The sequence below is a fragment of the Myotis yumanensis genome, unplaced genomic scaffold (assembly GCF_028538775.1).
Source record: "Myotis yumanensis isolate MYYU_CA2020_CCGP unplaced genomic scaffold, mMyoYum1.0.hap1 SCAF_11, whole genome shotgun sequence".
Classification (NCBI taxonomy): Eukaryota; Metazoa; Chordata; class Mammalia; order Chiroptera; family Vespertilionidae; genus Myotis; species Myotis yumanensis.
The window spans coordinates 35362232-35434320 of record NW_027223762.1 but is presented as its reverse complement, the minus strand read 5'-3'; the positions used below and the strand labels follow the sequence as shown (position 1 = coordinate 35434320).

General features: G+C 46.2%; 1 long non-coding RNA gene and 1 pseudogene across 2 annotated transcripts; both read right to left on the bottom strand.

Moving 5' to 3' along the window:
- Nucleotides 1–20868: 20868 nt before the first annotated feature.
- Nucleotides 20869–58735, bottom strand: LOC139019432 (uncharacterized). 2 transcript variants are annotated; one of them, XR_011473110.1, is made up of 4 exons: nucleotides 58591–58735; nucleotides 51332–51444; nucleotides 50213–50336; nucleotides 20869–21211 (listed from the first exon to the last, which is right to left on the bottom strand). It is a non-coding gene; the product is annotated as an uncharacterized lncRNA (long non-coding RNA). The 2 variants fall into 2 exon arrangements; XR_011473111.1 differs by lacking the exon at nucleotides 58591–58735 and adding an exon at nucleotides 52568–52648.
- On the bottom strand, nucleotides 50751–51308 carry LOC139019568 (U1 small nuclear ribonucleoprotein C-like; annotated as a pseudogene).
- Nucleotides 58736–72089: the final 13354 nt, after the last annotated feature.

Genomic DNA, 72089 nt, shown 5'->3' with positions numbered 1-72089 from the left:
TAAGAGGCACTTGTCAATCATTAAAGTCAAGTCTACCTGAACAAAAGCAAAGGAAGTTATTGTCTTCTGTTCCCACTTCTGCTTCTATTTGACTGTCTTAAGCATCTGCTGATCTCCTCCTTCTTGTTATGAAAGAAAAAGGAAAACCCACAATGTCACAGCCCACACACTCCATCACTGTAGTTATGTCTATGCACACAGGTTTGTAGATGTTTAAAGATTTGTATTGCTGTAGTCTTCTAGCGGCTGTGAGGGAGTCAGTCAAGTAGAGGGTGCCATAATTTATTTGATTTTGTTCAGCACTCATATTTCTAACTTATTATAATAATCTTAGGATGAATAGGTATTGAGTTTTCCAAGTTATATATCTCTGGGATTTCTAGAATTGGGTCTAAAAGGCATTTGTTTGGGGCTTTTGATGTGTCTGTGACCCTGTTTTCCAGAAGGGGCCTGACAATTTATAGCCCTTTAAACAATGTCTTATAACCACTAACACTTTATAGCTTGCATTCCATGCCATGCACTCTTCTAAGCTCTTCATATTTACTCACTTAATCTTTATAACAATCCTATGAGGTAGTTACTATTATTGTTTTTAATTTATAGAAGAGAAAATTGAGGCACAGAACTTTGTATATGAGGAATATTAGTTTGAGGAAGAATCATTTTGTCAACTGAAGTGAATATTGAGTGGAACCAGAGTTGCCACAATTACTGACGTCTGTTAGAGCATAAAACTATATGCATCTCAATTCCGAGGAGATCAGGAGTGTGGGATGGATGGCCTGCTTCCAAAACAACTCAGCCACCAGGTCAGAGACCCAGCAACAATGCAGCTGGTGTAGTATGCTAGTCAACTGGAACCTCTGTCAAGCTCACATATGGACATTATAGAGCTAAGGAAACCAATTTGGAATGGGGGCTCTGTCCAAAACCTTATTAGGGACTCATCTGGGACTAGAGCAGCCGTGGGCAAACTACGGCCCGCGGGCCGGATCCAGCCCGTTTGAAATGAATAAAACTAAAAAAAAAAAAAGACCATACCCTTTTATGTAATGATGTTTACTTTGAATTTATATTAGTTCACACAAACACTCCATCCATGCTTTTGTTCCGGCCCTCCGGTCCAGTTTAAGAACCCATTGTGGCCCTCGAGTCAAAAAGTTTGCCCACCCCTGGACTAGAGCCTAATCACCTACACCCATGTCTGACACCCGCTGCCCCTCGACTGTGTTCCCTGATTCCAGCCAGAAGGTGGACCAGCAAGTCAGGGTGTAGAGGAAAGTTTCCTAACTGGGTAAGAGCCAAGAGCCAGGCAGGAGGAGAGAGGGGGAGGGAGAGAGAGAAAACAAGAGAAGGGGGAGGGAGAGAAAAAAATGTGAATGTATAGAGGGAGGGAATCCCCCTCAGGGATTACTCTCCTTGTCACTAGAACAAGTACTGTCCATGGGTACACAGCTACTTAGTCCTGTCCTCAACTTACCTCCTGCTTAATGTCTCACTGCAGATATTAACACTTTGGAAGAGTATCCACTCGAAGACTCTTTGAGGTGCTCTGACTTAACCATCACTTTAAGACAACTTCAGGGAGAGGGGAGAGAAAAAATCTTATCAATAAAGCATAGCAATGTTGTTTCAGTGTCACAAGCCTCTGGGACTTTTATTCCCCAGTTGACCTAAAGTGTGCTCTCATCGCTTGCATTTCTGTTTGAGTTTACATTAGACTTGGGAATGGATTCTGAAACAATGGCCTTTGGGTGAGGTTAAGCCAAAGGTTAAACCTTAGACACAACACACTAAAAATGTATTAAGTCTGTGTATCTGTAAAGTTGGAAAGGCACATAGGTGAAAATCTGGATCAGAAAGCTGGTTTCTGATCAATTCCCTGATGTAACTCGTGAAGACAATACTTTGGGGTCTGAGTACACTGCCTCTCTTCTGCTGTCGGCTTACAAGATGGCTTTAGAGGATTCAGGTCTCTAAACATGATTAATGGGTTTGGAATATATCTAATACTCTCCAATTATGAAATCTTACCTCCTGGATTATATTGAAATGCTAGAACAGAGCCATTTTCAGGAAGTGAGGAAAATATTGTTACATCTCCATGGGTAACAGGAGAAAGCAAAAGAGAAATCAGTTTTGCTTTCCTACTTATAGGAATCAAATCCCTCTAGTATTTCAAACTTAGTTCAGACATTGATAATGCTTTTAATAATAGATGAAACATATTTAGCTCACATTCTGTGCCAAGGTCCTGATGTTCAATATGCACTCTATAATGAAGTTGGTTAGAACCCTATGAGATATTTTCATTCCCCCTCTCCCTCACCACCTGGCAACAGCCCTCCCACTTTCTGGCTCTATGAGTTTGACTACTCTAGGTACCTCATATACTGTACTTGGAATCATATACCATTTGTCCTTTTGTGATGGGCTTATTTCATCTAGCATAATGTCCTCAAGATTCATCCATGTTGCAGCATATGTCAGAATTCCCTCCCTTTTTAAGGCTGAGTAGTATTCCACTGTGTGTAAGTACCACATTTTGTTTATCCATTCATCTGTTTAAAACCTTCCTTTAACTTTTAAGTTCTTAAAATACTTTTCCCTGTTTATAGCTTTAGCAAACAAAATTATAGCAAATATTTTAAAGGAAGTCTTTGGTTAGTATTTATTTGGTTAATATTTGGTCCCATTAATAAGCTTAATTAGGCACATTTAAACATTTAAAACTATATTTTATAAATTTAATATTTGCAATTTCTTTTTTTAATACCTCAATTGTTTAACAAACAAAATCTTACCAACAACTTTAAAAACTACATAAATCTAATAAGCTAAACTAATAAATATGGTAACACCCATGTTCTAACTCTTCTAACACCATACATAAATTTATTAAACTTTCAACTTAAATCACAAGTCTAACTCAGTTACTCAATTACACTTTTAAATTGGAATTATAAGTCTCACTTTTCCTCTAATAGATCAAATTGTCTTCAAGATTATAAAGTAGTTAAAATGCCAAATATGCATAGACCATGCTTAGAACAAAAGAATCAACACTGTAGATGTATTTTAAAAATCCTTTCTATAGTTAGTTTTAAATCTTTCTGGGCTTAACGAAGTTTCCCAGAGTGTGGGTTTCCAGACTTCCAGAAAACAAGAATCACCTGGGGTGTTTATTAAATATACAGATTCCTGGGCCCCCAGCCAAATCCACTGAATCTGCATTTCCAGGGGAAAGACCAGTTGGTCTGCATGATTATAAAAAGCCCATGCTGATCGTACCACAGAAGTTGGGAAACTCTCTACTGAGGGAAAAAAATTGCTCCTCAGACATCTGTGCACTAAGTTTTGGCCAGACTTTGACTAGATCCCTGTGGACAACTCGACAGGTGCCACCTTCCTTAGAGGTGTGTCATGTCACTGCTTGAGATTTCAAGTCGGAGTACAGCCAGTGGGCTCCATCGCTGGATTAGACTTTGCATTTTTCTGGCTCTGTAGATAACATAACTGTCTTCTCCTTCTAGGTCTAAAGAACTTTGTCATTCTTATGTTTCTCCAGCTGTCACACCTCCAGAGATATTAAAATGCTGCCCCATGGAGCCCTGTCTGACCTCTCGGTCACAACTTCCAAGTCACTCTTCTGACAGGCTCCAAAGTGGTGCCCAGATTCTAGCCTTTCCCCCTCCACAGTCCCTAGATGATCTTCCCAAGATGCAAGACCAGGGCACGCTCTGCTAAACCCTGCCCTGGCCTGCCTCCTCCAGAGAACACGGCTGCACTGGTTGGAGGCCTGGCTCACTGACGCCTGCCTTCCTTTCCCCAGCTCCATCTCGGGCTGCTCCCACCGGGCCCCAGCCCCGCAGAACTCCCTGCCGCTCTCCAAAGGGCCTGCTCAGTGCCACACTCTGAGCCAAGCACCTTCGGTGCACTATTGCACAGAGTCAAAGCAACATCCAAGCCCGGCGAACCCCTTTCAGGTCTTTGCTCTTGACAATTTTCCTTTGCCTGCAGCGCCCTCTCCCGACTTTAAAACGCAGTGTCTCCCCTCCTCTGTAAAGCATTCCTGGACAAAAGTCAAATCTATTCCCCGGGCCCCACTGTATCCCACTGATCTAGCAAATACTTCAGTTTGCACACATCTACAATTGTTTACTTACATAGAGCTCCGTGAGGCCAGGAACCCCTGTGACTTTTGTTCACCACGAGGCCCAGCACCATGGGGAGCCAGGCTCACTCACTGAACAATGCCCCCCTCTCTACCCCAGTTCCATCAAAGACAAACATGTCCTGGGCTCTCCCTGTACCACCCAAGACCTCTTTACTGCCCTGGGCTCAGAGACTGTGGGGTGTGTGTGTGTGTGTGTGTGTGTTTAAATTTCATTAGGTTGGAAAAGAACAGTTCAGCTGCTTCCCTGAGGATCCCTGCCACATGCCCCAGGGGCCTAGACAGCTTCTTCCCCCAACAAGTGACTGGTAAGGGTGGCCACTGGCCAAGAACTTTGTTCCACAGGGAAGTGCAAACAGGTGCCCATGATCAACAGATCTTACCAAAGATGCCCAGCTCTCATGGCCTGTCTCCCTCCCCCCTCCCACCCCACCCCCATCCCAATAAGTTGAAAAGTGTGCAAAAAGCCTGGGTGAGGCCTACGGTGGCACTGTCTGCCACCCTGCTGGCTCCAGGGTGACCTGTAGGCTAGACTCTGCCCCCTGCGGTTGTTGCTACTGCCATCCCCGTCATGACCCAGCCCTAGGACTGCTGGTGTCAGACTAGTGGCTGAGCCATTTCGTACATCGGCAGCAAATATCAGCTTTTTCTTCCCACTTTCTGTGTGGAAATGCAGCAATCTCCATGAAACTCAACACTGGACAGAGAGGGCCAGTTTCAGAACTGGAGCCTGCCTGGCCTTCCTTTCTGCAGGGAGGGCAAGTCCTTGCCAGGATTTTAAGCCTCAGTGACGATTTATTTCTACTCGGGCCCGGTGTTGAACACTCAGGGGACAGGCTTTCATTTAATGTCTCGCTAAGAGAAGTGCTGGGAGGTTGATAGCATTTCTGGTCAAGTGTCCAATGTTTGCCAAAAGAGGAGCCAAAAAACATCTGCATCAGAAATGCTGGGAGGAGGGGCACTTTGCTAACAGGCAGATTCCTGGGCCGCCGCCCGGACCTTGTAGCTCTGAACCTCTGGAGAATGGGCTCCAGAAATCTGCCCAAATAGCAAGCCCACACGCTCACCCCCAGGTAATTCTTGTGCTCACGAAAGTTTGCAAAGCATTGCCTGCCGAGTCCAATAGCAATAAAACCAACATGCTTCACTTCCTAAAGCAGGAAGAGAAAACACATTTCTGTCCCACCGTCCAGGGCTCAGCAAAGTAACAATCTCACAGTCATTAAGCCACGTCCATGTGAGTGCCATGGTTAGCCTTTGTTTCCACAGCCCTGTGCAGTGTGGGTGCACATGTGTGTGTGGGGGGGTCAAGGGGTGGGGTCTTTGACTTCAAGGCAGTTACAGTGGAAGATGAAAAGGAGGAGACAAGAGGAGGACAATGAGAAAGAAAGGGGGTGTCCAGTGAGACTCCTGCACAGACAACCTGAAAGCCCACGACCCTTCAGCCTGTAGCGTCACGGGAAAGATGAAGACTGAGGAGGGCCCTGGATATAAAATCCCACAGCACAGCGGGAGTGGGTCTCCAAAACACAAGATTGGGTGAAAAGAAAGCATCACAGAAGGATAATACAGTATATTTCCATGTATGTGCATATTTTTTTCTTTTGTTAATTCTCACCCGAGGGTGTTTTTCCATTGACTTTCAGAGGGAATGGAAGAGAAAGGGAAAGACAGAGAAACTTCGATGTGAGAGAATCACATCGATTGGCTGCCTCCTGCACAAGCCCTGACCAGGGCCCGGGCCAGGGAGGAGCCTGCAACCAAGGTACATGCCCTTGATCGGAATCAAACCCAGAACCCTTTGGTCCACAGGCCGGCGCTCTATCTACTGAGCCAAACCGGCTAGGGCCCATGTATATGCATTTTTAAAACCAGCAAAAGCAAAAAGCATATTGCATAGGATGCATACTCAAGTAAGACTGCAAAGAAAAACAAAGGAATGATGCACTGAGATGCAGAACGGGCCCCTGAGCCACCTCTGGGAGAGAGGGCAGGAGATGTTTTGGAGAAGAGGGACCACAGGGCACTTCAAAGGTACCAGGAAGTTTCTATTTCTTACACAGATGGTGGGTACTCAGGTGTGGCCATGTGTACATAATGCACACCATTTTGCGTGTATAATATGAAATCATGAGCAGCAGGAACAAAATAAACATGACTTGTTCATCAAATTCTGAAATACTAGGAAAAGGTGGCACCTTCTGGAATTTGTGGCAGGTATGGGTTGAGCAAACAGAAGGAAGTCCCATTTATCAAGGGGATAGTGAATGTTCAGTGCTTGTTACTGACTGAATTTACCTGCAGGGCAGGGATGGGCGGTGAAGCCTCGGGAACTGACTGGGGAAGGAAGTGGCTGGTGCCCAGGCCGCAGGGCATGGGCCGAGAGCCACATAAAGTGGCATGGTCCCAGGACAGGGTCAGCAAATCCACGAGGGACAAAATGGGGAGGGGGACTGAGGCTGGGAGCCCCCAGGTTGGGCGAGCAGAGGCAGGCGGTGTCTGACGGGGCCAGCCTGCGGGAATTGGAGTTGGGCCCTGTGTGGGACTAAGCAGGGCCTGGTCTGTGACAAGGGGCTGAAAGGGACCAACGGGCTAACATGAAGTAGATGTCACCTCCAGGGGTAACACCAGCAGACAGAGCCCGAAATGGCCAAGAGCAGCCCCCCTGGGGCTGAACCTGACATGGCCCCGTTAGTCACACACCCTCAGACACTGGAGCCTTGGAAGGGCCCTGACCACCCCCCACCCCCACCCCCCCCACCCCCGCCCTCTGGTTCAGTGTAGAAATCCCTTCTCTGTCCTGTCACACAGGTCTCCCACCTTTGGCTCAGGACCTCGGAGGATTAAAAAGACACAGAGACACGCCGTGTTTGGCTCTGAGCTGTGGCACAGGTCCCTGAGGGCGCCGCCTCTTGTTCTCAGGAGCTGTGCAAGATGAGCCAAGTCCCTCTTTGATCCACCAGGTTAGCAGGACGGTGAGTGCAAGCCAGTGAGCAGGACAAGGTCCACTCAGGGGGCAGTGTGTGGGCACAGAGGTGTGCCCACCCGATGCCCCTCAGGGAAGGACTTACTGCCATCAGCAAACAGACTCTTGCTTCTTGGGGGTGGGGGGGTGGGGAGGGGTCGAGGCTGCCTCACCAAGACCATGACACATCCAAACCCTGACCACAGGAAGGGGTCAAACCCTGCCCACGGCACCCACCCACCAAGAACTCTGACGGGCCGTTTACGCCTGTGCGGCTGGCTCTGCCGTGCCTGCTTCACCGTGTGGCCCTTCCCTCTGCCCAGTCCTGCACCCCTCCCTGCCCTTCACAGGCGTTCATCCCTGACCAAAGTCCCGCTCACCAAACTCCAGCTCAGCACCCGCTTCCAGAGAGCGCTGTCGGCCACAAAAGGGCCGGTGGGGGGGGGGGGGGGGGGGCGGCCTTTGCAATAGATTTAACCAAAGAGAAGGTGGTTTTAGACCCACTAGCAAAAGAAACGAAAATACTGGTGAAAACCTTATTCACCGCAGCCTTTGCCAGGGCCCTGGCGTTGCCCTAAGAGTTCCTTCAAAACCAGCAGGAAGGGTTTTAAGAGAGCCCTCTGCAAGTCTCCCGCCCGAGCACGCTGCTTCCATGAACAGCCCAGAGTGGGCGACCCTGCAAACATGATGGGCTCCCGACCGTGGGTGGGGCTGGCACCGCTCCCGTGGGCCGGCCCCGCGCCCCTCTTCTATTTGTTGGTGCTGGAACGGGATTTGCCGGCACAAGCCAGCGGAACCTGGCAGTTTCCACTCCCTTGGAAAGGGCTTCCTTGCGGGTTTGGTTTCTTTCTTACTCCCAGAGTTCTCAAAAGTAGCAACTCCCTGGTTCTCCGTCTTCCGGGCCCACAGTGCTAACGGCCCTGGGCTCATCTCCCACAACATGGCGTGCACGGCTGCAGGCAATTCCCGGGTTGCAGGCTGGGCGGGTCACTTACTTACCCCTTGCATTATTATTCTCTATTAATAACAGAACAACCGCCAGCCATTCCTATGAGCTTTTCATGCAGGTTTTCTGTAGGAAGAAGACAGTGCCAGGCCTGCTCCTAGCACCTCCTTGGATGGCTGCTGGGTTAAATTACAAGGAGTGATTAATCCTCTTTTATTATCATTCTCTCTCTCTCTCTCTCTCTCTCTCTCTCTCTCTCTCTCTCTCCCTCTCAGTAAAAAACAAATGCATTGTATTTGTTTCCTATTGCTGCTGTAACAAATTACCACAAACTTAGTGGCTTACAAGGACACACAGTTCTGCAGGTCAGACATTCAACGTGGGATGGGTTTCTCGGGGTTAAAATCAAGGTGTCCGCATGGCTTCCTTCCTTCCGCAGGGGCTCCAGGGGAGAGGCCACCACCGCTCCCCCCCCCCCCCCCCCACACACACACCTTTTCCAGCTTCTAGGGGTCATTTCTGGATTCGTGGCCCCTCTTCCATCTTCAAAGCCAACAACGGCTGAGTCTCCCACAGAGCCTCCCCCTGCTGCCTCCCTCCTCCATGTGGCTGCACTGGGCCCACCTGGATTATCAGGATAATCTCCCTTCTCCAGGACAGCCGATGGGTAACATCAATTCCGTCTGCAAACTTAACTCCCTTTGCCAGGCAACCTAACATAGTCACAGACTCTAAGGATTAGGACTTGGGGAAGTCATTACTCTGCCTACAACCTCTGTTCACTGTAGAGAATTTAAAAATAGAGAAAAAGCATGAAGGGGAATATGTACGCCACTTCCAATCCCACTTCCCAGCGAGAACCACCAACAGTTTAATGTGTATTCATCCAGTCCTCTGTTCATGGCTTTTGTTGTTGTTGTTTTTTTTGTAAGCTAAGTTTGAATAATAATACTATATACACCGCTTAGTATTTTTCCTTAATATGTATATATTTCCTGCTATTAAATATTTTACTACATTTTATTTTTTAATAGCTATCTAGCATTCTACTACGTGGATGTACTATAATTCATTTAACTAATTTCAGTTAATCCTCAAGTGTATGACACATAATTATCTCTAACTTTTCTTTATGCCGAGTAGCCCCGGGGTAAACATCCCTAGAGCTACACCTTTGTACACATTTCCTAAAGGTACCCCAAAGATCGGGTGCCCACATCAGTTATCCTCCAAAGCAGCACATTTTTAAGGATTGAAAAAAAGGGGGTAACCTTAAAAATTAACAGCAACTAATAACTACCAGTAAGCCAGGACGGCTCTGGGCATGATTCACGCTGCCAGCGGGCCTTCTGAAATGCTGCACGATTCACACTCCCCCGGCAACTCCCAAGTATCCTGGCCCTGATCCCTTGCCAGCACTGCCAGCCCTCCTCCCTCACCCCAGCCCCAGCCCCAGCCCCAGCCCCAGCCCCCGAAAACTGAAAACCACACAGAGGCAAATGCCACTTTCCCTCTCCCTGGAGAGGTGGCCCTGGAAGGCCTGTTGCTGGCAGCAGGGAGGAAACAGCTAACTCGTTCTTTGCCCTGGTTGCCAATTTTACTCCAGGGGAGCCCATGGGGGCTTCTGGTCCAGGTACAGGCTGGAGGAGCTGTGACCGACCTGCCCTCCCTGTGCACAGGCCCCGGACAGGCTCAACCAGAGGCAGGCCTTTCCCCGAGCCAGGCCGGAGGCCAGGAGCTCTGTGACAACACCGTGTTGTTACCGCACAAACATACCTGAGCAAGGGACACTGACCCTGAGACAGTCACGGACAAGAGCTCAGGGCTGCCTCAGCCCGTTTCGGAAGTCACAGAAACTACAAGACTCAATTCCCTGGGGAGACTCTCACGTTCCAATGGAGACTTTGTTTGTTTTTATACTTTGGTGGAGGTCATTTGACTCTGGCCACCAAAGTCAGACAATGTGCTCTGGAGCCTCCCCACCCCCACCCCTGCAGCCGCCCTGGGCATTGGGAGTGCAATCCTGGAAAAAACTTATCACGCCTGCAGACTCCTTGCTGCAGGCATTTCTGACCTGTTGAGTCAACTAACCTGATTAAACCAGCTACCTTGTCCACCCAGAGGCCAGTCGGAAGACAAACGGCTCATTCTTGTTGACTCCTGCTGGGAAAGCAAACCCACGCAGGCCCTGAGCCGGTCTGGTTTGGAGCGGTTGTTCTTATAAACCAGCGGCTCCCTGCCTATAGGGAATACAAGCCTCCACAAATGAAGAAAGAGGCTTCGCACCCGCCCCCTGCTCCCAAATAATGTTCCAGGTGATATTTTTTATAACCTGGAAAATGGGCAGAGACACCTGGGAACTTTCCTGTGTTTGTGAAGTGATCAAAGGAAAGAGCAGGCCAGCCTGGCCCACGAGCTGGCTCCTAACCGGATCGCCACAGCGTGGGCTTGCTCTCTAAAAGAACTGGCCTTTTCTATTTCAATGTTGATGTCAGAGGAGACATTCTGTTGGAGATCCGGGCTGTTGGATATAAGCACAGGCAGAGTTATGGGGTCAGCGTGGGTCACAGGAGGGAACCCCGAAATTTGGGGAAGAAAACACTGACCCCGCCAGTGAAGCACTTTGGATTTCTCACATCAAAAGTCCAAGCCGGTCTGGCTCAGTGGACAGAGCAGCGGCCCCATGGGACTGAATGGTCCCGGGTTTGATTCTGGTCAAAGGTATGTACCTCAGTTACCTCAGTTGCAGGCTTGATCCCCCACCCTGGTCAGGGTGCTTGTGGGAGGCAACCAATTGATGTGTCTCTCTCACATTGATATTTCTCTCTGTCTCCCCCCCTCCTTTCCACTCTCTCAAATAAATAAATAATAAATAAAATAACTTAAGTCCACTTTTGTATTCAGAAAGATGGGAGCCAAAAGGTCCTGAGTCTGAACCTAGAGCATGGCCTCCCCACCTGCTCTGGGGTCCTTGGCAGGTGGATTCCATAAGGATATCTTTGGATGCTAAAGGATGGGGGTCACTAGACAAGAGATAAATGTCAGATCTATTCATAGTGTTACAGTTAAGCCCCCCTCGTACTGGCGAAATGGGACCAACTGTGGTAGAGGGTAATATAGGCAACGGGGCACGTTGATATTAGTAGCTAGAGAAACAGGGCACGTTGATATTAGTAGCTAGAGAAATGGGGCATGTTGATATTAGTAGCTAGAGAAACGGGGCACGTTGATATTAGTAGCTAGAGAAACGGGGCAAAGTTGATTAATAATACCTTGGTAACGGGGCAGTATTGATTAATGTAGCCCTAGTAACTTTGTGTCTGTATCCCAGGTAACTTTGTGTGTGTTTAGCCAACCGTTGTATAGTTTCAGTGAATAAAAGGCTGGCCCAGAACCAGGGTCGGCGCTGTCGTAGGAGAACACGCCTACGGCAGTCGCTGGCCAGCTTTTCAATAAATCCTCACTTGCTGCTTAAGACCTAATTGGAGTTGATGGTCTTACTCTCGAGAATGTTGGTCCATAACAATAGACCCTAGACCCCCAGGTTACCTCTTGTGTCATCTCCTATAGCAGCTTATCCTGGAGCCACAGCCCCAAGAACATCCACAGGAAGGGACAGGGACGCCTCGGCCTTTGTTCCTTTACATGTGCAATTCCTTCTCTGCTCAGCTCACCACTGGGCCTCCTCCCTCGCTGCACAAATGTCATCTGCTTATAAAAGTGTGCCTGACGCAGCTGGCGTGGCTCAGTGATTGAGCATCAGCCCATGAACCAGGAGGTCACGGTTTGATTCTCAGTCAGGGCACATGCCTGGGTTGAGAGCTCGAGCCCCAGTCAGAGGTGTGCAGGAAGCAGCCAATCAAAGTCTCTCTCTATCTCTCTCATTGATGTTTCTATCTCTCTTCCTTCCTCTCTCTAAAATCAATTAAAAAGACTTTTTTAAAAAGTGTGCCTGATCGGGGTCGACCAAGATGGTGGCGTAGGTAAACACCGGAGACCGCTGCCGCAAACAACCATTTCAAAAATACAACTAAAAGACTGAACGGACATCACCCAGAACCACAGGAAGGCTGGCTGAAGAGAGACTCTACAACTAGAAGGAAAGAGAACAGCAAATCGAGGCTCAGAGGCGGCGCAGTGTGGAAAATACAAAGGTACCGAGGTGCGCGCGAAAGCGGGCTGGTGGCTGAGGGCGCGGTTGTCGTTTTCTGTCGGGACTGAGTCTCAGACTCTGGGCTCCAGATCCGGGCGAGTCTCTAGGGACCCAGACTCAAACGGGAGAAGCGGGATTACCCGGCATCAGTTGGAACCTGAGGGCAGCTTTCTCTCCGAGGTTTGCAGCGGCTGCCGGGGTTCTGAGAAGCAGAGCCTCTGGGAACGGGACTGAGCGTGGCCATAACTGCTCCCTCCGCCCGCCCTGTTGATCCCGCCCCGCCCAAAGCCTGCGCACAGCCATTTGCTGATCGCCTCAGGCAAAGGCTGGATTAGCGCCTCCCCAGAAGACAGAGTTTTCCGCACAGCTGATTACTATAGCCAGCCGGCCTGAGGGTCAAATCCCCCTAGTGTTAACTACAACAATTAAGGCTTGGCTAGAACAAGACTGCGCACAGAGACCACAAGGGGGTGCACCAAGAAAGCATAAAAGATGCGGAGACAAAAAAACATGACAGAAATGGAGGATATGGAGCTAAGAATCGCAATTTTGAGGGCTTGCCATAAATTTGTGCAGAACCTCACGAAAACTAATGAGACCCTCGATGCTACGATAAAGAAATTAGAAAGTAAGCATACACGGACTGAAATAAAGAATATTATACCCAATAGCAGACCAGAGGAGTACAATAATCAAACCAAAGATTCGACAAAAAACACCCAATTGGAAAAGCAAAATGAAAAAAGAATCCGAAAGTGTGAAGATAGTGTAAGGAGCCTCTGGGACAGCTTTAAGCGGTCTAATATCAGAGTCATTGGAGTGCCAGAAGATGAGAGACAGCAAGATATTGAAAACCTATTTCAAGAAATAATGGCAGAAAACTTCCCCCACCTGGTGAAAGAAATGGACTTACAGGTCCAAGAAGCGCAGAGAACCCCAAACAAAAGGAATCCAAAGAGGACCACACCAAGACACATCATCATTAAAATGCCAAGAGCAAAAGACAAAGAGAAAATCTTAAAAGCAGCAAGAGAAAGAGGCTCAATTACCTACAAGGGAATACCCATACGACTGTCAGCTGATTTCTCAACAGAAACTTTGCAGGCCAGAAGGGAATGGCAAGAAATTTTCAAAGTGCTGAATACCAAGAACCTACAACCAAGATTACTTTATCCAGCAAAGCTATCATTCAGAATTGAAGGTCAGATAAAGAGCTTCACAGATAAGGAAAAGCTAAAGGAGTTCATCACCGCCAAACCAGTATTATATGAAATGCTGAAAGGTATCCTTTAAGAAGAGGAAGAAGAAGAAAAAGGTAAAGATACAAATTATGAACAACAAACATGCATCTATCAACAAATGAATCTAAGAATCAAGTGAATAAATAACCTGATGTACAGAATGAACTGGTGATTATAATAGAATCAGGGACATAGAAAGGGAAGGGACTGACTATTCTTGGGGGAAAAAGGGGTGTGGGAGATGCGGGAAGTGACTGGACAAAAATCATGCACCTATGGATGAACACAGTGGGTGGGGAGTGAGGGTGGAGGGTGGGGTGGGAGCTGGAAGGAGGGGAGTTATGGGGGGAAAAAAGAGGAACAAATGTAATAATCTGAACAATAAAGATTTAATTAAAAAAAAAAAAAAAAAAAAAAAGTGTGCCTGATCAATTACCCTATCTAAAATAGCCTTCCAAATCCTCTGCTTGATTTCCCTTCATTGCATGTTACCATTTGCCATTATGTTAGACTAGAGGCCCAGTGCACGAAATTTGTGCAAGAGTAGGCCTTCCTTCCCCTGGCTGCCAGCACTGGCTTCCCTCTGGCCGCCCGCTGGCACCTGGGACTCAGGTTTCTGTCCAGCAGGATGTCCAGAAGGACATCTGGTCTAATTAGTATATTACCTTTTTATTATTATAGATACACATGGACCTAGTAACTGCCTCTACAGTTAAAATGTAAGATGCTTTGGAGATGAATGCAGATGTTTTATTTCCAGCCAGGTCCCCAGGTCTTAGGACAGTGGTTCCCAAACTTATTTGGCCTACCGCCCCCTTTCCAGAAAAAATATTACTCAGCGCCCCCTGGAAATTAATTTTTTTTAAATTTTAATAGCAATTAAACAGAAAGATATATGTATTAATGTTTCTACCTTTTTCGTAAAATATAGTAAAGAAAGGTGTAAATTAGAAACATTGAAGTTTGAAATTATGAAACTAGTTTATTGAACTCAGAAAGGTAATACAAAAAAAGTTAAAACAAATGCACCTGTGGCCATCACCGCCCCCCTGGATCGCTGCAGCGCCCACCAGGGGGCGGTAGCGCCCACTTTGGGAATCACTGTCTTAGGACAATGCCTGACCCATAAAAACAATGCAATAAATATTTGTTGAAGAGTGAATACATCTTAAAGTGAGGGTTGAGTCAAAACCAAATAGCAGGCATTTCACTGGGCAAATATGGCCTTACCTGAGAGACATGTGAAAGAGGTTCAGAGTTTGTAGTGGCTTTGAGGACCGGCTGGTGAGGGGTGGGGGTGCCCAGATTCATGGCTCATGCCCCAGCAGCATCAGACACCAGGGGGCGGGCACAGCCCAGAAGGGGACATTCAGGAAGCAGCCAAAGATTCTCTCTCATCATTGATGTTTCTCTCCCTCTCCCCTTCCTCTCTGAGATCAATACAAATATTAATATATATATATATATATATATTTAACCAGGGGTCATTCTGAAGGTGCAATTTGGCTCTCAACTATATTTCTTCTGAATTTTTATACTGCTCCATCAAATGACAACTCTGAACTTCCTACAACAGCATTGTTCAAGGGAACATTCTGCGACAATGGCAATGCTCTATTCCCGTGATGTCCAATGCAGTAGTCACCAGTCACACAGGGCTTAAGATGCGTCATGTGACTGAGGAAGTGAATTTCAAATTTTACGTCACTTCAATTGACTTACATTTAAGTATAAATACTCATATGTGGTTTGTGGGTATTGCTTTTGGGTGGTGCTACTCTAGAACCTTGTATATAGAACTATGACTCTGGAATATAGATGAAAAATGGAAGAAAAGGCGGGAGGGAGGGGAGAGCGACACACACACACACACACACACACACACACACACACAGGGATGCTGGCTGTAATTCCCATTCACAGCCACAAGATGGCACCATTGCTCAAAGTCTTCACTCTGAAAAGTAATGCAGGCTGGTTTAGGATTTCTGCTCTCCCTTCCTTCCTTCCTTCCTTCCTTCCTTCCTTCCTCCCTCCCTCCCTCCCTCCCTCCCTCCCTCCCATTCTCCCCCTGTCCCCGGGCCCTTTTCTCTCCCTCCCTCCCTTCTTCCTTCCTTATCTTTCTATCATTATTCTCTTCCTCCCCCTCCTCCTCCTCTCCCTCCTACCCTGCTTGTCCCCTCTCCTCCTTCAATACTGACTTTTTGGTGGACTTGAGCAATGCGGTAGCAGAGCCTGTTTTGTGAAGCTCAGAGCGATAAAGATCCCTGAGACTGATATTTGGCTACACAAACCGCAGTGGTTGACTCACTGGACATGACTGGAAAGGCTGGACTCCCCTGTTTTTTTCTTCTCTCTGGGCCCTGCTGTTACTGGCCTAGACCTGGCCCTGAGCATGGGCGGCTAGCCGGCAGGGATGATCTTGTTCACTCCCCCTTGCCCTTATCAAGTCCTTTCTTCCACTCCCCACCCCCGACCCACAACACACTTCTTGGAAGCTTCAGCCCTCACATTCGGTTCTAAGAGTCAGCAGAAAATCTAGAGAAACTAGACACAGGTAGAGAATGTCTCCTGGTGGGGGTCCTTTATAGTTTAGCCTAAGAAAAGGGAGTCAGTGACTGGGGGATGGTGAGTGGAACTTGCGGCATTTTCCTAAGGTTTGTGGAGTTTGGGAAGAAATCTCCAGAGATGGGGCAGGGCTGCAGGCTAATTCCAGCACAGCAGGATCAGGGCCGTGAAAACAAGCCACAAAGGGAACTTCAAAGCTCTTCCGCCCTCTGAATGGGCAGGGTCCTAGGTTGTTAACTTTGCACCAAAAGCCTCTTAAGAGCTTTCAGATGCCCCTGCAGCTCTGGAAATACACAGGACCCGTCCCCTCTCAGTGGAGTCAGGACCCACCAGGGCCCTGAAGGCAAAGTCGAAGAGCGCAGAGCTCAGAAGCTGGGGTCTAGCTCTGTGCTCTGGCTTATGAAGGGAGGCTGATTACATCTCTGCAAACCTGAATCTGATCAGTGCAGGAACTCACCCCACTTCAGTCCTGTCTCCTCCCCAGACCTGGTCAAATCCTGACACAGCTACTTTGGAGTAGGGTGTGGTGAGAATCGCTAATGCCGGCATCATGTGCCTCTGAGGCCAGGCGACTCCTTTATCTCTGTTAGGCACAGGGATCAAAGGAGGGTATTTATGGCTTAGAAACAAACCTCCCATTCTTTCCCCTGGTATAATAAATAATAAGAAGCTCCTAAGCCTCCCTTCCTTGCCCATCTCCTCCCGCCCAGTCCTGTCTTAACTGTCCCTGTACGAAAACAAACCCTTCTCTCTGCTACTCCTCTCCCTTTTTTTTTAAAGAACTAGGTCAGGTCAAACCACTCTGCCCCGCTCCAGGGAGTCTTGGCTGCAACTGAGCTATGGAGTGAGTGGTGCGGGTCCCTGTCCAGGGGAGGATAGGAGGTTCCTGACCTCAGGCAGGCACCTCCACAGGGAGATTTTAGCGTCTTTGCTTTGCCTACGTGCACATATCAGCACCTAGTCAGACTACCTGGGTGGGCTTGATACCCGCCCTGTCACTTATTCGCTGTGGGACCTTGGGTGAATTACTTAACATTTATAATCCTTCCTTTCCCAATCATTACATGGGGATAAGAATAGCATCTAAAACAAGCTTATGAAAAATAAATAAGATAAAATATGTAAAATGCTTAGTACAGAGCCTGATACAAAATAATGTCAACTACATTTGTCAATACCTCAACATCCTTATTTTATTTCCAAGAACCTATAGCTGGAGAGCAAACTGAATCATTCATGTTCTTTTGTGGCCTCTAAGAGGTGTGGAAGTGAGGATCCCCCCAGGACCACAATCACCACTGTAACAGGAATCACCCTGTGGGGAGGGGGTCCTGGGCCTTAAGGAGGCTGTGGGAGGGGCCCAGCTCAGTTTCTCAACCTAGGCACTACTGGCATTTTGGACAAGGTAATTTTTTGTTGTGCGGGGTCATCCTGTGAATTTTAGAATGTTTGGCAGCATCTCTGACCTCTACTTACTAGGTGCCATTAGCAACCTTCTAGTTGTGACAATAAAAATAAAAAAAAATACAAACACATGACTCTAGACTTCGCCACATGATCCCTGGGGGGCAAAATTGCCTTTGTTGAGAAATAATGGTCTATGCAGGTGGGGAAGTATGGGGGCATCCCTGAAGGTACCTACCTGGCTGAGCCAAGCTGGGGAGGCAGGACTGAGCGTGATCAGGAAGGAGGCTCTCCTTCCCCAGGCAGGGCTCAGGTTGACCCTCAGGGCTGAGTACAGAGGTTGGCCTTGGAACACCCCCCACCCCCCTGGTTTCCCCAAGTAAACATGTGGCCTAGGATGTGAACTTCCAGCATTCCTGTCCCCAGAACCAAGATACATAACCCTGCCCAGCCCCAGAAGCTCTGGCCAAAACACGGGGCCCCAGAGGCACAGAACACTCACTGAACAAACTTTGGGTCAATTCTCATCTCAGGGCAGAGACCAGAACCAGGCCACCTGGGTGTGCATGGATCCCTGCTCTGCAACTCACTCACTGTGTGCCTTTTTGAGCAAATTGCTTGACCTTTCCATGCCTTGAGATCCTTACTGTAAAATGAAGGCAACAATAGCATTTACTTCAGAGGGTTGTTATGAGAATTAAATGACTTAATATTTATGAAGTGCTTAGAACAGAGCCTGGCACATAGCAAGTACTAGGTGTTTGTCAAATAAGCCAAAACCCAACGGGAAGCTGCTACAGACCAGGAGCTGCCACGTTCTGTAAATGAGCAGTTGCCCCTACTGCTGTTGTAGAAGACCAGAGAAAAACCAAGTGATGCTTAGAGAAATGGAGTTACACAGCTTTATTACGCCGGCGGACTCAGAGGAGGTTGCCTCTTAAATTCTGAGCAAACCAATATGGTGGAAGCCGTTCTTTTATCCCCTTTTGGTGTCTTTGTTCCCCAAATATGGATTATACTTCTGAACCTTTCGAGGACTTTGCAAAAAGCCCCAGGTGTTGGGGGTCTTGAGACCATACCTAAGGACCTGGCTTGGCGCCAGTGCTGATAACCCCCCGCTGGGGGCTGTGTCATGGTTTATGGCCTCTGTAAAGTGTGAGCATTTAGGTAACAGATCTTACAAGACCAGTTTGTGGAGAAAGGGGCAATGACTTAATTATAGGTTATCAAGAATGTACACTGGGCTTGCTGGCACAGATTCAGATTGCTAGCCCCCCCGGATATCAGGGTTACATTGGAATTAGCCTTTTAGCCTTCTCACTACTGTTAGCACTGAGGTGGACTCTCAGTTCAGCAACCTTGGTCCTTGAGTTCAGCAAAGAAAGAATTCAGAGGCAAGAACTCTAGCACAAGAGGAATTTCATTTAGCAAGTAAAGTGAAAGCACACTCGAAGAGCAGAAGCGAGTGGACTACTCAGAGATTGGCCTTGGCTTTTTAGAAAGAAAGTCACAGAGGCAGAAGAAGTGAGCCAGCTGGGCTGCATGGACTCAGGAACAAATTACTCAGAAGGGCCCTTGGAGCTTAGGAGAAAGAAAACAAAGGTACACACCTGAAGAAGGAAGGTGGGAAGGTGTGGGATGCCGTAGAGAGGGCATGCACTGGGTCCTTTGTCTCAAGGGTTTTTATCTGTTTCCTAAAGGCAGGAATTTTAAGGGAGGTTTTAGGGGAGAATCTTAATGGAATATTCATCAGCTTTCCAGGTGTGTCCTTTAATATGATGATTCATCAAAATGAGCAAGTGTATAGAGTCAGCGTCATGGTCTCTGCTGATGGGTTGGTGCTAGGGTAGGGGGTCCTGATACAAGTTGGTTTTACCTGTTCACTTTGTCTGGTTTTGCTGCTTTTCTGGGCCTCAAGCTGAAACACAATTGAGGCCTAGATGTTCTAGTTTGACCAAAACTCTGTCTCTGTGGTCAACAAACCAGAAGCTTTGTTTCAGAAGCTTTATTTGATGCTGGTCAGACCTCATTGTTCTCAGGGCCAAAGGTTAAGGAAGTGGTCATGCAGGGAGAAGGAGGCAGGTGAGTCGTGGTGCTGGGTGGGGCCCATTGGAACCCACTATCTATCTCAGTTCCCCATTCCACTTGCCAAGGAACTTATAGCTTCTTACTATCCTGCCTCTGTAAAGTGTGAGCAGTTGTGTTTCTGTGGATCCCTGGGGTGAGGGGGCTGTGAATTTCTGAGGCATCTCTCCTACTAGGTGTTGGTTCAGACTGAAAACTCAGTTGCAAGGGCCCCAGAACTTCCCACTTGACAGTCCCTGGGGATTCTTTGATTTGAGAGTGTTGGGAGGGAAAAACAGTTTCTTCTACCAACTTCTGTTTGAGGGGTGAGGGTGGGGGGTGGGGGCATGTGAATTAACTAACAATAGACAGATTAACAGAAGGTGAGGTTTGTATGCATACTGAGTGTGGGCACAAGGACTAGCGAGTAACTCACTGAATAACCAGAGGTAAAGGTTTATACTCCAATTTAACAAAAGCAGGCGTTAGGGCTTTTGTAGGGCTAGGATGGAAGGTTCTGATGAGGCTTGGCTTGTTGACACAATTTCTTTGGGAATGTCCTGTGCCCAAGGTCAGTGCCTCCCTGACTGGAGACCTCCCGGGAGCAGTGGGGGTGGGGTCACGGCAGCTGGCTTTCCTGCCGCTCCAGGTAGTCACCTAAGGGAAGTCCAGGTGATATTTCTTTCTGGTCTGTGTTATGCCCAGATTTCAAGATCCCCAACAGACCAACAGGGAGCCAGCCAAGTCCGATACAAAAGCAGAGAGTCCTTTATTCGAGCTAGCTCAGCTCCCCCACCTCGCCGACGGCAAGAAGCAGAGAGAGGCCGCCGTGGGAAAAAACAGGGTTTTAATAGGGGGTGGAGTGAGGGGAGGAGAGCTGACTGCGGGCCCTGCCGATTGGCCAGGCGAAAGCCGGGTCTTGTTACATAGGATGCGGTAATTTTTATGGCGTGCACATCCCTTGACTGTCATTGGTTAGTTTAAAGAAATCCCAGGCGTGGCCAGCAGAGGCCTGGGCTTCCAGGAAGAAGGAGGTCTGAGCACATGGCTACTGCCCCAACATGGAGGATACGGGGCAAGATGGAGGGCATAGCCCTCGCCCTTTCAGTCTGCTGTTGGGATATTAGTCTCATCAAGGGAAGTACCTGGGGAGGAAGAAGGCGTGAGAAAAAGAAACAGTGGTGAGTGACTGTGACCTTTTGGGAGCCCTAATATTTCTGCCCGGCCAGGAGGCCTTTCCAAACACGCAGTAGGAAAAGCCACTCCGAGTTGCTAAATGCTTCATGTAGGTTATTTATTGCTGTGTAATAAATTACCCTAAAATGCCACGGCTTTAAAAACAAACGTTTAACATTCCTAAGCGTATCTGAGAGTCAGGAATTTGGAAGCAGCTACGCTGGTGGCTCCGGCTCTGGGTTTCTCAGGAAGCTGCTGTCCTCTGAGCTTCACTGGAGCTGGAGGGGGTGTGTCCATGATGGCTCCTCACTGGGCGTTGACAGGGGCCCTGGCTCCTCACCCCGTGGACCTCCCAGAGGGCTGCCTGAGTGTGCTCACAACACAGCAGGTGGCTCCTTCCAGGGTGAGCAGTCCAAGATGGAATCTAAGGTGGAAGTCTAATGGCTCTGTTCAGCTGACCTTGAAGGCATATCCCATCTCTTCTGCTGTATTCTGTTGGTCATGCCGGCCCATCAAGCTTCAAGGAAGGAGACGAGACAGGGCATGAAAGCCAGGCAGTGGGGATCATTGGGCACCATCTGAGAGGCTGGCTACCAGATTTCCAGTTCTCTCTCCCAGAAGAATGTTCACCTAGGCAAGTGATGGCGAACCTTTTGAGCTCGGTATGTCAGCATTTTGAAAAACCCTAACTTAACTCTGGTTGCCGTGTCACAAATAGAAATATTTTGATATTTTCAACCATAGTAAAACAAAGACTTATATTTTTGATATTTATTTTATATATTTAAATGCCATTTAACAAAGAAAAAATCAACCAAAAAAATGAGTTCGCGTGTCACCTCTGACACGCGTGTCATAGGTTCGCCATCACTGTAATCTAGGCACTGGCCCAGATGTCAGCCTGGTTCAGGCACAACCTGGCAGAAGCCTCTCAGACTGGATGCCCAATGATCTGGGGTGGGATCTGGTGCTGCTACCCAGGCCTCGGTCTCCCTCCTCACTGAGCAGCACATCCACTCAGAATTGGGTGAATCAGGCCCATCCGTGGTAGAGTGAAGGCTAAATGCAAGGCACTGGGTGGGAGAAGCCCTGGGCCAGTGAGCCCTTCTCCAAGCCAGGACTGGGAAATGAAGCCTTCGCGTGTGAGTGCGCGCCCCCGCCCCCCCCCCCCACCCCCCACACACAATAATAGTAGGGAAACATGTGATTGTAAAAGTTTGCCCAAGATTCAGAGGAGGGGAACATGATGGGGCTGTGGCAATTCTGCAGGCCTCAAGGAGGAGATAGGACATCAGGTAAGTCCTAACACAATCTGCCTGAGCCCAGATATGACGAACTATTGACAGCTTCCCACTGCTTCCTGTTGTTTCGTGCCTCCCAGCCATCGCATGTGCTCTTCCCTCCAACAAGAATACCTCTCCCCTTCTTGTTAACTCCATTTATCCTTTCAGATTCAGCAAGGAGCACTGCCTCCAAGAAGCCATCCCTGATACCCTCCCATCTGAAGTAGCTGCCCACCTCCGTGGTCTCAAAGCACCCTCACACTCACAAATCTACCACGTGGCCACACTCACTACTTGCTCCCCACTACACTTGAACCTCCCTGAGGGCAGGCGACAGTGTCAGATTCAAATCATATGGTGCCCAGCACAGTTCCTGGTGCAGACGCTGCACTGAGTATGTTTGTAAAAGGAAAAGGAAAGGGGGGGCGGGGGGAGGATGGGCTCAGGGGACAACAAAGAACTCATGGTCCTGCTCCCCTTCACTGCCTGCGGGTGGGGCTTCAAGCAAAATCAGAGCCGTTACTAGAACCGCTCTCCTCTGCCCCTTCACATCCCAAGAAAAGATAACCTGGACAGCTCTAGTTAGGAGCATATAACATGTTTGAGAAGCAGCTTTTGGGACTGAAGGCACCCAAAGAAAAGGGGGACTGGAGGAGTATCTGTTCCCAGGACACCCTGGCTTTGCTGGAGGAGCTGGCGGCTAATAATAGGTGGAAGCCTCCCCGTGCTGACAACCTCTGTGGGAAAATCTTGTGACCCTACAGGTTCCCTGATAGCAGTCGGCAGGGCTGGAAGGAGGCTGAGTATCTGTGTTTAAAGAGGCTCAAGGCCACAACATGGAGTGACCCCAGGCCGCCCGCTGGCCCACTCTGCCAGGAGGACCGAGAGATAGCCCTCGCTGCCACCTCTGGGCACACATTAGACCTCTAGTTATTCACGGCCACTCACTCGGTTCTTTTTCCACATGCGTCAGGTTAATATTTTAAATATTAACCCGTGTTTTGTTTTGGTTCATTTTCTGTTTGCTGAAACCTCATGTACGCAGAAGGAATGAGCCGTCTCCTTGGTCCAAGGCACACCATCTCTATCAGCACCTGCATGGCTCACTTTTACTTTTTTTTTACCCCTTCACCCCATGACCAATCTCATTTTTCTCCTCTTAGCATTCCTGTGGGTCTGTATGTCCCACTCATCTAGATTTCCATTTGCATCCAGGCCGGTATTGGTATTATTTTGTGCCTATTTTTTTTTTTTTTTAAATAACCTTCAGTGTTCTTTGTGCACATATCATTCTCTTCTCACTTTTTCTAAGTCAAGATTCTGAGATCTTGAGGTGGCTCCAAGTTGACAGAAATGAGTCTGGGCCAGAGCATTCCCTTTTACCTGCTGAATAGCGCTCGTCTGCGTAGCTCACATTTTATTTATCTACTTTATTATTCGTAAACTTCTGGGTGTTTCCAAATCTTCGCTCTTACACACAATTCTACAAGAACCTATTCACTCGCACATGTTTCTTTGGGGAGCTGGGCAAGACTTTCTCTGGGCTCAGCGTCCAGGAGTGCTGGGCGTGGGATCGTCCGTATTCCGTTTCACTTAACACTTCCAAGCTGCTGCCCGGAAAGCTTACACCCGTTAACGGGCCCACGAGTGCTTCTGTTTCCCTTCACCTTTGGCAGAACTTGATATCATCCAACTTCTTAACATCAGCCAACCTGATAGGTATACGATCCACACCTACATCTTAACCAACTTTTCTGTAATTTTTCCTTCCCAGCCCCATCTGTGTCTTTATTGGAAGTGCCAGGGTGTGCTGTGCTCACTTCCTCAGGAATGGGGTGTGATGGATAAAAGCAGGAGGGGAGTGCACGGGAGAGGCCACCCCACCCCACCCCCACAAAAGGCCTTTGCAGCACATCTCGGAGAGGTGTGGCCCCTTCCCGGTGATAGAAATGGACTGAGGAGATGAGAGGAACCCTCAGAGGTCCGTACCGCCTCTAGAAACCTTCCTCTCCCTTCTTTCTGCTTGACTTTGAAAGAAGTATTTGTCTTCCTTCCTGGGTTTTGCCTTTTAAAAAAACATTTGCTTGTCCTCATAATTAATCTTCTAATGGATTTTTCGTCTCATGCTTTTGAGTTTCAAAATCCTGGATTCTCGGGGGACCAAAAAGGATGCATGGCACAGAAAAAAGACTTGGGAGAAAAACAGGGAAAAAGAGCGGACGAGCAAGCAGCTCCTTTGACCCAGCCCCACGGTGAGGAGAGTGCTGGGAGGAAGGGAAGGAAAGTTGCAAACCTGAATGCTGGCGGCTGAGGCAGGCAGAGGGGACAGAGGGGGGTGGCCCCGCCTCGGCCTCGAGCAGCAGGGAGTGTGGAGACGTGGCTCCTCAGGGGGCAGATACCGCCCCACAACACTTCTCAACTCCAGCTGGTTGCTGCAGGCTGGAGGTCTGGCCTCTTACCAGATCCTTCCATGTTCTTCCAGAAAAGCCAAACTCAGAATGTTTATGTGGAAACTCTCCTCTAAAATTTTTTTTAATAAAAATAAAATGAAAAGGTAACTATGGAAAACTTCAAACATATTAAAAATCGGCAAATTAATATAATGAACCTGCTTGCACTTATCACCAAGTTTCAATAAGCTATCAACTTCATGGTCAATTTTGTTTCATCTACCTCACTCCCCCCCGCCCCCGCCCCCCAATATTGTGAAGTAAATCCTAGACTCACCAGTTTCTTTGTAAAAATAAGGACTCGTGTTTCTAACCATAACACAATGTCATAACTAAATAAACCCCGGGAACTTCACATTAAATAGCCTGTCAGGGTTAACATTTACAATTTTTTCATGAAGGTCATCAATGTTTATGTTATTTTATATTTTACAGTTTGTTTGAAACAGGCTCCAAACAAAGTCCACACATGGCAAGTGATTGATGTTTTTAAGTTTCCTTGAGCCTATAGGCTCGCTCCCCTTCTTTTTGTTCCTTCAATGTATTTGTTAAAGAAGCCATGCCCTTGGCCCTGACTGGGTAGCTCAGTTGGTTAGAGCATCATCTCGATACCCCAAGACGGTGGGTTCAATCCCGGTCAAGGCACGTACAAGAAGCAACCGATGAATGCATAAATAAGTGGAACAACAAATCTGTCTCTCTCTCAAACCAATTAAAATTTTTTTTTCTAAAAAAAAAACCAAAAAAGAAGAAGCCATGCCCTTTGTCGTATAGAGTTTCCCACAGTCTGGGTTTTGCTGGTGTCATTTACATGCTCCTCTGTCTTCTGTACTTCCTGTAAATTGGTAGATGGATTTAAAAGCTAAAGCTCTCATAATAAAATGTTCCTAACCTTTTGAAAAGAATCTTTAAATACCGTCTGCGCCAGACAAAATATCTCCTGGGCTGGACACGACCTGCATGCTACTAATTTGCTGCCTTTAGCTTAGTTGTTAGTGGATCATGGGCAGAAGGATCCAGGGTCGTCTGTCCTGAGCTGAGCCCCAGAGACTGCAAAGTCAGAATGAACATGTTGGGCCTGTAGGCCTCACTTTCCAGACGGAATCCCTCTCAGAGAGGTGGCAAGACCCCAGAGATGGGAAAGGGGTGAGCACCGTGTGGAAGCAGACAGGGCCGGTGCGGCCTGGCAGGGTGGTTTGCAGGCACTCAAGGCCAGCACAGAAGTGGAGAGAAGCCTGGTCCCAGACCAGCCAAGGAGCATCTGCCCTGGGAATTCCTCCAGAACTAGGCAATCAGAGGATAGTGTGTGTGTGTGGGGGGGGGGGGGGGGCACGTGGCTGGGGTGAGGAGCAGGACACCTTGATGGAACGGAGACTGTACTAGAAGTCCAGTTGCATTCAGGAAAACACAAGCTTATGTTTCTTCCTCACTAGAGTTTGGAATCTGCTGTTTCTACCCACTCCAGTGGGAGCCGCCAGGGACCCCCAGAACGCTTGGCAGCACACCTCGGAGGGGTGTGGCCCCTTCCGGTGGGAGACCTGGGCTGAGGAGATGAGAGGAACCCTCAGAGGCCCGGAACGACTCTAGAAACCCTCCTCTCCCTTCCTTCTGCTTGACTTTGATAGAAGTGTTGTCTTACTTCCTGGGTTTTGCCTTTTTAAAAAACATCTGTGTGGCCTCAGAATTCATTTACTAATGGATTTCGTTTTTCAATCTGAACTGAGGCTCTTAGATTTTAGTAGAAGCATTTTGACTGTATTCATCTACTATGATGTTTAGCCCATTTTCTGGGCCCATATTTTGTATTTCCTGTTTCTTTTCCATTATGTCTTTTGCTTATTTGTATCTCGTAAGTATGTGTGGTAAGTCACATTTTCCTTTTCAGCAGTAATAGGCAATTAACTTAAAACAATGAACATTTTCTTTTCTATATCTGGTTCTAACTATCAGCAATCAGAACTTTCAACTCTCTTCTATGAGGAACAAAATAATTTTGCTTTTCACTGCCTACTAAAGACAAAAAGTATTCAAACAAATGAAAAAGGTTATCATATAATGGAAACGACATGTTTAATAATAAAATACTAAGAACATTGAATACAGATGACCCCCCCCCCCCCCGCAAGTCTAGTTACAAAATACATAAAGCAAAAATGGGTATAAGTACAAGGACAGTTCTTTTAGAAAAACAATTACAGCAAGGTATTTTATTGGCCTATCCTCAATTATGCTTGAATTCCATTGCATAAAATAGAGGCGCAAATATGGCAGCTTAACCAAATGGAGTATTTTCCCCAAGTAATGAGAACACAGCAGGTCTGACAGGCCTCCGGGACCAGTACAGAGGTTTTGGAAATTATCGATATTCAGGCTCCTTCTAACTTCATGTTCTGCTACAGTATGTTGTTCTTGACCATGAAGGGTAGCAGAATATGCCACCCCAAAATGTGCCACTCTGGCATAAATATTATTTTGAGCTAAAGGCAATTGAGAAGTAAATACAAGCTCTAGCCTGTTTGGTTCAGTGGATTAAGTGTCAACCTGCAGACTGAAGGGCCCTGGGTTCGATTCCAGTCAAGGGCACACGCCCGGGTTGTGGGCTCCACCCCCAGTAGGGAGCATGCAATGATTCTCTCTCAGCATTGATGTTTCTATCTCTCTCTCTCCCTCTCCCTTCCTCTCTGAAATCAACAAAAATATGTATTTTTTAAAAGGGGGAAAAAAAGAGAGAAATAAATACAAGAAAAGCTCTCTTGCCCTCCTCCTATTTTCCTAAAAGCATGACATAAATTTGCAAAGATGTTCCCTTTCTACCAGAAAGAACAGAAGTTAATCATTAGAGATAATTCTGAACACTTATTAGCCTGGAGACAGCACCAGAGGATTCGACCATATGCAGCCAACTGAAGTACTACATAACATGGGGATTTTCAGCAAGATCCGTACCTCTCTCTTTAACTCATTGACTTCTCTGCTCGTTTACTGTTGGACCCCTGCCTCCCCTTGGAGGGTGACACACTATGTCCCCATCTCTCTGGCCTGTCACACCAGCTATTCTCTTAACTACTCTCTCTATTTCAACAACACTCTCATTGGTTGGTTGAGTGGTGCCCTTCCCAGGGTCCTACTAATTATACTCATGGATGCTCCTCAGCTCATACTTTAGCCCCTGAGCCTGTCCCAGCCCCTGAGAAGAAGTATCTTAGAGACAGAATTAATAGATCTCTTGTACTGTGTATAATTTCCAACTGTCCATGGCAACTTCCCATATGGTCTCATACATCACATGCTAGGCCACAAACACAATCTCAAGTAGTTCAAAAAGAACAGAAATGATATTTGCTATGTTCTCTGGCCAAAATAGAATGAAATATAAAGTAACGACCAAAACAAATAAAAATATACCAACTACTTGGAAATTTTAAATTTTTTACTGAATCAGCAATTGAATTGGAAAGAAAATCAAGAACACAAAAGGAGTTTATTCAGAAAACAATGATGGCTAAAACATGCCACAGTAATCTCTGGAATGTATTCAAAGCAGTACTTTTAGAAAATTTAATAATTTGAAATTTTCTCTGTTTCAGTGGTTGATAAAAAGAGACCATTTTAGAAAGAATTCCACTGAAGATATTAGAAAAAGAATTAGAAGACAAGCCAGGCTAAAGAGGAAGAAGCAAATGTGACAATAAAAGTAGAAGGAGATACTTTTGAAAATGAAAAATAATTTCACTGGGCTCAATAAGTAAAACCAAAAGCTAAGTATTTGAAAAGTAAAGCCATAATTTAATAAATTTTGAATTGAGGAAGGAGATACCAATCAATACATAAAAATTTAAAAATAAGAAAATAGAACATAAAAGTATATGCTCATAAAGTTTGAACATATGAATGAAAAGAACAATATTTTTTAATAATCTGAAAGTCCAAACTTCACCTAATAAATATTAAGCTAATAACTTGGGAAGAGGGAAGAAATGTAGAAAATAATTCAACTAGAAGTGTCCATGTATGTGTGTGTGTATGTGTGTGTGTGTGCATGAGTGTGTGTGTGTGTGTTAGTTTTCTGTTGCTGCATAACAAATTACCACAAATTCTGTGGCTTCAATGAACACATATTTATTCTTATGCTTTCCTTGGTTCAGGAGTTCAGGTATAACTTAGCTGGGTCCTGGGCTTAGAGTTTCACAGGTAGCAATCAAGATGTTGGCTGCACTGTGTTCTCATCTGGTAGTTTGACTGGTGGGCGGGGCGGGGGGGGGGGGGGGTCGACGGGGGGGGGGGTGGGGGGGGGGGAAGATCTGCTTCCAAGGTCATCCGTTGTTGGCAGAATTCATTTGTTTGTGTCTGCAGGGCTCAGGGCCCAGCGTCTTCCTGACCACTGGCTATCCTCAAGTCCTAAGGCCGCCTGCAGTTTGTTCCCATGTGGCCCTCCCCATAGGCAGTTCACCACCCCTCCTCAACAGTCTTACATAACAAACGTAATCAAGGAGTGACCTTTGCCATAGGACACACCTAAGCAAGGAATTGACATCCCCTCACCTTTGCCAAGCATATTGGTTAGAAGCAAGTCACAGGTTCCACTTGCATTCAATGGGAGGGGATTGATTATACAGGGGTATTACTCATTGGAGTCACCTTAGCTGGCCACTACAAATTACTATCTACTACAATATGGGTGAACGCTAAATCCCACCCAACTCTCCGAGGCTAATGACCTTATTTTTAAAATGGCAATCAAGGAATTCTATCCCTTGAAGATAAGACCGAAGCTCCAAAGGAAGCATGTGCAATAAAATAAACCTTTGAGAACAGCCTTGGGCCCTCAACCATATGCACTTTAATAGCATTGCTACATCCCAACCTACAGCTCAGCTTGTGAGTCCAACCTCTGTCCCCTACTTCTTCCTGACTTCAAACCCAGCTACGTACTGTCAATCCTTGACAAGCAGCTGCCCCAGTGGAGTCTTGCTCTCCATGGCATCGTGTTCTCTTGCTAAGGCCATATGTGTAATGCATACAACTTTAGGGATCCAGAGACATTCCAGGCCTCACTCCTCAGTCTTCTCTCCTGTCCTATGCCTGCTTATCCACCAGATGTTGCAAATATTCTGATCCATATGCTGAAGGGCCTATCTGTGATTGATGCCTTAAAGAAAGGGCCAATAGCCCTGGCCAGGTGGCTCAGTTGATTGGAGCATCGCCCTGTACACCAAAAGGTTGTGGGTTTAATCCCTGGTAGAAGCATGTATGGGAGGCAACCCATCTATGTGTCTCTCTCACATCAATGTTTCTCTCTCCCTCTCTCGCTCTCTAAAAATCAATAAAAACGTATCCTTGGGTGAGGATAAAAAATGTGCCCTATTGCCTAGTTCATTCCAAGATATAAAATTACATATGGCAGCCAATCCTCTCCCATCCATTTCTCTCTCTCTCTCTCTCTCTCTCTCTCTCTCTCTCTCTCTCGTCTGTCTCTCCCTCTCTCCCTCCTCTTTCTAAAAATCAATTAAAAAATCTTTTTTTTGAAAAAGGGATTGACATTGAACCATCTTCCCAGGAACTCCCAACTATTTCAGGACATGCATCCACTGAAGTGTATTTTATTTTCAAGTTGGAGGAAGAAATTGTCTTATGTCTGTTTCCTAAAGCCTTTGCAGGATCTGACCGTCTGCGCCTTTGTCCACAGCTAATGTAGAACTGACACTGGGACTGTCTGCCAGACTGGCTGGCCAGTGTTGGCCAGGTGTACCTGTGTGCACTGCCTGTGTAAGATGGAGAAGGATGATTTGGGTGGTGCAGATCCACGGCCTGTGTTGAAAGGGAGAGCTTGTGTTTTTGAAGTGGAAAACCCTGGAGGGTTTGTACAAACATCCTCCCAGAGAAGGTGGGCTCTCTAGGGTTCATTGTAAAGTGCCTGCTGCATCAATAAAGCCCTTGGCTTGTGAGTACGTACATAAAGAAAAAATGTCTCAAAGTCTCCACAGGGAGGGCAATAATGAGAAAGTATAAGAAGCACTGCTCTAGAAAATCTTCATCTGCAGTTATAAACCACACACAAATCTCACATTAAAATATACATAAAATAGATTTAATTAATACATTACGGAAATCATTACACATGGCCAAAGAGGCTCTATCTCAAGAATGATTAAAGGACTTGATACAAAGGCAACTATTATTAATATTAACAATAAGATATCACCCATATCACTGGGTTAAATAGTGAAAAATACAATCATTTCAACAGATGCTGAAACAGCACTTGATAAAATTCAGTCCCCACTTCTCATTTTAAAAGAGAAAAGAATAGAAAAATATCACAGTAACAAAATACAGAGCTATTTAAAACAGAGCTGATGTTATTCTTAGTGCAAAACAGAAGAATTGTTATTAAACAAAGCAACAACCAGCCCTAGCTGGTTTGGTTCAGTGGATAGAGTGTCGACCTGCAGGCTAAAAGGTCCCAGGTTGAATTTGTGCCAAGGGCACATGCCTGGGTTGCGGGCTTGATCCCCCGCCACTCAGTAGGGGGCGTGCAGGAGGCAGCCAATCAATGATTCTCATCATTGATGTTGCTATCTCTTATCATTCTCCCTTCCTCTCTGAAATCAATAATAAAAAAAACATAGTAACACCAGGAAGCCCCGCCTGTCCCACCTTCACCCCAGCCACCCCGGCCCTATTTTGGCTCAGTGAACAGAACTGCGGGTTGAAGGGTCTCAGATTTGATTCCGGTCAAGGGCACATACCTGGGTTGTGTGCTCAATCCCCAGTAGGGGGCATGCAGGAGGCAGCCAATCAATGATTCTCTCTCATCATTGATGTTCCTATCTCCCTTCCTCTCTGAAATCAAGAAAAATATATTTTAAGCAGAGTATGGTCATATTTTTATAGAATTCTATCAGTTATTCTATCTATCCACATACCTATAGTGTCTCTAATGATGATTGATATATATATATATATATATATAGCAGTGGCCCAGTGCACAAAATTCGTGCACATTAAAAGGGGATTAATTAGAGGAAATATTTTAATATTGCTATTTGCCCTTTCTCTATAATAAAAGTGTCAGAGATGAAAGAAAATTAGTAAAATATATATGAAAATCTTCCTCCTGTCAGAGTCTGGGGCGCACCACGGGACCCAGAGTCAAGTCCCCACCCACCCACGTGCACCTCAAAATCGCGCAAGATCCAGACCTGGCCGCCCCCCTCCCAATGGGGCTAGATCCAGACCCGGCCAGTCCCACCCTTGTCAAGCCCCGCTGGACGGAGGGCGCAGCCTCAGGTCTCCTGGCCTGGCATTGGAGGGCACAGCCTCAGGTCCCCCATCAAGCCCCGCTGGGAGGGGGTTGCAGCCTTAGGTCCCCCATCAAGCCCCGCTGGGCGGGGGGCATGGCCTGAGGTCTCCCGGCCTGGGGTGAGGGGAGCAGCCTGAGGTCCCCTGGCCCAGCAGTGGGGCAGGGGTGCACCTTGAGGTCCCCCGTCAAGCCCTGCCAAGTTAGGGGCACGGCCTGAGGTCCCCCGGGCTGGCACCAGGGTGTGGGGGTGCAGGCTGAGGTCCCCTGTCAAGCCCCACAGGGGTGGAGGGTGCAGCCTCAGGTCCCTGATTGCTCGTTAAGGCTTGTTACGGGAACTCGACCTCCACTGTGGGTGCAGCCATCTTGTGTTACGAAAACCCCACCTCTGCTGTGGGCGCTGCTATCTTTGTGGTGGAGTGATGGTCAATTTGCATATTCCCTCTTTATTATATAGGATTAGGAATGGTTGTCTTTGGGCAATAGGATTTACCCTGAGGTGTGTGTGTGTGTGTATGTGTGTGTGTTAACTTAGTTGTACTTTTTTATATTATTTGAATTTTTATAATAAAACTAGAGGCCTGGTGCATGAAATTATTGCACTGAGGGGGTGTCCTTCAGCCTGGCCTGCACCCTCTCCAATCAGGAACCCCTCGGGGAATGTCCGACTGCCTGTTTAGGCCTGATCCCTGTGGTATCGGGCCTAAACAGGCAGTCAGACATCCCTCTCACAATCCAGGACTGCTGGCTCCCAACCACTCACCTGCATGCCTGCCTGATTGCCCCTAACCACTTCTGCCTGCCAGCCTGACCACCCCTAACTGCTCCCCTGCCAGCCTGATCAATGCCTAACTGCTCCCCTGCCAGCCCGATTGCCCCCAAGTGCTCTCCCCTGCAGGCCTGATCACCCCTAACTGCCCTCCCCTGCCAGCCATCTTGTGGCCACATGGGGGCAGCTATCTTGTGTGAGAGCATGGCAGTCAATTTGTGTATTAGGCTTTTATTATATAGGATTTGTTATTTTAAACAAAAACAATAAAGTTGTTCCACATTTTCCAAAAGCTTTCTTTGTAGGCATTGGAGGTGGACTCAATTTCAGGAGGAGGTGAGTCCATGAGGCACAAGGTGGGGTCTGAGGGTGTCGACAACTGGCACGAGGTCTCTGGGATGTTAGGAGGCACTCTGGGGTTCATTGTAAAGTGCCTGCTGCACCACTGTGACAAAAGACTCCTCAGCTTCAAATGCCACCACATGTACTAAGGACTTTCCATAGTCAGCCGCAGCCACCAAAGAAGTCACACGGCTTCTAAGGTCAGCAAAATAAGTCTGATCTGCTTCTAACTTTGTAGAATATCCAATATTTGCTTCATTGTGACATCGAAGAGCCCAGTACTCCCAGAAACCAACCTGGAGTCTGGCTCGGTCCTTCTCAGCTCACAAGCAAGAGAGCTGCCTGTGTGACTGTCCTACTAAACTCACAGCCACATGACCAAGTCCCCCACTCCATCGTCCAAGCTGCCGTTCTTCAACAGGAAAGGCATCTGGGCATGTGACGGTCATCCTCACATTCCTACTTTATGGTTCCTCTTCTTATATCTGGTTGTCACCAAATGTTTGGCAGGAAATGTGTCTTTTATGACTTTGCTTCCTGTCTTTTAATAGGCATGGTGGCAGTTTCTGTGGATACAGCACGTAGGCAGCGGGGCTTTTGTGAGACTGAGCACATGGTGGAAGAGTTGTGGGCTTTCAGCCTGGCTTCCTGGAAGCTGGTGCTGGCCCTCACATTCAATCTTTCTGGCCTACACAATATACTAGGTGTCCCAGCAGGACACACCAGCTCAGCAGCAATGGTGAGGGACCAGCAGCGGGGCAGTGGCAGGGAAGCTTGCAGTGGGAACAGGGTTCCGGCCAGGAAAAGCGCTTCCCATGGGGCTTGAGATGTTATCTAAACCTGAAAGCAGGCCTACGGGAGTGTGGCCCATAGGACCCACATACTGAGCTCTGCCAAAGGGCTGGGCTTCATAGGTAGCCAGTGTCTCCAAGAGACAGAATCACTAGACTGGTTGTCATAGTAACATAGCCCTAGAGGTTGGTGATAGGCCTTCAGTGAATCTTGAGCACAGAGAACCACAGCAGGAATCATGAGGGCAGCACCTGCCAGCGGCCTGGGGAAGCTTCTTGGAAAATGTTGTCTATACTCACTTTTTTATTTTTAACTAGAAAGATTATTATTAAACACAGAAAATGTTTTGTTAAAATGTAAAGGAAATAAATTTATTTAAAGTGAAATAATACTACAACTCTTATGTTCTGTGTCCTGAATCGAAGTCTTAGAATTATTTGCTGCAATTTGTCCATCTCTTCTTTGCTCTCTAGATCAGTGATGGCGAACCTATGACACGCGTGTCAGAGGTGACATGCAAACTCATTTTTTTGGTTGATTTTTCTTTGTTAAATGGCATTTAAATATATAAAATAAATATCAAAAATATAAGTCTTTGTTTTACTATGGTTGCAAATATCAAAAAATTTCTATTTGTGACACGGCACCAGAGTTAAGTTAGGGTTTTTCAAAATGCTGACACGCCGAGCTCAAAAGGTTCGCCATCACTGCTCTAGATACATCTCAGACTGGTGCTAATTATTCAGAGAGGCTGAGTATCTCAGGTTATATCCACTTAGACAAGGCAGCAGAGACCATTTTATCACCTCATCCCCCACCTGTGGATCACCTGCTTCTCCCCTCGGAACCCTTCGTCCTTCAGTTCTTTGATTCATGATCAACTTATGTCACTGTCCCTGGCAAGGCTGTTTCTTCTCTGACAGTCCTAATTTGGGCAGATGGCTTTTGATCTATTTCTTTATGTTCATTTGGTGGCATCTTGTCCACACCAGAAGTTTACATCTCTAGAGAGCTACCTCTGTTTATTAAAAATATAATTTTGCTCATTCAGTGAAAGTAGATTATGAACAAACATCAAAATGAAAACGATCCTTTCAGAAGAACCTCCCATCTTCCTCTTAGACTGCAGCCCAAAATCGGGGCTGACGGAAGTCTCTGCCTTGTCCAGTCGCAAACCTTGGGTGACTACTGTTTAGCCATTTTTATGGGAGCCATGTCAATTCATTCACTCCTTAGCCTGCTCCAATCAGGCTTTCACCTCCTCCACTCTAACAAGCTCTTGCCAAGACGATCCATGCTAACTACATGCTAACTACAACTGACATGTTTCAACTTTCATTTCCCTGAACCCTCTGTTCATATGTGAAACTACTTAACATTCCCTCCATTCTTAAACTCCCTCATCCACTGATTTCTCTCACATCTTGTCCTCCCAGTTCTTCTCCCAAACTCTCCAATCAATCAATCCCTTCACTCTTTACTGGGCTTCTCTTCCTCCCCTACCGGTCAGTTTTCAGGGCTTTTTTTTTAAAAAAATATGTTTTTATTGATTTTATTTGAGAGAGAGAGGAAGGCAGAGGGAGAGAGAGATAGAAACATCGATAATAGGGAATCATGGATCGGCTGCCTCCTGCACACCCCCTACTGGGGATCAAGCCCACAACCTGGGCATGTGCCCCTTGACCTGAATCAAACCGGGGACCCTTCAAGCTTCAGGCTGATGCTCTAGCCACTGAGCAAAATGGCTAGGGAACAAGCAAGTTCTTTTATCCTCATGTTTTAGCTAACAAATATTTCTGAACCCAGACCTCTCCACAGTTCCAGTATCATATGCCCCAGCCCCTGTGAAGATGTCCTAATTTGCCCCAAATATCACACCATCATGCCACCAAGCACTGCCTCTCTTCCTGGTCCACACAGCCTGCATTACACGACATTCTGCAGCCCAGGGAAATGTGCTCGTGGATGGAAATGAGAACCATGCTGGGGTTCCCAAAGCAGAAGTGACTCAGAGAGCTGCAATTACTATCTTTGGTTTGATCAGAAATCATGGCCTCACCCAGCCAGCATGGCTCAGTGGTTGAGCTTTGACCTATGAACCAAGAGGGAACAGTTTGATTCCCGGTCAGAGTACATGCCTGGGTTTCAGGCTCAATCCCCAGTGTGGGGTGTGCAGGAGGCAGCCAATCAATGATTCTCCCTCATTGTTGATGTATCTGTCTCTCTCTCCCTCTTCCTTCCTCTCTAAAATCAATAAAAATATTTTTTTTTAAAAAAAGAAAAGAAGTCATGGCCTCAAGGGATTTAGCAGATACTGACCTCAGAGAGGAAGTTTAATTGTTTTCTCCTGTGTCTATGTCCTCTTAGAGGCCTTTATCTCCCCAGGCAGAAGATGGGGAGAAACCACTAGGCTTCTCTGTACCAGGGATGTCAGCCAGAAATAAGTGAATGTGAAAACAAGGAGGGAGGGGCTCCAGTGGATAGAGAATGAGCTCAGTGGGATTCCCCGAAATGCTCTACCGTGTCCTGAGAATATGAACCAAGCCAACTCATTTAGCTCTGAACCCTGGGGCTTTAATCTTTCAAGAACACTCTTCCTTCCTGAATTCCTAATAATTACTGATTCTGGAAATACCACCATTCACCCTCACTCTTCCAGAAGAACTGAGTCACAGAAATAGAACCATGAGAAAAGTTAGTTTGACCCCTTTGCTCCCAGAAATGCACGGGTGGAAAGAGCCTAGGGAAATGTGGTAGGGCTCAGGGGTCCTTCTCTAGTCTGTGCTTCTATCTCAAGGAAAAATAAACTGAAGGAAAGGATTTAAAATGTTTCAAATTAGTCATCCACAGGAAAAGGATTCTGTGGGAAAGAGCTCAACCTTGCACTACTGTAATAGTTAAAGAAGGAGTTTTTAACTTGATACCCATTCGTGGACTTTATCCGAATATTTGATCCTCCAGAAACCATGAGCTATGTGTTTTTGTGACTGCGCATATTTCTGAGGAGAGTGTCCATCGCTTTTATCAGATTCTCAAAGGGATCCCTGACACTCCAAAGGGTAAGAACTACTCACCTAGAGGGTAACTTACTTGTGCTGGTTATCTTTGCTATATATAACAAGTTACCCCAAGACTTAGCAGTGTAATAACACAACTAGCTTTCCTTATCTCACAGGTTTGTGGGTCAGGAATTGAGGAGTGGTTTCGCTGGGTGACTTGGCCCGGGGTCTCCTGTGATGTTGCATCATGAAGTCAGCTGGGGTAGCTGCCATCTGAAGGCTTGACTGGGGCTGGAGGATCTGCGTCTGAGACGGTCTGCTCCCGTGGCTGCTGGCAGAAGGCCTCATAGTGGCAGGGGGCCTCCATTCCCGCCACAAGCACCTCTCCATCGGGCTGTCCAGTGTCCTCTGAGTGAGTGCCCCCTGCTGAGTGAGTGACCAAGAGAAAGAGCGAGGAGGAAGCCACAGTGCCTGTGATGACTGGGTCTCAGGAGCCATACCTTGTCACTGCTGCTGCATGCTATTCCATTAGCAAGACAGCTCACACTCAAGGGGAAGTAGTTAAGCTCCACGTTTTGGAGGGAGGTGTATCAAAGAGTTTGTGGACATGTGTTTAAACTGCCACCCTAGTAAAGAGGCCCCACTTCACAGTCTTGCTGGCTGTGTCTGCAGGCTTCTACAATCTAGCACAGTGAGCTGGGGAGGATATTGTTTTTAAAAATGCAAACTGAAAACTCACTTCTCTAATTCAGACTTTAAAACGTTTACTGGCAAGCGTTCTGCAGAGCTGGTTCCCGAAGCCCAGCTTTTCTGTTTGTTTCCTGCTGTGGGAGGGGACAGGCTTCCAAGGAGGTGCTTGGTTCTGCAGCTCATATAGACTCAGATTCCCAACAGCCCTCGCAGGCAACCTCACGCAGCCGGGGAAGGAAGCGTAGAGAGCTGGCTCCAGTCTGGTCTCAAAGGCCCACCTACAGCATGGAGGGCCTGGGAAGCAAGGATGACCGGCTACTCCTGGGGCCTCCCGTCGCCACCTCTCACCTCTGAGGTCTGACTCAGTCACTATCTTGTCTTGGGGAACTAGCCTACGTTAATTTTAGCCTGTAAGTAGCTTGAGACATTTTGAAGTGGGTGAGAGTCAGCTGCCTACTCATTACCTTGCTATTAAGTTATGACAAAAGCAAACCTCAGACCATATTTTACCCCTTTATGTAGACACATCTATTAAATAAACATTCATGAGCAATGAGGCACAGAACATTTCACGCAGCCTGCGCTGTCGGTTCCACAAAGGCCCAGTTCCTGTCATTTTAAGTGACCCAAGCACTCCCTGGCATAAATACTTCACTGGAGGAGGAACCAACATCCCAGAGGCATTTCATTATCCTCCTGGTCAGCGTAAGCCAACAAGAACACCCTCCTTCCCCTCCTCTCCCCCCCAAAAAAACAACAACAAAAAACTATGTTGGGAGACAGGAGTGGCTCAGGATCAAGTGTTTGCACCATTTTTACAGGTTCATACTAATGACCTTACTAGACTCAAACCCTGCTTGGGCAAACTGTGAGGAATGCCTCTAAAATATTCTAACCTATTCACATACCTTGACTATCTTTAGTTTCATCAGTAAGAGCTGTTGTCTATCATTCTCCATGCTAATTACCAAGCCACTAAATTCATCAGATAAAATCCATTTATATCACTGTGCTGATTAGCAGCTGTCTGCTGTAGAGCAAAATACAGCACTTGTAAGGGCCACCTTGGCAGCCAACCTTTGTGATAGAATGCTGGCTGACGCCTCTGGGGCATAGAGTGCTCCTGGAATGGAAGCTTAATCTAACTAACTAAACAGCATTGCACGTCAATGCTGCAGTATTTTCAAGTAAGTGACAGATATCAAGACCCTTGCTTTGACCTGGGAGGAAAAAAAACAATCATTTTCACAAGGTTTAGTGGAAAGCCAGTGGTCACCAAGAACATCAGTCCCAGGTCCTGTGACGGTTGCATCAATGGCAACTTCGGTCTGGAAAGACACTGTGAGATGTGATTAAAGTCTGTGAGGCTGTATTGAGGACTCCAAATTCCTAAGCATCATATTACAGGGAGGTACTTGTGACTGGAAAGAGGTTCCTGTAGTATACATGGCTCTTAGGAACCTGGTTACCCCGAGGGTAGTTCAGGTTGTAAACCAGGGGTCCTCAAACTACGGCCCGCGGGCCACATGCAAATACAAATATTGTATTTGTTCCTGTTTTGTTTTGTTTTTACTTCAAAATAAGATATGTGCAGTGTGCATAGGAATTTGTTCATAGTTTTTTTTTAAACTATAGTCCGGCCCTCCAACTGTCTGAGGGACAGTGAACTGGCCCACCCTGTTTAAAAAGTTTGAGGACCCCTGTTGTAAACAAACAATTCATTCTGGGCCATGTCAAAGGTCATAATGTGGCAGCCCACAAAAATATTTTATTTGGCCAGAGCTATATTATAAAGTTACTGAACTTGATTATTAGTACTTAAACACTGAGGCCCACTGCCCAGTGCCATTCATAATCTCACCAGCACTGCCATATTCCTTGTAGTACAGTTAAGAGAAATGCGAACTATTTCTTGTACCTGGCACAGCGTTTTAGCATCATAGTTAGGGTTGTGGGCCCTAAAGGCAGACAGCCTAGCTTTGAATCCTGGTGGTGGTTGTGTTTTTACTACCTGGTGACGTGACCTTGAGCAAGTTGCTTAACCTCTCCAAGCCTAGGTTTCCTTATTTGTGAAATGAGACTAATACTGGCAACTACTTCACAGGGTTGTTGTGAGGATTAAACACGTAAGGCAGCCTCAAATAAGTGCCTCTAAGAAGGCTGTATGTCCCACCCCGCCCATTTTAATCTTTTATGTTATCCACCGGGCCCCTGTAGGCATTGAGTTTGTGATATCTGATTTAAATAAATATTTGGGTATCATTTCATGAGAAATCATTAACAAAACTGAACGTGTCCAGAAGATACTCCTCACTTCGAAAATCATTTTATGGAACACCTTTAACTATCTGCACCAGCCCAGCCTTGAAAGTAAGTTAACAGACTAGATAACTTATTTTCAAGTCCTGGGTGGATCATGAAACTGAATTTCTGCCCAAATGCTGCCTTGGAATAAGATGATATCCCTGCCTTCATAGACACCATGTCTTCATGAAAAGACAAGCCACCAAAAGGGGGAAGAAGATATTTACAACACACACAGGATTAGTATCAAAAATAATATAAAGAATTTCTACAAACTAATAAGAGAAAGAAAACTAGCTCTATTTTTTAAAATGGGCAAAGAAATGAGCAGGCAATTTATAGAGGAAGAAGCAGAGATGACCTATAAGACATAGGGAAAGTTGCTCAATTTTATAGCAATCCTGAAAATGAAAGTTAAAATCACAACACAATATTATTTCACACACATCAGATCAGCAAAAATTTTACAGTCTAACAATATCACCACCGGGTCTGTGCATTGCTGGTTGAATAAAGATTGGCCTGACCTCTGTGAGGAGCACTTTGGAACTCTCTGGAAAACTTGTTCATCTAAGGTCCCAGCAATTTCACTCCTAGAAATCAACCCTGGAGAAACCCATGCAGAAATGCACCAAGAGACAAGCTCAAAAATGTTTATGGCTCCATTGTTTGTAAAAGCCAAACTGATAACAACTTAAATGCTGATGAGCAGGAAAAACCAAGATGGCGGCATAGGTAAACACCGGAGATTGCTGCCGCAAACAACCACTTCAAAAATACAACTAAAAGACGGAACGGACATCACCCAGAACCACAGGAAGACTGGCTGAGGAGAGATTCTTCAACTAGAAGGAGAGAGAACAGCATTCCGAGGCTCAGAGGAGGCGCAGTGTGGAAAATACAAAGGTGCGGAGGTGCGCGCGCAGAGAGGGCTGGTGGCTGAGGGCGCGGTTGTCATTTTCAATCAGGAGGGAGTCTCAGACTCTGAGCTCCAGATCCGGGCGAGTCTCTAGGGACTCAGACTCAAATGGGAGAAGCGGGATTGTCTGGCATCAGTCGGAACGTGAGGGCAGCTTTCTCTCCGAGGTTTGCAGCGGTTGCTGGGGTTCTGAGAAGCAGAGCCTCTGGGAACAAGACTGAGAGCAGCCATAACTGCTCCCTCCACCCGCCCTGTTGATCCCCTGCAACCCAACCCGCCCAAGCCCTGCGCAGAGCCATTTGCTGGATCGCCTCAGGCAAAGGCTAGATTAGCACCTCTCCAGAGGACAGAAGTTTTCCCATGGCAGACACAGCTGATTCTCACAGCCAGTCGGCCTGGTGGTCAAATCCCTCTAGTATTAACTACAACAATCAAGGCTTAACTAGAACAAGACTGCGCACAAAGACCACTAGGGGGTGCACCAAGAAAGCATAAAAAATGCAGAGACAAAGAAACATGACAGAAATGGAGGATATAGAGCTAAAAAACGCAATTTTGAGGGCTTGCAATAATTTGCTAGAAACTGCTGATAAACTTGATGAGAGCCTCAAGAAAACTAATGAGACCCTAGATGTTGTGATAAAGAACCAACTAGAAATTAAGCATTCACTGACTGAAATAAAGAATATTATACAGACACCCAACAGCAGACCAGAGGAGCGCAAGAATCAAGTCAAAGATTTGTAATGCGAAGAAGCAAAAACACCCAACCGGAAAAGCAAAATGAAAAAAGAATCCGAAAATACGAAGATAGTGTAAGGAGCCTCTGGGACAGCTTCAAGTGCACCAATATCAGAATTATAGGGGTGCCAGAAGATGAGAGACAGCAAGATATTGAAAACCTATTTGAAGAAATAATGACAGAAAACTTCCCCCACCTGGTGAAAGAAATGGACTTACAGGTCCAAGAAGCGCAGAGAACCCCAAACAAAAGGAATCCAAAGAGGACCACACCAAGACACATCATCATTAAAATGCCAAGAGCAAAAGACAAAGAGAGACTCTTAAAAGCAGCAAGAGAAAGAAAGTCAATTACCTACAAGGGAATACCCATACGACTGTCAGCTGATTTCTCAACAGAAATGTTGCAGGCCAGAAGGGAATGGCAAGAAATATTCAAAGTGATGAATGCCAAGAACCTACAACCAAGATTACTTTATCCAGCAAAGCTATCATTCAGAATTGAAGGCCAGATAAAGAGCTTCACTGATAAGGAAAAGCTAAAGGAGTTCATCACCACTAAACCAGTATTATATGAAATGCTGAAAGGTATCCTTTAAGAAGAGGAAGAAGAAGAAAAAGGTAAAGATACAAATTATCAACAACAAACATGCATCTATCAACAAGTGAATCTAAGAATCAAGTGAATAAATAATCTGATGTACAGAATGAACTGGTGATTATAATGAATCAGGGACATAGAAAGGGAAGGGACTGACTATTCTTGGGGGGGAAAGGGGAGTGGGAGATGCGGGAAGAGACTGGACAAAAATCGCGCACCTATGGATGAGGACAATGGGTGGGGAGTGAGGGCAGAGGGTGGGGTGGGAACTGGGAGGAGGGGAGTTATGGGGGGGGAAAGAGGAACAAATGTAATCTGAACAATAAAGATTTAATAAAAAAAAATGCTGATGAGCAGAACAGATAAATTATGTATGACTCCTGTTATGCCCAGATTTCAAGACCCCCCATAGATCCACCAGGGAGCGCCGAGTCCGATGCAAAAGCATAGAGCCTTTACTCAAGCTGAGCTTGGTCCCTCTGCCTCCTTTACCGGCGTAGCGGTAGGATGCGAGAGAGCCTTGAGTTTTGAAAGAACAAAGACTTTATAGGACTTGGGGTCAGGGGGGTGAGGGCCCACTCGGATTACTGATTTGGCCGTTTCCGGTTGGTTGAGTGAGGGCTGGGGGCTAGTGACGCAAGGGCAGGATGCAGCTAGGGTCTGGTTACACAAAGACGGGGGTGGGGGTGGGGGGGGGTGGCTAGCATACTTCTAGCCTTGGGCTAGTCTCCCTTGCATTCCTATTGGCTGAGATAAGGGCAGGCTGAGTAACTGATACATTCTGTGGCTTTTTCTTGGAAGAGGGGTTAGGGACACAGCTATCAGTCCTGTTCTGTCCTTTCAACTCCCTCATGCAATCGGGTAACATGTAGTCACTAGAATAATTCAACAATAATAATTTTCTGATAACATAAAAACATTCAAACCTGTAAAGAATTTTTGTGAATTTATTTGAACCAAACTGTCGACAATTGCCGGGAAGCAGAATCTCAATGGATTGGGATAATGCTCCGGAGAATGGCAGTTTTTCACTTTGTTTTATATATTACAATCAAAGGAGGAGACGTAGTGGGTTACATGAAAACTATTGGTGATAGAAAGCAAAGGGAGGAGACCTCTGGGATTGGATAAAAAGTTAAGTGGTAGACACAAACTTCTTTTACTTAGATGGGTACAGTAACATTTAACATGGTAACAATAACAATGAAGGAATTTATGGTCTCTGTCCTGGCCCCCAGGCGCATTTGGTTTTGCCCCAAGGGGTCCAGAAAAAGGGAAGTTACAAGTGACTCTGAGGTTTCGTAGGTATGTTATCTTAGATGCAAAAAGTTAAGGTAAAGATTGACCTTATCAGGGAAAATACCGACCTAGGGACATGACTACCTACCATAACTGCTTTTAGTTAAAGTTTCAATTTTAGACCATCCTCTGTGGTCACTTTAGGTCTTGAGTTTGCAAGACCGCCTTGCAGGCCTTCCCTGAGCTTGTCAGGTTAGCATGCGGCCTCTTTCACCCACATCTCAAAGCACATTAAATATAAAAGAAAAAGTTGCATAGGAAAAACACACACCATGATGTAACTTATATAGAATAACATGCAAAGCAGTATTACATATTGATTGGAGGTACAGGTATAAAACTGTATGGGAATAATAAATGCCAAATTTAGGATACTGATCACCTTCCGAAGGAAGATAGGAAAATGAAGTTGGATGGGTTATTTCTTAACTTGAGTGGATAATACTTGGTTGTGTGTTATATTAGCCTTTACACATTTTTGCATCTATTAAATATTATAAATAAGTTTTGAAAAATGTCATTATTCATTTCAATTTTGCAGGGTGTGTTTTTTTATGCCAGAGTCCATTAATACTTCTCCCAGGCTGTATTAGTTTCCTATTGCTATGTTAGCAAATTGCCAGAAATTTAGTGGCACACAAATTTATTATTTTATTGTGCTGGCCCCACCTCCCATGTTCAAAGCCAGCAGCATAGCATCTTCAAATCTCTTCCCCTACACACACACACACACACACACACACACACACACACACACCCCCTGCCATTTCTGTCACCATATCTCTTCTGAATCGGACCTTCCTGTCTCCCTCTTACAAGGACCCTTCTAATTACATTGGCCCGCCCAGATAATCCAGGATGATCTTCCCATTTCAAGTGTTGTAATGTACCCCGCGAATCACACAAGGACGCCTCAAGAAGTCGAATTAAGGAGTCATATTTATTGCAAATGCGAGACTACGAGAGGGCATTTCGCTCTCCCAAATCTCGCAGTGCCCTCCCCAGCCCCAACATCAGATTTATATAAGCAAAGATCACAAAGGTATTGATTACATCCCAGGGTTTGGAATGAGGACCCTGGTTTGCACAAAGCAGTTACAGAAGCGAGATTGAGATATATTATAGTTTTGGGTCTTCGGACCACTGAGTTGACAGAAACACATTATCTAGAGCCCTCGGGTCTTGGAACCACTGAGTTGACAGGGACACATTATCTGGAGCCCTCGGGTCTTGGGATAAGTGTGCTGTCCTGGTTCCCAGGTACAGAGGAATGTGGTTTCTAAAACCAGTATGACCACAACCAATGGGATATTCACATTACAATCAATAAGGCATTCAATCGAATGGGATGATTTATATAATTCAGAAAATCAAAATAACTTTTCTATTGTTAAACAAAGCAAATAAGTACAGAAGCCAAACAGCAGGGTTAAAGTTAAACTACAGTTTCTACCTGAGATGATTGCTACCATACTTCACAGGTTCCTTAGTTTAATCACATCTGCAAATCCCTTTGCCGTGTATAGTAACATATTCACAGGTTTTGGGGATTGGGACATCTTTGGGGGACCATTTTCTGCCTGACACATGGGCCTTAGGCATTTTACAGGCCCTAGTGCTGTGCCTGTTGTGCTCAGTGGAAACCCCCCTGGCCTGCTTAGTTCTTACTAAGTATCCGACTTGGTTTCTCTGACCTGGATGGCGTTTCGTAGAGGCCTAGAGGTCCACAAAACAGTTCAGGGTAAGTCCTGGGGGGTGGGGGGGAGGGGGCAGGGGGAACCACAGAGGCTGGAAATTCCCAAGCTGGAGAGGAGGGTCCAGAACTACTAAGAGTGGCCCTGAACTAGAACAGCTAGATCTCAACATTTCCTCAGAGCAGCTGGACTGATCACTTTAAAACACAAATCTGATCCTGTCCCTCTCCTGTAAAACTCGGTTAAAGCTTCCTCTTGGCTTTAGAAGGAGGAACAAAGTCTTTAGACCCAGTTTCTCAACACCAGCGTTATTGACCATTTTGGGCTGGATCATTCTTTGTTGCCAGGGGCTGTCCTGTGCCTGGCAGGATGTTTAGCAGCATCCAGGGCCTCTACCTAGTTGATGCCAGGAGCCGCACCCCCCCCCTCCCCCCCAACACATTTGTGACAACCAAGCTGTGACAATCTTGCCAAAGGTCCCTGGGAGTCAAAACTGCCCTCAGTTGAGAACTCCTGTCCTAGGAGGTCCAACAGGATGTGGGCCCTACCCATCTCCCCAGCTTATTCTCTCTTCTTCTCCCAGCAGAACACAGCAGGGTCCCTCTGACATCTGGGTTCTGGCATATTCTGTTCCCTCTCCCTAGATCACTCCTTCCCACCTCTCCTCATCTGGTGAATTCTTTCTTTGAGTTGAAGGGGAGGAGAGGTTTCCCACCTCAAATATGCCCCTTTTTTTTTGGAATATTGTTTATTTTAAGATGGTTTATTTTTTAAAAACAAGCCTCAGGAAGAAACTTTGACCTTCTCCAAACATTGCCTAAAGGAATTTAGACAGAGAACCTGCTCCAGGAAGAGAGCTATAATCACAGACAACTATGTTTTAACATAAACTAGGTGTGGCAGACAGGGAGGAACCCAGGAAGTCTGTTTGTTAGACTCCCCGCTGTGTCCCATTGTTTCTGGGTAGACCTGCAAGAATTTGTTTACCAAATATTTAGTTCCTTCCCATCTCTCTCTCTCTGAATTGCCTACCTTCCCTTAGAAATATAAACCATTACTCGCTTTCTCCTTGGCTCAAGGTGGCATAGAAACCTCACCTGTCAGATTTGCCTTTGGGTCCCCTTGTCTTACAGGAACCCTTGTATGCACATACATAACTACATTTGATCATTTTCTCCTGTTGATCTGTCTCATGTCCATTTGATTATGAGGCCAGCCAGAATAACTAAAAGGGGAAATGTTCCCCTCCCCCGCAGTGTCTCATTCTAAGTCTTCTGTTCAGACACCCCTCTCAACCCCCCTTCAATGACCACTGCTACGTGCTGCAGCAAACCCTCTTCACACCTGCCCTTATTAGTCTGCCTCCTCCATCAGACTGACTGCCACCCCAGGAGGGCAGGGCCTGTGCCTATGGATTAGCGACAACATGGTCTGTATTATCTCATGATGGAAGACACTGTGGGCTCAATCCCCATCCACCCCATAATCAGACGCACAGCACAGCAATCAGACCATGAAGCCAGGTAAATCCCCAAGGAAGAGCCGGGAGTCACTGTCTGCTCCTTGTTCTGTCTGGACGTGTTGGCCCCATTAAAGATTAAATAGTCATTCAGGGTGTGATCTGGAAAAGCGTTTTCCTGAGGGCGGTGAGCGGAGGATTCCGGTGGCTACACATGAGGAATCCTTCGCCCCAGGGGCTCCTGTTAAATGACGCCCTACATCGCGGAGGAGCGAACTGGCACTAGCTGCCAGGACTCTTTGGGAAGAGAGCCAAATAGTGGTCACTCTGCAGACGGGGAACAGCCTACAGGGAGAAGGCTGTTCAGTTCTAGAACAACAGACTGAGACGGCCAAAAGGCTAATTCCAATGTAACCCTGATGTTTTGGGGGGCTAGCAATCTGAGTCTGTGCCAGTAACCTAATGTACATTCTTGATAACCTATAATTAAGTCACTGCCCCTTTCTCCACAATCTGGTCTTGCAAGACCTGTTACCTAAATGCTCACATTTTACAGAGGCCATAAACCATGAACAATACACAAACCCCAGAGGGGGTTATCAGCACTGGCACCAGGCCAAGCCCTTAGATATGGTCTCAAGGACCCCATCCCAACACACAGGGCTTTTTGCAAAGCCCAGGAAAAGTCTGGAAGTCCCATCCATATTTGGGGGACAAAGAAACCAAAGGGGATAAAAGAAGAGTTTCCACCGTATTGGTTTGCTCAGACTTTGGAAGCAACTCCTGAGACTGCCGGCGTAATAAAGCTGTGTACCTCCATTTCTCTAAGCGTTGCTTGGGTTTTTTCCGTCCTCTACAACAAGACCATTCATAGGACAGCACCAGGAAGAGAAATCGAGACCCTGGCCAAATTCCCTTTGTCCATCCCAACCTGAGGCATCTAAAGGCAGGCAAGGTGCCGGGAGCCGGTCCATCCTTGCTGCTTGACACAGTCACTGCAGGAAAGAAACATCTGCACAGCATATGTTTCAATGGGCCTGGCATATATAGCATACTGTTCTTAATATGTTTGCTCCCTTTAGCGCCATGTGTTTTAACCAAGGTCACCTCTCCGAGAAAGGTTGTTTCCCCAGGTGGGGATCTTTCCCTGAGGTTAGGGAGGGGATACAACCCCTTAATTAAGTGCCAGGCGGGTAGTTAAGCTACATAATCTTTACTCCCTGGAATGGAGATAAGAAACGCCCTAACCTTTGTAATAGAAATTGACAGGATTAAAATCGGCTGGTATAAATACGGATGTAACTAGACAATAAACATCAGATCCTCATCAGTTCCTAACCAGAACTCCAACCAGAACTTTGGCTGGAGATCCTGGCTATAGGTCCTGACTAGGCTGCTGATCAACTGAAGGCTGTCTTCGTGTCATTCCTTCTTCGCCGACTCCGTCCACACCTTTGGGGACCCCTGGACCTGCTGGGATTGGACCCCAGCAGCAAGGCAAAGGTCTAACACACCAGAGAAACTCAGTCCCAGCTCGTCAACCGATCAATGCTTTTACCTGGTTCAAAAGTTGTCGGTGAGACACTGAAATGAAATCCTCGGGACAGGGCTGAAAAGTCAAGGCCCAGCCCCCAGCAGTAGGTGCCCAAATTTCCCATGACAGGTAGGCTGTCCTTGCTATTTGCCTGGGCCGGTCCTCATAGTCTCCCAGCACAAAGTCACCCAAGCCAAGTCAACCATGTTGCTAAAGCCATATATTCCTTGCATTATTATGTATTTAGTATGTCCCTTTAAACATATGTACCTTTCTCCATAACAAAAGTAGTTATTGTCTGATATTTTAAATAATGTATGCTCATTGTAAAAAATGCAAACAATACCAAAAAAAAGCATAAGGAAGACAAAAATCACCAGGAGCTGACCGCCATCAACATTCTGCTGACCCTCCTTTTCTACATCTCTTTATCCAGATGTTCACATAAATGTGATCTTACACACATACGGCAGCTTTCTTTTGCTCAAATACATGTATTAAAAGGAAACTTTCTATTAGCATCACTAATAGCAAACTGCCATCACTTGTCAGAATAGAAGGCAACCCCCAACAAGCAAATACAACACAAACAAAGCAACGTTATTAAATATCCAGTCAGATACCCCAGCTCCCAGGTCTCCAAAGCCTCAGGCCCAGTCTCTCAGAGTTAAAAGGGGGGAGGATTAGCAAGCATTCCACAGGGTTGACGGGTTAGACCAGTGGTTCTCAACCTTCTGGCCCTTTAAATACAGTTCCTCATGTTGTGACCCAACCATAAAATTATTTTCGCTGCTACTTCATAACTGTAATGTTGCTACTGTTATGAATCGTCATGTAAATATCTGATATGCAGGATGGTCTTAGGTGACCCCTGTGAAAGGGTCGTTCGACCGCCAAAGGGGTCTCGACCCACAGGTTGAGAACCGCTGGGTTAGACCAAAGGGAGTCTTTCCCCCAGATACAATTAGAAGTATTGAAAGAGAATTAAAAGACAATCTTTCTCTACTTCCACTGGTATCTGCTCCATATCTATGCCATAGCCTCAACTTTCTGGGGTGCCCTCAAGTGTCTCCCACATTCTAGAAAGAAGGCGGGGGGCAGAGCTTGTCGGGTCCCCTCAGGACAGTGAGAGGAGAAAGGCCCTATTCCTGCTTTCTCTCTCCCCTTCCAGGGGATCCAGCCCCTTCGCCCCAGAAGCCTCAGAAATCTAGAAAGCCTCTCACCGCACCTTGGAGGCTCCAATCCAGGCCCTGCCTCCCCTCAGTGCCAGGCATCCCTCCTTCCTCAGCCTGGAGCCCACAGGAGACATCAGGGTTCTTCTTCTCCCTTTTTCACAAAGACTCTTCTGTCTCAGGAACCACCATTCCTGGGCAGGAGACCCAGTCTTGTGTGTGTCCATGCTGGCACAAGCCTTTCTGCCATGGGCTGGGTCCTCTAGAAGGGGAGAGAGGGCAGGAATAGCGTGGGCAAGCAGGGCACCCAGGGACCGGCCCATGCTGCAGACCCTTCGACCCCAAGAGTTGTCTAACCCTCACTTATCTAACCCTCTTCCTGGCCTGGGAGGCAGGGAAGGGCCATGAGGCATTCAATAGTGGTCCTGGGACCATCTGGTATCCATACGGAAAGTGATAGCATTGGATTTTTACCTTACCATACCCTACACCATATACAAAATAATAAAAGCCTAATATGCTAAGTGTCTGACCGTTTGTTCAACCATTTGACCAGTCGCTATGACGTGCACTGACCACCAGGGGGTAGATGCTCCACCCGGCAGGTTAGCTTACTGCTGAGGTCTGGCTGATTGGGACTGGGAGAGACAGGCCAGACACACCCTGAACAAATCCGTGCACCAGGCCACTTTCAGCCCGATCCCTGCAGGCCAGGCCAAGAGACCCCATTGGTGCATGAATCTGTGCACAGGGTCTCTACTATACAAAATAAATTTGGTGTGTGAAGGCCTAAAAATGAAAGGAAACCTTAAACCTTTTTAAAATACAGGAGAAATTTAAAAATTGCTTTGTGATTTGAGGGTAGAGAAGGATTTCTCAAAAAGACACCAAAGAACAAACCATAAATTAAAATGCTGAGAAATTCAACTGTTACAGTTACCTGACTGCTTTTCTAAAGTCACCATAAACAAAGTTAAAAGACCAATACGAACTGGGAAAACACATCTGCATTGCAAATAACTGATGAAAGATTAGGATCCAGATTCTATGGGGGTGGACATTTTAAAAGAACATTAAAAAAAAAAAAAAAGACAAAAAACAGGAAATTCGCAGAAGAGGAAACATTAATATCCAATAAACACACAAAAGACATTCAAATGCACTACTCACCAGGGAAATGCAAGTTAATATCACAATGAAATGTTGATTCACATCCATGTGGTTGGCAAAAAATGTAGAGGCCTGAGAATGCCAAGTTACAGAGGGAGTTTTCGGAAAGGAGAACTCTCTTAGCCTGCGGAGGGAGTGAAGACAGCCTTAGGCAAGCAGATTGGTGCTACCTGGTAAAGGTGAAGACATGTATGTACGCATAGCCTCTTACCTGGATTCTTTTATGTTTTTTAACTAAAAGAATTAACAAATTTATTTTCACATTTCACAATACAAATGAAACTTGCCTCTTTTTTTTTTTTTGTCCCCCTACTCCCCTCCGAAACTATTCTCTCTGATAAGAAGGGGGAGCAAGTCTTCCTTGTCATGCCATTAGAAAAAAACCAGCCCAAACCGGTTTGGCTCAGTGGAGAGAGCGTCGGCCTGCGGACTCAAGGGTCCCAGGTTTGATTCCGGTCAAGGGCATGTACCTTGGTTGCGGCACATCTCCAGTGGGGAGTGTGCAGGAGGCAACTGATCAACATTTCTCTCTCATTGATGTTTCTAACTCTCTATCCCTCTCCCTTCCTCTCTGTAAAAAAATCAATAAAATATATTTAAAAAACAAACAAACAAAAAAAAACACCCAAAGTCACAGCACCATGGTCGCCTGGTGAAGTAGAGAAGTAATATAAAACTGACAGCAAGAGGCTCCCCTCTTCTCCTTATCTGTCTGGTGGAGTCATTCCTGGCCAGTGGACATCATCAGGGGATGGGTGAGAGGTCTCATCATTGGGGGACCAGCTGACATCATCCCAGGAGGGGGAGGGCCCATCACTGGCATCATGGGAGGGCCAGGGAGACTGGGGGGAAGTGGGATCATTTCCTCCGCAGGAGGAGGAGCAGAGAATGGAGTAGAGGTATCTTTTGGTTGCTTTGCCAATCGGGCTCTGAGCCTGCGCTTCCATTTCTGGTAGTAATCTTTCGCATTCTCTTTGTGTTTCCTCCCACTGCAACGTGTCTTTCTCACGGCAGGTGAGTCATGGGTGAGGTATGTGTGGCAGAGGTCACAATAAAACTTGGGCGTGTGGCTCTGCAGGCTGTCGGCCGCTCCATTAAGTGCTACTGGAAATGACTTACCTGGATTCTTTCCTCCTCAATTCTTCTGAAACTTGGCCGCCCACTACATCTTCCTCAGGTGCTGCTCTGAACACAGCCCTTTCCTCTTTAGATGCCCAACGGCTCGCCATTGCCTATGAAGAAACGCCACACTCTAATGACAGTTTAGCCTTTCATGGGTGTAACACCTTTTGGTTTATGTCCCACTCTGCCCTATGTTCTTTTACTAGTACTCCTCCCGTAAAATTAATTCCCAGGCTGAAACGCCTCTTTTAAGTCCTTAACCATATTAAATGTTAAGTAAGGGAGAGGTGGAGCTGGGGATAATCTAATTTTACACCTTCATGTTACAGATGAGAATCCTGGGGCCCAGGGAGGCTCAATGTCTACTCGAGGAGGAGACCGCAGCTTTTCCGAGTTCCTGGTCAGGGCTCCTACCACTATAACCTCTCCTGGGCGGACCTATCGCAGGTCTGGCTAGGGGAGAACGTGGAGGCCAAACCACTTTGGCTCTCTTCACGTCACCCTACCTTACACAGCCCAGGAGTCACAGCCACCATTTGTCGCAAAGTAAACACATGCAGGGGAGCTGGACAGGAAAGCACTGGCTCTGCTGGCAGTTCGCCAGTCCCAAAGCACCGAACCCCCGATTGGGATGCCCTTGTGTTCACCTTGTCAGCAGAGAGCAGCCAGATCTCTCCTTTACTGTAATTGGGTTAGTCTTTTGGGTTTGCCCTCCTTCCAGCTGTCAAAAGACATTATACAGAAATGGACTGCTGCATCGGCCACAGTTCAGGTGCAGGCTGAGGCCAAAGCAGAGGAAATTTCCAGTCCGTTCGTTAATCACCCTAAATACCAGGTTGCTGCTGGCTGCACTTTCTTCCAGCTGTAATCACTTCTGCTCCAACCGGAGCTCAGAGGTCACCCTGTGAGCTGCAGTGCCCTCAGCAGAGGCCTGGGTGCAAACACATGGAGGGTGGGGGTTGGGGCAGCATCCCAGAAGGCCCTGAGGGTTGTACTCGCCAGGCAAGTCTCCCCATGCCTAGAGGGCATGACATTAAATAGCAAATTTAAAAACACGATGAGTCAAGACAGAGCCCACAGAAGAAAGAAAAAAGTTTTTCTCCTGCTTTTGAATAAGGGGCCCTGAATTCCTTGCACTGGGCCCCCAGCCCAGCTGTATCTTATCTGTCCAGGCTGCTATAACAAAATAGCATACAGTGGGTGGCTTAAGAACAACAAAAAATTATATCTCACAGTTTTGGAGGCTGGACATCCAAGGTCAGGGTGCCAGCAGGGTCCGGTGAGCACGCTCTTCCAGGATGCAGACTTCTCACTGTTATCATCTCGAGGAGAGGGGGTAGGAAGCTCTGTGGGGCCTCATTTGTAAAAGTACTAATCCCACTCACGAGGCTCTACTACCCTCAAGATGAAGCACCTCCCCAAAGCCCCACCAGATGCATTTGGGAAGACACAAACATTCACACCATAGCAGTTTCTAAGCTCTAATGGGCAGCAGGGAACATGTTTCCCCAGAACCCCGCAGGTGCCTATAAAAGTGAGGCCTAGCCCATTGGCACCCAGGAGGATCTGTGGAGCCAGGTCTGTGAAGATTTCTGACAGCCGACCCCCAGGGATCCTCAAACTTCAGTGAGCAAAAAATCCCCTAGTGAGGGGGATTTCAGGGGCTCCCAGAGGCTCTGACTCTGAGGAGGGGCCTGAGATTTTGCATTCTAACATGATCCAGGAAGCCGAGGCTACAGGTCAGTGGTCCATACTTTGAGGGGGTTACACTGGTAACTACCCTAACAGAGGAGACAACAGGGACCAATGCCTGGCCCAAGGGCACACGGTCATTGAGAACAGGCACCACAGAACCCATATCTCCACGCTCCAGTAGCACCTTCCCATTGACCCGTCATGGTTCTCATGGAGTGTGAGGAAGGAGCGGGTAAGTTAGGACCATGCTCTGTGAGTTTCCATAAAAGCTTGTTGAGCAAGTGAGTATTCAAGCAACTGAATACGCCCCCCTCATTCTCCCTCTGAGGCAAGGCAAGTAGCATCGGGGAGCAGGAAAATCGCCCTTGGAGCCTCAGTTTCCCTAATGGTAGCCAATATTCATGAAGCACTTTGCAGGCATTTACCTTCTCCATGAACCTATAGAACAGATAGTTCTTACCCCCATTTTACAGGTGAGGAAACTGATACTCAGAGGGTTTAAGTAATTTGCCTAAAATCACACAACCAGAGTGCAGAGGCAGGCAGGATTTAAACAGATGCCCTCCGACTTCACACCCCAAACTCGTCGCCACTCCTCCCTAAAGAGACTATACCTTTGGGACACTGACTCAGTTCTGGCTGCTTTCCTGGGGGCCTTCCCATTCCCCTCCTAAGTTCTCCCACTTTTACCATCCAGCTCAGCCTCGCTCCCTTTGAAGATTCCCCTCAGATGTGCAGCAGCTCTACTCATTTAGGCTCTGCAGGCAGTTCTCTGGGTCTGAGCCAATCCACCTGACCCCCAGCCGGTGCTTCTCCTGAGTACCGTGCTGGCCATAGAGTGGGTGTGAGGGGGCCCTGGCCGTGGCCATGTGCTTTAGAAGGACCTGCTCTGCTCCTTCTTTAGCTGAGAAGCTCTTTCATTTGAGATGGAGAGTCTTGGGGCAAGGGGCCATGGTGGGGGTGGGGTTAGTCAAGGACCTGAAGCCCCTCCTTTGAAATGTTCTGAGTACCAAGTGCCCTAGAATTCTCTGCATAAATGGCCCTGTTCCTTATATGAAGTACATGCCTCCCTCAGGGGAAGTTCCCTCTGCTTTAAAAGCGCACCTCTAGATATATGCATGGTTCACTCTCTCACTTTCTTCTGGCCTGGGCTCACATATCATTTCACGGGCAAGTTTTTCACTCACCACCCTATGTAAAATAGCAACAACTGCCTCCCCTCCTTCCATACACACTTCCTCCTTATCCCCCTTAACCTGCCTTTCTCCATAACATTTATCACTTTCTACTATAAATTTACTTATTTATTTATTTCCCACAAAAATGTAAGCTCCATGAGGGCAAGGAATGTATCTGTTTTGTTCGCTACCAAATTCCAAGTACCTAAAAACATGCTTGGCACATTGTAGGTGCTCAGTAAATATTTATTGAGTAAGTGAATATATTAAGTGAAAAAGCAAGATGCTGGGCAGTGATTTTTAGCATGCTTCTATGTTTTGTGTTGTTGTTGTTTTTTAAATTTTCAAATCAGCAAACATTTATTCAGTGCTACTATGTAGAAAATAGTGTGGATTTCCCATGAAGGATTAGAAAGTTGAATAGCAGTTTATAACCCAATCAAAAGATAAGGCAGGCCATAAAATGATAATAAAAAGGAATATATGGAAAGCAAATTTAAGTTAGAGACATTTTATGCAATGATTTATAATTAAAACAATGTAGCAATGAATAACCATGTACCTATGTATTTTTTTCAATTATAGTTGACTTTAAACACTATTTTATATTGGTTTCAGGTGTACAGCATAGTGGTTAAATAATCATATATTTTACAAAGTGTTCCCCTGATACTCCCAGTACCCACCTGGCACCATATATAGTTATTACTTATGGTTTTTGGTTTTGTTTTTTTAATTTGTATTTATTGATTAGAGAGATAGAGAGACATCGCTTTGTTGTTCCACTTATTTATACATTCATTGGTTTATTCTTGTGTATGTACCCTGACAGGGATCAAACATACAACCTTGGGGTATTGGGACAATGCTCTAACCAACTATGCTACCTAGCCAGGGCCTATTTGTGTGTGTGTTTTATATATATATACTAGAGGCCTGATGCATGAAAATTTGTGCAAGAATGGGCCTTCCTTTCCCTGGCTGCCAGCACTGCCTTCGCTCCAGCCCAAAGCCACCTTTCTGCCTTTGTTCAGGCCCGGAGCCACCTTTCCACCTTCCCACGCTGCCCAGAGGCCTGGAATGGCTGGGGCTGTGCAGAACGCCTGTGTCATTGCCACGGCGATGACGCAAGTGTCCCGCCCCGCCCCCGGCTGCTCAGCGCCTGCATATGCAAATTAACCCACCAGCTTTGTTGGGTTAATTTGCATACGCACTCCTGATTGGCTGGTGGGCATTGTGAAGGTACAGTCAATTTGCATCTTTCTCTTTTATTAGTGTAGATATACTAAAGGCCCAGTATGTGATTGAAATCACATGAGGAGGAGTCCCGCATCCCACTGTGCAAAGAAGCACCCCGCGGGCTGCTGGGACCCACGCTTGACTTCCGGCCCAGGCCCCCCCTACCCCCCTGCTTGTGTCCACTCCGGGCCACTGGAGCTGCCATGCCAGCTTGGGCAGGGCCCCCTATGTCTGTCTCCGTCTCCACTTCAGGCCTCACCTGCAGGCAACCTCCTCCTGTCTGGTCGTGACCCGTTATGACATCCTGGCCTAATTTGCATATTATATATATATTTTTTTTTTAATTGATTTCAGAGAGGAAGGGAGAGAGAGATAGAAACATCAATGATGAGAGAGGATCATTGATTGGCTGCCTTCTGCATGCCCCTCACTGGGGATCAAGCCTGCAACCAGGCATGTGCCCTTGACTGGAATAGAACCCAGGACCCTTCAGTCTGCAGGCCAATGCTCTACCTACAGAGCCAAACCAGCTAGGGGTGTGTGTATTTTTTAAGACTAGTCAGATAAATGCTTCTATGTGCATGAAATATCTTTAAAAGGTTATGGAAGAAATAGCTCATGCTTGTTGTCTGCAGGAAGATGAATTTCATGGCAGGGAGACAGAGTGGGATCTAAAGATCAAGGAGACCAGAGTGGCATGGGGACAGGGTAGGAAGAAAAGTCAGAGAGGAGAGCCATAGAGCTGGTGTGTGTGTGTGTGTGTGTGTGTGTGTGTGTACGCGCACGGGCCATGAAGTTTCAATCGCACTGTATGTGCGCGCCTGCATGTGGCATTTTGTGGAAGAGCCACACTCAAGGGGCCAAAGAGCCACATGTGGCTCGTGAGCCGCAGTTTGCAACCACTGACCCAGGGCCTTGTTGCTGTTGGTGAGGATTTTGATTTTTACTTTGCATGAGATGAGAATCCATTGGAAGGTTTTGAGCTGAGGAGCAGCATGACCTGACTTAGGTTTTCAAATGATCCTTCTGGCTGCTATGAGGAGAACAGACTGGGGGCCAGGTGGAAGCGGAGAAGAGTGAAGAGGCTGCTGCAGTGACAGAGACAGAGAGAGAATGGAGCTAACACCAAGGGGGGGGTGGGGAAAAGTGGTCAGAGTCCAGACAGGTTTTGATGGGAGGGCCTGCAGGATATCCTAGCAGAATCCAGTGTGGGGTGTGAGCAAGGAGCCAAGTGGCCATTATGTAATGTTAATGAGAACAGCTAATCTGGGAGTAATGTGCGCTTAGCATGATCCCATTTTTGTTCAAGTAAACAAATAAAACACCCTCTCCTCCTTGTGCATGGATCTCTGTGTAGGCGTTATCTAGAGCTGCTTGACAAAACACCACCGACTGGGTGGCTTAAACATCAGGAATGTATTTTCTCACAGTTCTGGAGGCCGAAAGTTTAACATGAAGATCCTGTCAGGGAGTTTCTGGTGAGACCGCTCTGACGGTGACCACTGCCTTCTCGCTGTGTCCTCACATGGCCTCTTTCCTGTAAGGCTCCATTCTTATGACCTCACTTAACCTTTATTATCTCCAAATACAGTCACACTGGGGGTTAGGATTTCAACATTTGAATCTGGGGAGGACACAATTCAGTCCCTAATAATGAGTCTAGACAAGGCTGTGAAAGGTGACCCACAGACAGTTAACACTGACCACCTGAAGAACTGTGGGCCTGGTGGGAGTGTTTATGGAACGGTTTCATTGGTTGCAGTGAATACATGTCAATTTAAAAAACTGTTGACAGGGCATTTAATAAAGAGATTATAAGAGAGAGAGGAAACAGCCTTGCGCAGAATTCATTCCTGCCCATATTTTTCAGGCCCCCGCCGGCCTCTGGACCTGAGCTCCTGGCCTGGCCCCTGGTCCACTCCTGGCCTTGGTGGGGAAGCAGGGATGCTCAGGCAGGCTCAGCAATGGTGGTGGCGGTTAAGAAGCCAAGGAAAAAGTAGGTGGGTATTATTCTCCTCCCTGAATCCAGTGTGGGGTGTCCATGACAGACCCCCTCTCCCACCCGGCAGGCAAGTGGGGTCAGAGTGTCTGAGATGGAAGTGACGGAAGGAAGCCTTTGTGACTTCCAGTCAGTGAAGTCAGCGGAAGCCTTGGGTAACCCGGCCATAACCGGCTTAGGAGAGACAGGGCTGAGCTATAGCTATGACTCCAGCTGGCACCTTCTGCACGCCCCACCCAGCCCTCCTTAATCCTCTCAAGCTCCACTGAGTCTCCTGGTTGTTTTCCTTGTCAGCCCATTTGGAAAGGAGCGCGCATATATTTTTCACTTCTCTAGACCCCTCCCAACACCACGGAGCTTGCTTCGACTCCGTACCCTCAGACCACCACAGTTGGGGTTCTGAATTGAAGCTCTGCCACGTAGGCACTCAGCCACTGCGCGTCCCCAGCTGATTTTGAGTGGAGATAGAAATCGCCACCTCATCAAGGTGTGGTGGACATTTGGTGAAAGAAGGTGGACGATTTGCAAAATTCTTCCTCTGTCAAATGAGACCTGCTGCGCTAACACAGTCCATCAGCAGGAAAAATATTGTCATCTCCTATCAGGCCCTGCCATGTGCCAGATGACTTACATGATATTCTACACACACAGACTGAGACCAGGATTCATTTTACAGCTGGAAAAAACCAAGGGCAGGGGTCCTCAAACTACGGCCCACGGGCCACATGCAAATACAAATATTGTATTTGTTCCCGTTTTGTTTTTTTACTTCAAAATAAGATATGTGCAGTGTGCATAGGAATTTGTTCATAGTTTTTTTAAAAAACTATAGTTCGGCCCTCCAACAGTCTGAGGGACAGTGAACTGGCCCCCTGTTTAAAAAGTTTGAGGACCCCTGATTAAGGGTCAGAGAAGAGAGGTGATATGTCGCAGATCACACTGTCAGAAGAGTAGAGCTGGGCCTCAGGCCCCAGCTCTCCCACCCCAAGGCCAGTGCCCCTTCACCCCACAACTCACATGATTTAGTTTGTATAACCACCTTAGAAGCACAGACTCCTGGGTAAACATGAGGTGTTGGTTTTTCTCTCTAACAGTCCATCCCTGGGCCAAGCATACCCAGGACTGTTCATGAATTCGCCAGATACCTGCTTTTGTGCCCATCTCTGAGTGTGACAGTCCAGCTGCTTGGCTCGGTGGGTGAAGGCCGGTGCGGGCCTTTGCTTCTGTGTCCCAGGTATGCACTGAGGATGCTCCATAGTGAGGAGGGCTGGAGGGCCCCACAGGCAAAGGCTGAGTCCTGGCCACACTCTGGGTGATCTTAGACCAGTCACCCCGTGGGCTTTGGCAGCACAGCTGTAAATTAAAGATAGAACTGGTCATGGCTTGGAGTCCTTTCACCTGTAAAGACGTGTGATCCCACATTAAAGCTGCCTCAGGCTTCCGCGTGTAGGAGTAGAGGCCTCATAGAGAAGCCTCGAGCCTCACGGTTTCTAGAAAGCTCTCCACGAATTCCAGAGATCACAAATCCCTGCCAGGACCCCCCTATCTACGTAGAGAACATCCAAAATTTTTATAAGAGTTTAATTTGAGCCAACTGATGACATATAATCGGAGTTCATTAAGCACCGGTTGAATAGATGAAGAACTCCATCCACAGCTCAGGCACTTATTGTTGAGTCTACACTCATCTCAGTTTAACACTCACTCATTAAGAATGTATTGGGTGCCATGATCGTGCTCAGTGGGCGCCACACACAGAGACCTGCTCCCCGTCTCTTGCAGGAGCTTGCAGGAGAATGAGCACCTATGTGAGGGGCAAGCATGAGAAAGAAGGTGTAGTTCCTCCCTCAAGAAGTTTACCTGCGTGGGAGGAGGGGAGGGAAAAAAGGAACCAGTGAAAAGGAGATTGGAAACACACACAACCCCAAGTACATTTATTGAGTACACAGATAAAACTGAGATTGTTAAACTATTTTCTAGGCCTTAGGTTAGGGAATAATTTATGTCATTCTGCTAATTACATGTTAATTTATGTTACTTCTGCTTCATGGATGTGCAGAGCCTGGGAGCTCTTGCTCCTGGGCACACAGACCAGCTGACAGGCCTTACTGACCCCCTTTCGGCAGCACCTAGGATGGGCTTGTGGCCTCTGCAGTGCCTTGCAGGACAGTCTGCCTGCCTCAGCCAGGGGCCTTTTAGCCAGAAGGGCCCAAGAAGTACTGAAGTTGACTTCTCCACCTCCCCAAAATGTAAATAAATAAAAAGGAGTGTTTATTTAAATTCTTTCAGTGCACATGAACCCAAGAGAACCTGAAAAGCCAGGCCAGGCCTAGTGTTCCTACAGCATGTCCTCAGTTCTTCAGATTCCCAAGTCCAAATTTCCAAATTCTCTTATTTTCCCAAGTGAGGCCTTAAGTCCTAGATGCTGGCTGGCCTATGGGCAGAAAGCCCCGGGGTCAGGTGTCCACAGCCTGGTGCAATCAGCCTATCCCTAGGCAGGAATCTATAGTATAAAACAAGGCCCCCTCAGGCCAGAGATAAGGACCCCAGAAGAGGACTGGGCCAGGACTGAGAGATTTCATTAGAAGTGTGCCTTTTAGGGCTAAACCCAGGGAAGTTCCAGGCAAACCCAGGTGAGCTGATCTCCAGTACAGCCAACAGCACATCTATTTCATGCCCATATCTCACTCATTCTGAGGAACACATTTCTTTCCATTTAACATCACTGAAATCAGACTGTGTTTTAAATGGATGGTATCCTCCAAAGGCCGTCAGCTGGGGTTGACGCCGAGTTCTCTGGAGAGGATGCACGCTTTCTGGTCACTTCGGGGGCACTAGCAACCAGACCACTTTAAGTACATTTCCGGTTTGACTTCTCTAGACCATATGGACAGTGTGAATTCTGACCTCAGATCTGCATGAGGGCAGGTCTGTGGTTCAGATTCCCAGGGGAGGACTGTTTTTCCTCCCTCCACCGAGCGCCAAGGGTGAGACATGCACATTTCCGGGCAGTCTCTTCTTTGGGAAGATTTCTCTCTGGTGTCCCAGCATCAATGTGCAGTCCCCTTCTTTGGCACTTTTTTCCTTGCTTACATGAAATAATGGTGCAGCTTACAGTTGATGGTGCCTCAGGCTGGAGAAAGTACGGATAATCAACCCCCCACCGCCAGCGTGTGGCCAGAGGGCCATCGTTGGTGTTGGGAGGAGGCACAGTGCTGGAACTCTGGGCTGGATCCAGAAAATACAGAGGCCGTTCTCCCCATCGAGGCCTCTGCCCTCATGAGCCTCGCTCTGAGCTTAGGGGTCCCCTTAGAGACCTGGGCAGCCCTGCAACCCACTGAAAATGCTCTTCTTCCCCAGATTCTCCAGAATGGCCCGTGTTTAGAAACACCAACAGCTTTCCCTACAGACACAAAGCCATATGTGTAAAATGGTAAAACCCTCCAAAATGCTGCCCTGTGTAGAAATCCCAAGGAAGCAGAATTGTCATAGAGAAAAGGAGGACGAGGCCGTCTTTAAACTTGGAAACCAGTATCCACGTTCTCCAGCCCCAGGTTTTCCATCATTTCCTAGATATGTGAGGCCTGGTCCCTTTCATCAGTCCATTTCATCAGACATTCCCTGAGGGCCCCTGCATCCAAAGCACCATGAACTCAGCTCCACTCACCCCTCCTCTCGTTCCAGGCCACCATGGTCTGCCTCTCTGGTATCATAACCCAGCTTCCTGGGCTAAGCTCCTTCCAGCCCAGCCCAGGCAAGGCCAGCACCCTCCTGCTGCACTGAGGCAGCCACTGCAGGGCAGAGGCCGGTGCTGGGTCTCCTGCCCTGGGGGCCGGTGTGCCTGCACCCTGAAAAGGCCTTCCCAGCTCTGCCCAGCCTGCTCGAACTGGGAGTGAAAGTAGGAAGGACCAGATGCCAATTCTAGGCTGACTAAAGGGAAGGAGTATGAGATTTTGAGGAGCACTGAAAATCCGGTTTGAAAATTAATTAACAGAAACCTCATTTAAAATGGAGTCAGGAGGCTAGAGGAGAGAACTCTTGTACTGCTCAACGCAGACTACCGACCCCACCAGGAAGAGACAGACCTTGCATCTCTGGCAGGGAGTGATACTACCTCAGCAGGAGGAAGAAAAAATTTCTCCTTGCCCAGTACAGCTCAGCCAATGTGAGACTTCCATAGCTCGGCATTTCCACATTCCAAGAGTGGGAGAAGAACTCATTGTGGGAAAGAATCTACCTTTTGTTTTGGAAAAGCATTTTTTTTTAAATATTTTTTATTGATTTTTTATAGAGAGGAAGGGAGAGAGATAGAGAGTTAGAAACATCGATCAGCCGCCTCCTGCACATCCCCCACTGGGGATGCGCCCGCAACCCAGGTACATGCCCTCGACCGGAATCGAACCTGGGACCTTTCAGTCCGCAGGCCGACGCTCTATCCACTGAGCCAAACCGGTTTCGGCTGGAAAAGCATTTTAACAGACCCTTTAGTTAAGCAAAGGTAGGGGGCCCTGAAGCCAAGTTGAAGCAAATAGGTGCTACACTGCTCTGCATTATAAAGTCAATATTCAAGGATTCTTTTTCCTTTGTTGGTCCTTGATGTATAGATCAGTAAAATAGAATAGAGAGCCTAGAAATAAATCCTTACTTACAGGTCAGTTAATCTACAACAAAGGAGGCAGGAATATGCAATGCAGTAAAAATAGTCTCTTCAATAAGTGGTGCTGGCACCCTAGCTGGTTTGGCTCAGTGGATAGAGCATCAGCCTGTGGACTGAAGGGTCCCAGGTTTGATTCTGGTCAAGGGCACATGCCCGGATTGCAAGCTTGATCCCCAGTGGGGGGGCGTGCAGGAGGCAGCCAATCGACGATTCTTTCTCATCTTTGATGTTTCTGTCTCTCTCTCTCTTTCGCTTCCTCTCTGAAATCAATAAAATATATTTTAAAAAAAATAAGTGATGTTGGCTTAATAACTTCTTTCTAGTGCTGAATACATGGACTAGATGTACCACAGTTTACTTATCCATTCACCTACTGAAGGACATCTTGGTTGCTTCCAAGTTTAGGCAATTAGGAATAAACACGTGTGGGCAAGGAAATGTGTGGGCATAAGTCTCCAGCTCCTTTGGATACACACCAAGGAGCACAATGGCTAGACTGGATGGTAAGCGTACAGTTGGTTTTCCGAAGTGGCTGTACCATTTTGCATTCCTACCAGCAGTGAGTGAAAGTTTCTATTGCCCCATGTCCTCACCAGCATTTGGTGTTATCGGCATCATCTCATCGTTTATCTTGTTGTTTTAAGTCACTAAATTTATGGTAATTTGTTATAGCAGAATAGAAAAGTAGCATCGTGCAAAGAGGTGACAAGGGACCAGGAGACTCAGTACTGCCATCCACTCAATGTGTTTCCTGGTCGGTTACCTGACTCTTCAGGGCTTCAGCCAGCGGGAGACTAAGCTGGAAGCAGTAATTCCTGCCCTAGCCTTCGCAGGAAGCAGTGAGTCAATTTGGGATATGATGGCTATCACCGTAACAACACTTACTATGTAGAAACACAGTGAAGCACAGTCTTTCTTCACTGTAATAGCACAGTGAATAAAATGGGAAAGGCTGAGGGGTGGTTTTGTGGCTCTGTCAGTACCAGTGCTTTTGGTGGGTTCAACCTCTGAGGAAGCTATCAGCCCATCATGACTCTGCAAGCCCTCGGGCCTCCTAGAGGAGCACGCAGGGGCAGGAGCTGGCCCTGCTGGGGCACTCAGGCAGGGCATGAGTCAGACCTGGTGTGTACCTGCATGAGATATGGCAAGGTCTTCACCTAGACTTCCGTCCTCGAGTAGGAAATGCTCGAAGGCAAGGCCTTGCTGACATCTGAATTGCACAACTACACTTGAGTTCCCAGCAGACCCTGCCCATTCACAGAAGATAGCGAATGCTCAGCAGAACTTAAGCCAGACATAGACTCATAGGCAGCAGCATTTAATAATCATGCCCTCCAGGTGTTCTCCACTCATGGTTACTAATCCTCCCAAGAACACTGCATTGGTATTCACCTTTCACAGAGGTATGCACAGGTTCTAGAACTTGCATAAGAACACGCAATTAGTAAGAGGTGGAGCCAAGATATAAACTCAGGTCTGCCTGGCCACAAAGTATCCTGTATCTTGTATACCTCACTGGAAAGAATCTTAGACTCCAAGGAGTCCTGTCTGACACTTCGTAAATGAAGAAGAGAGGTGAGTTGTCCAGCTAGTTAGAGCCAGAGTGGGAACTCAGTTTCTTGACTTCTGGTCCATTATTCTTTTCATTAACCTTTGAGAGTAGCTTCCAAATTTAGGCAATTATGAATAAAGACAGTATTTAACTCTTCCCAGATTTCTTTGGGAAGCTGATACAAACTGTGGATCCTAAAATGAACATTGACACACACTTATTTTGCTTACAATTTGGGGGTGAGTTTGTGAACCATCCCCCTCTATCTGTGGACGCCCACGTTAAGAGCCCTCGCATTATACCTTCTGCCTCTCTCGAGTGCGGGATTATGAACAGGGTGGGAACCTGAAGATGCTGTATATTAACGAGTCTTGTAAAAGAGAGGGTTGTTTTGCCAATAATCATATATCCTCTGTCTTTCACCTATCTTTATTTTTTATAACAACTTCATTGAGACATAATTTACATACTACATAATAAGCTCTTCTGCCACTGTTGCCCCCTCTATACTTCTGGAAAAGGAGAATAATTACACATCTTGGGGTTGCTAAGAAAACCTAAAGGGTCATTTGTATGTGGCAATCTTTAGTGGTTTTGTCATATAGTCATTTCAGGTTTATCCCCTTCCAGGCACATGTTAGGATTATACTTGGTGTCCTTGGAGTCATGTGATCCGTTCCAGGCAATGATTTTCTTTGGCTAATGATTTTCTTGTATACAGCACAAGTCTAATGTACTGCTTACTCTATAAACAAACACTTATGTTCTTAAGCTTATGGAACCACCCCCACAAGCCTTAAACAAATCACTTTCAGCACTTGTTCCAGGGTGTCTTTCAGGAGGCCAGCATGTAGCATCTTCGCTTTTTCACATTTCATTGCCTCTGAAATGCTGTCATTGACTCGCTGCTTTTCATTTATCCAAATCAACAACAGTTTTTTTTAACCTCTTCAGTTGCCTGTGATCAGTGTTTCTTTCACAACCTTAGCAACATTAGCTCTCTTGATGGCCTCTTTATGTTTTAAAATTGTGCTAATCATCCATTTTACCAGCAACAAAAGCAAACACACACACACACACACACACACACACAATATCCACAGCACAATTTTCTGAGATGTTAACAGATAAGGCAAGGGTTTAGCTGTAAACTGACTCATACTGATGCCTTCTCACCTTTGTTTGTGGCCTGAGAAAGGGAATGGATCTTAGGTACCAATAGGTCCTGTCTGTCACCTTGTGACTGTCAAGTTGAGAACTGAAGTTAACCAAGACATTTTTTCCATAAACAACTTGGTCAAGAACCAAATTGTTTGAGATGGGAGACATTAGACAACTGAGGTTTGACTGTACTGAGAGTATTTCTTTCCTTTTTTATTCTTTTTTGCAGCATAGCCCTGCCTATCCTGGCTGATAAGATATATGGATGTGCTTTAAACACTACAGGACAGCCCTAGCCGGTTTGGCTCAGTGGATAGAGCGACGGCTTGCGGACTGAAGGGTCGCTGGTTTGATTCTGGCTATGCGCACATGCCAGGGTTGCGGGCTCAATCCCCAGTAGGGGCCCTGCAGGAGGCAGCTGATCAATGATTCTCTCTCCTCATTGATGTTTCTATCTCTCCCTCTCCCTTCCTCTCTTAAATCAATAAAGAAATATGTATATATATATTTAAAAGCGATATGTTCATACCCAACAAAATAAGATTTTAAAAAAAGCTACAGGACACTTACAAATATAAAGAATTGTTATTACACCTGATTGTACTCCTACTGCAGCTTTTCCTGACTTTGCCAAAGCCTTCACATTGAGATAGTGTATATTCTGTCCAAATGGCTCATCAATGTCTTAATGGTTTGCTGTCGGAACAGTAAGGGGCTGTCTGTCACGGCCCCCAGAGTGCAACTTTTAAAGGGGAGGCATTTTAGACTCCTCTGGAGATGGCAGCAGAACTGCCCAGCCATTCATGAAATATCCTTTGCAGTGAAGAACATAGGTTGTTTCATCCTTAAAATACAGTCCAATGAGCATTGACCTATGAACCAGAAGGTCTCAGTTCAATTCCTAGTCACAGCACATATCTGCGTTATAGGCTCCATCCCCATTTGTGCTAATCATCCATTTTACCAGCAACAAAAGCAAACACACACACACACACACACACACACACACACACACACACACAATATCCACAGCGCAATTTTCTGAGACGTTAACAGGTAAGGCAAGGGTTTAGCTGTAAACTGACTTATACTGGTGCATTCTCACCTTTGTTTGTGGCCTGAGAAAGGGAAGGGATCTTAGATACCAATAGAGGATGTGCAATGATTCTCTTTCATCATTGATGTTTCTATTTCTCTGTTCCTCTCCATTCTTCTCTGAAATCAATAAAGAAATGTTTTTAAATATATAACCCCAAATGGAGTTTGGGGTATTTGCACTATTCATTTTCCCTTATTTCTTCCCCTGTAAACAGCTAAAACACTGTTGATGCAGTCAGCAGCCTGGCAAAGGTTAAAAGAGGCCATCTAGAGACAGTATTTAAGATGCTATACTGGAGAACCAAAATAAGCAATCACAAGAAAGAGAATGATACAGAAGAAAGGTTTGGGGTCAGACAGACCTATTAGGTTCAAGTATCAATTTAGCCACTTAGTGGCAGTTCATTGCATAACCTTTCAGAGCCTCAATCTCTTCACCTACAGTAGCTAGTCTGCAAAGATGCCCTTCCCCCACAATGAACTTTGTCTCTCGCAGTGTTTCCATTCTTCTGAAGTTCCCTCCCACATTGAACTGGGCTGTAATAACCAATGGGATGCACCAGAAGTGATGCTAGGTCATAAGGAGCCTTAGCCTCTCAGTGCACTACTTTGGGGAAGCCAGTAGGCATTAAGAAGTCCATCTATGCTGATGCTATGTTGCTTGGGAGGAAGCCCAACAAGGAGAGGCTGTGTGGAGGTACAGATGTTCAGCCCGCTTCCAGCTGTTCTCATCATCTTAACTGAGGCATCAGACACATGAATGAAGAAGCCACTAAGATGTTCCGTCTTGATAACTCCAGCCCCAGCTGCCATCTGATTGCAACTGCATGTGAGACTCCAAGGGAGGATCACCCAGGGGGACCCAGCCAACCAACAGAAGTCTAAGCATACAATTATAAGTAGTTGTTTTAATCCACCAAAGTGTGGGAGGTGATTTCTATAGATAACCAGACTGTCATCTGAGAAAGGGGAATAATAATACCAAGCATATATGTGAGAAAAGAGTGAAGATAGAAAAAATATATAATGGAGTCACTTTAACCATGCTGCCAAAATTATTAATATTGCCAAGGTTGAGGCATGAAGAAACAATTCTACTCTTGTTCTAATTAGCCTGGGACTTAAATTTTTAAACTTTCTAATCCTGTGTCAATGCCTGGATATACAGCAGACATCCAGAAAACCCTAGAATTGCCCCCTGAAGGACTCACATGTTAAGACTACCTGGAACCCACTGACATCCATTTTCCAGCCCACCTGACATCTGACTAATAACCATCTTAGACCAATCCTAGGGCTAAGAATGCAGAAATGACTCTTCTCAATGATGTACGTTTACTGTAAGAACTCTTAGCTTTTCCTTCTTCTTCAGAATACTCTGGGTATTGCCTAATTGTGTTTTCATAACCCTAAGACTCTTGAATAAATCTTTATCATTTATTTCTAGCTAAAGCCCCCAGACTTTTTTTTTTAGTTTGATATATGGTTGTGTGACAATTTTCAAAATGCCTAACACAATGGTTTTGTACCTTATAGTAGCTATTTGTAATAATTTTTTTAAAAAAAATGGTATGTCTGGCCCAGCCAGTGTGGCTCAGTGATCGAGCGTCGACCTATGAATCAAGAGGTCATGGGTTGATTCCCAGTAGGGCACATGCCCAGGTTGTGGGCTCTATCCCCAGTAGGGGGCCTGCAGGAGGCAGCCGATCAATGATTCTCTCTCATCATTGGTGTTTCTATCTCTCTCTCCTTCTCCCTTCCTCTCTGAAATCAATTAAAAAATATTTTTATAAAGGTGTGTCTACTGTAGACATACCCCAATTGAGAAACTTTTATAACTGGAAAAATAGTGACCCCACAGTGAGGTCACTCTTGTAATACATACAAATGGGACAAAGGAAGAAGCTAGAAATAGGTACCGATGCTGCAAACGGAAGTTATTGCGTGTCATGGCAGAGCAGAGGAGCCATGGGACAACATAAACTTGGAGCCGGAGGTTTGAGACACCTAAGAGAACTCTGAGGTCTCAGGCTTATGTTCCTTGCTTATCAATAACAACAAGAGGAAACTAGTATCAGAAAACCAGTGCCATATTTATTTTATTATTCTCTCTGTAAAATATGGCCATTAATCTTAAAGTCGGTTTCTTTAGTAGATTAATAGAAAAAGCCCTTATAGCCTAAATTAATGTTCTGCTGCTGCGTAATTGAAAAACAAATGAGAAATAACCCTACAGGTTCTCAAATGACTCGAGTTCAACAAGGGGCCTCCAAGGAGCTGCTCCAGATAAGGTTTACACTTTCAAATGTCAAGGAGACTTGCTCGCCCAGGAGCTTTCCAATTAAAATTCAGATTTTTTTTTTCAGGGCTAAAAGTCACACTTCATTATGCTTGGAGCTTGAGAAATTCCATGAGTAGCAGCTGCTTATCTTGGGAGCTAGGCCGAAAGAAAATGGAACACTTTGTCCCATCACCCATGATACTACAATTTAAATGTCAGTGTGGTGAGTTGATGGAAAAGGACCGGAAGAGAGGGCTGGAAGTTGGCACCCCTGACTATGAGGCAGAGCAGACGGACAGCCTTGAGGTGAAGCAGGAATAGCCCCTTGGATACCTTCTGGGTTCCTCTCTCACATCTCTTACCCCTCCTGCACCATTCCTTTGAATTCATGCTCTGCCCCGTATATTCCTTATCAAAGCTCTTTTCAGGGTAGAATTTAACAAGCAACCTTCTGCTGAAGAGATGTGATCGCCATAGTTTAAATAAAGACGCTTTCAAGATCTAGGAGATGTTTGAGCCGAGAACAAAGCCTCAAAGCAGAGGGCTCATTTCTCATCTGGGTTTAAAGGTCAGTGACAGATAGAAGAAGAATGTTTTCAGAGGAGTAACTGGTGTCCCTAAAATGGTGGGGTCCCATTCTACCCACAAAGGACCTGTCCTATTCTCACTCTCTCTATTCATAGGGTGCCTAAGCTGGCAGGCGGACATCTCCCAAGGGGTCCCGGACTGTGAGAGGGCATAGGCCGGGCTGAGGGATGCCCCCCCCCCTGCCCCCACCACCGCCCCAGTGCACAAATCTCACGCACTGGGCTTCCAGTAAATGTATATGAGGGTTATTTCTCACCATTACTCTTTCCTCCCTTCTCATCTTCCCCTATCTTGAGATTGTTTTGCTTTCATTTATTTGTTGCTTGAAAAGAGGCTCTTCTTTTGAATAAATTCCTTAAATGGAGCCTGTAGGTAATTTTTCTGTAACATGTCATATCCACAAACAGCTTTCATCCTGAGAGGTGAGACTTGTCAGGCAGGGCTGTGGGTCAAGTTCCTTCTCTTTCGGTCGTCATTAGATATTGTTCACAGTCTTCTACCTTCCAGTGTTGCCGATGACAAGCCTGATGACAGTCTGATTCTCCTTTATAAGTTCTTTGTTCTTTTTGTCTGGAAGCTAATAGAAATTTGTCTTTTCCCTGGGAGTTGAGGAATTTTACAGCATATGACTAGCTAGTGTGCCTTTTCTCAATCCCAGCCTGGAATTCAGTGAGTCCTTTTAAATTGAAATTCTTTCATCATTTAAATAATTCCTACATTTCCAACAATTCCTTTTCTCCTCCTTCAATTCCTATTTCTCAGGTAAGGTGTCCTGGATCTATCCTCCAAGTCTTTACTAGTATTTATCGCAGCAGAACAGCACGGCCATGAAGAAGCAGAAAATGTGGTTAATGATAGTACTTAATAGCACAGTCACTGAAGCCAGACAACCAGGGACTGAATACCAGCTGTTTGGCCTTGGAATAGTTCCTTAACCCTCCGGGTCCCAGTTTCTTCAGCTGTAATGTGGGTTGGAGAACAATAGTTGCTAACACATAGATTTTAGTACGGATTAAGTATGTTAATATATGTAAGCTTTGTTAGTGATGGTTTCCCTCATCTCCTTATAGTTCTATGTGATGGTTTGAGCTTTTCTTTGACTTGATCTTCAAGGTCATTCATTCATTTTTTCATTTTGCCCATATGTTCTTTGACTTAATCTACTGAGTTTTTAATTAGAAAACCATATTTTTAATCCCAGAAAGAGAAAGTTTTAGTGCTGTCATTAAGTCTTCTTAAATGTCCTTGGGGTAGAATGTATTGCTGCTCTCAATTATTTGCCACTCTCTGTAAGTTGCTTATACATTCCTACCCCATTGACATCATGCTTGGGAGATGACTTGCTTTAGCCAGTGAAACGTGAGTAGAAGCCATGTAGTCCACTTCTGAAAAGAAGTTTTAAGAATCTTCATGTGGTTCTGTCATTTCTTTTTCCCTCTTCCATGAGCCTGAACATTCCAGAAAGGGGGCTATTCCTTTAACTTGAGTCCAAAATAGAAAAGGCATGAGGCAGAGCCAAAGCCAACTCATGAGGAGTTATAATATGACTGAGATGTAAACCTGTCTTTTCATAAGCCATTGAAATCCCGGGGTTAGTTGTTATCACAGCATCATCTAGCAAGAGCCTACTAATATAACCCATAGTTATTTTTTGTTCTGATTGTTGCACGTATCCTCCAGCAGTTATGCTAGACTCAGAGCCACTTGTTCTGAGTGTTCTCCTAGTTTTCATTCTGCCTAGTTACTGAGTCTCCCTGTGTGCATTATTTTCATTTGCTTACATGGCTCTAGTTACCTTTTGGGCTCAGGTCCAGTCAGCTAAGTTTCCTTAGATGGTGTCAGACCCACAGTCTCTACCTCAAAAGCTAATAATATACCCATTAGCAAGTTGTAGTCCTCAGTCCAGGCACCAGGTTCAGGCACAAATAGATAGATTTTATATCCCTGTTATTTTCAACTACAAAGGCTAGTGCTCTCCCAGCCTCACAGGTAAGGAGAAATCAGCTCTCCCATTTAACTTCCTGGGGCCCTGAGAGCAATAGGTCTCCCAGAACCACTCACAAAATCTGGAACCACAATCTCATTGCCTCTGGATTCCAATCATTTGCATATATTAGACTGTTTGATATTATCCAAACTCTTTAATACTGTTTCTTCCCTCTTTATTCTTTGTGTTTCATTTTCCATAAATTGACCTATTTTCAAAGTTCACTTTTTTTTGTCCTCAGTTGTGTACAGTCTACTGATAAGCCTGTCAAAGAAATTATTTATCTCAGATATTGTTTTATTTTTAGCATTTCCTTTAGACTCTTTTTGATAGTTTCCACATCATTACTAAAAGCCTCATATGTGTATATATGTTTTCCACCTTTTCCACTAGATCTTTGAACATATTAATTTTAATTATTTAATGTACCTGTCTAATAGTTCCAACATCTAGGTCATAACTGAGTCTTGTTCTGTTAATTGCTTTAGCTCTTGACAACGGGTCTCCTTTATTTTTTCTTTCTTTCTTTTTTTCTTTAATGTCTTATAACTTTTTATGAATGCTGAAGATCATGGGTAGAAAAACAGTATATATAACTTACTCCCAGAACTAGGAACACCTCTTCTTCTGTCAAGCCATTATTGGGGGAAGGTCATGAGGGAGACAATGTCAATCTGGTCGGAAGTGATCTGAGTTGAGGTCTTGCTGTTGATATTGTCTCTTCATTGTTCCACAAGCTTCCGATTCATTCAGAGGTAGGTGCTGTTAGTGTGGGAGTTGGCATGCTGGAGGTATTCGAATGCTTCCTCAGTGTTCCCAAGCTTTGAACACCTGCTCTACAGAGAAGATCTTTCCCCATGCTCTTGCCCTTTGTCCAATGTACTAGTAGACTGCTGTTGTTTTGATACTCGATGTTATGTTAGGTTCACCGTCCAGTCTGAGAGCATTCTTGGTTCTCCTGATCCAGGCTGTCTTAGGCAGTCTGTCAGCCTAAGCCTTGAGGGTGGGGCCTTCTTAGACTTTCTACCCTTTCCCTATCACCGTGGCGACCAAACTCTGCCTTGTATCTGTGGCAGATAAAGGGGTTCAGAATATACCTCCCCAAGATGTACCACTTCGGTATGTGAATTATTTTTAGCTGAAGTCAATTGAGACTCTGCAAGCTCACAGAGAAACTTTTACCTCTCCCTTAAAACATTTAAATTTGGGGCCTTGCCCATACTAAGAGTTATCTCCTGCAATAACCCTTTATGACCTAGGGCAGGGCAAATGTCTAATTACTGAACATCTGTTCTTGTCATGCAAATCATCTTCCTCCTC